General features: G+C 48.8%; 3 protein-coding genes across 3 annotated transcripts; 2 read left to right on the forward strand and 1 right to left on the reverse strand.

Annotated features, from left to right (window-relative positions):
* The first annotated feature begins 20576 nt into the window (after window positions 1-20576).
* On the forward strand, window positions 20577-22968 carry LOC112896258 (probable small nuclear ribonucleoprotein F). The gene is made up of 5 exons (XM_025964177.1): window positions 20577-20735; window positions 21894-21981; window positions 22081-22118; window positions 22248-22312; window positions 22653-22968. Exons 1-5 carry the CDS (start codon window positions 20730-20732, stop codon window positions 22714-22716), a joined length of 261 nt encoding a protein of 86 aa, XP_025819962.1. The 5' UTR covers window positions 20577-20729; the 3' UTR covers window positions 22717-22968.
* A 131-nt stretch (window positions 22969-23099) lies between these two features.
* On the reverse strand, window positions 23100-24345 carry LOC112898181 (fasciclin-like arabinogalactan protein 3). The gene has a single exon (XM_025966558.1). It carries the CDS (start codon window positions 24343-24345, stop codon window positions 23422-23424), a length of 924 nt encoding a protein of 307 aa, XP_025822343.1. The 3' UTR covers window positions 23100-23421.
* A 12371-nt stretch (window positions 24346-36716) lies between these two features.
* Window positions 36717-40335, forward strand: LOC112898182 (cellulose synthase-like protein D3). Its single transcript, XM_025966560.1, has 3 exons — window positions 36717-38384; window positions 38490-39783; window positions 39884-40335. Exons 1-3 carry the CDS (start codon window positions 36717-36719, stop codon window positions 40333-40335), a joined length of 3414 nt encoding a protein of 1137 aa, XP_025822345.1.
* The last annotated feature ends 31607 nt before the right edge of the window (window positions 40336-71942 follow it).

The following is a 71942-nucleotide window of genomic DNA, read 5'->3' on the forward strand; positions in this document are numbered from 1 at the left end:
TCCGCCGCCGGCCAAACCATCACCACCTCCAGGCCACCACAGCCATCAACCTCCTCCTCTAGAGCCGCCGACTATATGGAACCCTGGCAACCTAGAAATCCTAACCCTAACCTCACCAACCTCGACCACCACTCGGCCACCGGCGATCACGCCACCAACGGCAGCTCCTCCCACCTCCCACCCCTACTCCTCTGCCCGAGCTTGAGTGGCGGCGCGAGACCGAGACCGACGACCTACGGCGCCGTCCGTCTAGGTGAGAGGAGGGAGAAGAGATCACGCAGCCCATACGGACCGCCCGAATCTCAAACATTGGAAGTTATGTAGCTTCCTACGTAGGTTCTCCACTTGAAAGACCAATGTCAATATTAAGGCCCACGAAGACGCTAATAAGCTGGTTGGCGGATGCCCATAAGACCAAGCCCACCAAGCCTACTTTCTTGGGCGCACGTGTTGCTTTCTCCCTTGTGGTTCTGGTTCGGTGGTAAGCGACGGGATGCCACAACGGGGGGCAGGTGCGTGTGACAACGAAGGCACGACCACGACCACAACCGCGACTCTTTCAAACGGTTTTATATTCCGATCCGCATCCTGACGAGCTCCTGACCGGCGAGTCCTGACCCGTCGCCCCTCCCACCGCCCCAAGTTTAAAACGGTTGTGCGAGACCGAACGAACAAAGAAACAAATCACGCTCCTTTCTTTCCCTTTTTTTTGTTTAAACAAAAACCAATCGGCCACGTTGTTCGTGGCATCGTCTCATTATTTTTTCCCCCTCGAGCATGTTCTTTGGCTGGCAGCGCGTGCCGTGGTGCGCGACGAGATGCATGTGCAAAGCATATACGCGCGTGGATCACATGCTCGATCCGGCCGGCTTTCCTTGAACCATATATATCTGGCGGGAGCGCGTGAGCTGACGCGAGCAATTGCAAGTGAAAATCCTGTGCTCCTGTTTCACGGAAAAGAAACACTCCCCTCGAGGAGCCTCCTTTTATCTTAAAAGCTAACGGATTGTTCATGGTACTAACCTGCGTAGGTGTGCTTGTATACCACAGCCCTAAAATACCACTAAAATGATCTCGTTGAACAATCAATTCTCAAATAGTTGGTCGGTAAAGTATAGATGCGTCTATCCGTAAAACTTGTTGGGCATCACACTGTCGGTCGATATAAACTTATACTGACGCTATTTTTATGACAAATAGTTGGGGTCGGAAAAAACTCTTTACCGACCGATGGTTAATCGCTTAAACGATTTATACCGACTATAATGAAATCGCTATCTTAGAGCTGTAGTACAGTGGTACCAGCCGAATAAGGAGACGAAAGTCTTAACGACCTCCTCATTTGCTTGTATGCCCGGCCTTATGGTTGGAAAAGGCACAGTGCTTTTGCTAGCTTCTGATAATACGTGTGCATGTATTGCTCCGCACTCACATTTGCTTGTGATAGCAGTAAGACATGATGGCATTTACAGGATTTCAAGCCCATGGAACGCAGCGTCGTGGAGTTACTGGGACCAAATAGTATTATAGATGCAGGTCTCATAACTGTATGTGCATGGATATTGTATTGTCCTGGACTCGCTCGTGACAACAGTAAGACATGCTGATTTTTATAAGCTATATACATGTATTGTTCTGGACTTTAGCTTGTTCGATTGTCACAGCAATAAGACATGCCCATGTTTGTGAGCCGCTAGATGGAGATATGTCCATGAACGCTGGGCCGTCGTTGGGCCGCACATGGATACGGGCTGCTGAGCCCGTCGAGGTGAAGAGAATCGCCGCCACGCCATCATTGCTCGCTGCTGCCGAACTATCATTCGCCATTGGCCCACCGCAGTTGCCGCTGGCGCAAATATTAAGAGTCACGCGCGTGACTAGCATGCAACGCGTCGCAGAAAGGTGCGCAGGCGCAGCAGCTTCACCACACTCTTCCATTTTCTAACCTGGCCCAAAATTAATCTGATCCATGATTAGTTGAATAGCCCGCATACAGGATACTGCAACTATAATACAACGCTAGGGAGCTGGCGAGAAAAGGCTGACACGTGCATTGACTTCCGTGCAAAACGAGTGTTCAACGGAAAAAAATCCGTAGTGTTCAAATTAAGTGTCTGAATTAAACTCCAATTACACTGTTATATGTCTTACAATAAGATCTTCAAAACTACGCTACACTTGACTATATTTGAATAAAATTATTTTTAGAATATTTATTTTACATAGGTGGAACAATTTTATTGTAAACCAGGAACAATTGTTCCAAACTCACGATAAAAAAAGAACAATTGTTCCAACTAACGATAAAATTGTAAACCAGGAACAATTGTTCCAAATTCACGATAAAATTGTAAACCATAAACAATTGTTCCCAACTCACGGTAAAACTGAAAACCAAGAACAGTTGTTCTAAATGTATTTAGATATGATTTTATTTTAAATTTTTAATTAAAAACTCCACCGGTGCAATGTGGTTTTGATTTGAATGATATAAACTTTTTCCGTTGTGCACATTTTTCTTCTTGAAACACATGGTCTGCTACTACTCTCTGGTGCTAGTGGAAAACATGGGCCTCATTCTATTCACGGTCCAAAAAATGAAAGATTGCAGCAGCATGCATATGCGGTAGATTCGCACGCAGTCGCGTGAGTTACCTGCAGCAGCGTCGAGTTTTTTTAAAAAAGGTTAAAAAAATTTTAAATTCGAAAAAGGATCACGGCTGGGAACATTTCGAAAAATGGGTGCCTCCCGCCCAATAACGGGCGGGATGAAACATCCCGCCCATCCAACGAGCGGGGGTCGGCGGGGGTCGAAAATTTTTTCGCAGGGGCCTCTTTGCGAAAGTTACGCGACGTCCCGCCGTTCCAACGGGCGGGGTGTCCTCCGAGGGGCCTCCCGCCTGTTGGGAGGGCGGGAGGTTCCCCCGAGGGGCATCCCGCCCCCCCCCCCCCAACGGGTGGGAGGCTGCCCCAAGGAGCATCCCGCCCTTCCAACGGGCGGGATGTCACCGCCCCCCCCCCACTATTTAAGCTCCCCACCCACCCCTAATTCTCATAATATTCATCAAAAATCAACAAAAAAGAAAAGGAGGAGAGGAAGAAAGGAGAGAAGAGGAAGCGGCGAAGCCCTATCCACACGTCAGTTTGGAGGTATTATAATCATATAATTATTAATTATTTTTACGAATATTTGTTAGGGTAGTTATACGTAGAATAATTTTCAGTATTTTCAATAGCTTTTAGAAATATTTGTTAGGGTAGTTCTATTTGAAATAGTTTTGAGTTTTTTTAGCCGTTTTTAGATATATTTCTTAGGGTAGTTATATTTTGAATAGTTTTTATAATTGAATAGTTTTCAGATATAATTCTTAGGGTAGTTATATTTCGAATAGGTTTTAGTATTTTTAATAGCTTTTAGAAATATTTCTTAGGGTAGTTCTATTATAAATAGTTTTTAGTATTTTCAATTTTTTTAGATATATTTCTTAGGGTAGTTATATTTTGAATAGTTTTTAGTATTTTTAATAGCTTTTAGAAATATTTGTTAGGTTAGTTCTATTATAAATAGTTTTTAGTATTTTTAATTGTTTGTAGGAATATGTCTTATGATACGTATATTTTTCATGCAGATATGGCGCAGACACCGGAGCTCCTTGACGCGCACATCGACGAACGGCACAGGTCGTACCTGGCAGCGGTGGACGGGCAGGAGCTTCATGAGTTGCGCCCTTGTGTAGCAAAAGAGTTGTTGCACCTGGACGACCGCTGGCTTGACAGGTGATACTTTATATTTTTTAATGAAACTAATGTATAGCTTGTACGATAATTGTAACCACAATGCAAAATATACAGGTTACGTGAGGCTGGTTTGCTGCCACTCACACGTATGCTTCAGGCCGGCGACGGCCAAGACGGTGGCGCCAAGAAGCGGATGCAGCTGGACAGCTCTCTACTTGCAGCGTTGGCGGACAGGTGGCGTCCGGAGACGCACACGTTCCACTTGCCGTGCGGGGAGATGGCCCACACGTTGCAGGACGTGTCGTACCTGCTCGAGCTTCCCATTGCGGGTGAAGCTGTTGGTCCGGTTGCCGTGCCACCTTTCTGGAGGGCGGAGCTGCAGGAGCGGTTTGCTCCAGCGAACCCGCCACTTGTTGTGAACGTACCTGATTTGCCCGGCCCCACCAAGAGTTGGGTAATACAATTTAGGGTACGTCCAATTATTTTTTAATTAATTTAATTGAATCATATGTGACTACCTCTAAGTTTTGAACAAATATATTTCAGGCTCAGGATCTGCACCCTCTGGCTGGGCAATACGAGGTGTCGCGATACCTGGAGGCATATCTGTTGTGGTTGTTGGGCTGGACTCTTTTCTGCAACTCTACCGGCAATTATGTGGACAAGGTGCTCATGCAATACGCGCGCGCGATTGCGGATGCGGAGCCGGGCCAGGTACCTGGGTGGAGCTAGGGATCGGCAGTGCTTGCTGCCACGTACCGAGGCCTTTGCCATGCCTGTTTGAAGACGGAGAGGACCGCCGTCATCACAAGCTGCCCACTTCTGTTGCAGCTATGGTCGTACGAGCGATTCACCATAGCACGTCCCCTAATCTGCGAGGAGCCTTATCCGCCCGAGATGTATGGGATGTGGGACGAGGATAGCACCACGATGGGTTCGCTTTGGACCGATCGACGGGTAAGTTCTTTTAAGCCCTTTAATTTACTGTTGTACGTTTATGTATATGAGAAGTACCGAGCAGTTGTGTAATTTTGCAGATGAGCTGGGCACATCTGCAGATCCGAAAAGTATACCCTCAGTTCGTGTTCGAATTTGATCGGATGCGGCCACAGGATGTCATGTCATCTGGACACCGTACACCGCTGCGGCTATCCAGACACGTGCGCTGCACGGGTTGTCTTCCCTCTGCATGCGTGACGAGGAGTACTGGCTGACAAAGGCGAACCTAGTGTTCGATATTCTCGTCGAGCCGTACTGCGTCGAGCATGTGATGAGGCAGTTCGGGCGATGACAGCACTTTCCTCTCCTGCCTCGAGCGTTCCAGGCCGTGCCGCGCAACGTACACGAGTAAGTTTGTGATAACTCATTTTGTATTAATTATATATTCGTTATCATAAAGCAATGTTGTCCTTCAAATGTTTGCAACAGATATTCGCGCAGGGGTTATCATGCCAACGAGGTCAACTGGGTCGTCAAGATGCAGGAGTACGTAGAAGGGTGGCTTGATGCACGTGACGATGTGTGGGACGAGGGGCAGCCACACACGGAAGCGTCATACGCCGCCTACCTCCGCTGGTACCTCCTTCGCACGCGTCCGTACGTCACTCTTTCACGTATTGATGACGCGGAGCATTAGCACCAGCCGACCATCTCGGACACGTATCCCTCGTACCGTGATCAGGAGCAGCGTGGCGCGGTACGTCTTTTGCAACTTGAATTATTAAATCTTTTTTATAAAAGATCGATAACAATATTACTCTGCATCCCATTACGTATGCAGATTGATCTGATCAACTTCGCGGAGGTCGAAGCTACATCTCAGATCATGTTGCTTGAACGTGGAGTACGTGTACCGGAGGCACAGTACAGGAACAGCTTGCGTAAGATTCAAGACAACTTGGCGCGAGCGTTACGTGCACTGACGTGTCGCGGCAGAGACGACGTGGGGGTCTCCAGTTCATCTCATGCGTCCGCCCACGTGTACATAGCTGGCCCGTCGACCTCTGCAGCACCGCACGCATCGTCCAGCGGTACTGCCGCTAGTTCAAGCTGTAAGTCCTTTATAATTGCCATTTCGATCACCTTTGATTTACATGATTAATTTTGTTTCTTTTTATAGTCATGCACTCGACGGCAATGGGACCTCCTCCTACAAGAATGGAGCCTCAGACGTTTGGCGCCTATGCTCCAGGAACGTCTCTCCGGTCACGTTCGATGCCAGCTGCACCAGCTGCACCGTACTCTCAGGGCTATGCTCAGCATGCATGGTCGACGAGAGCTCCTGCATACGGTGGTCCATTCGGTGTGCCGGACTGGGATGACTAGGAGGGCTGCTCCGCCACTTGGTTGGAGCTGGTGGGCGGCGGCGCCGAGCCTGACATCATTGGTCCATCCCAGATGTACGACGCTCCAAGTGCACAGTCCCAGGATGACCCGTTCACGTCTGCACCTCCTCCGCCTCGTCCTCACCGTGCTCCAGATGCATTTACGTACTCGGAGGACCACATACGCCGACGTGCTAGGACTAGGGGGGAGAACTAAGAGAGCGCGAGGTCTGGGACATGCGGGGTAGATACTCCTGGTTCGGTGGACTTTTTATATTTAAACTGTTTTTGTATTATACTATTTTCTTTTTAATTGGTTGATCTATCGTACTATCGTAATATTTAGATTCTACGTCGCAAAACGTTATCGTTTAACCATATTCATACGAGTTTTAGATAGAGCAATCTTCTTCGTAAAATTAAATTAAAATTTTATATGTATACAAAAGAGCATGGCGAATCAATATTGTATTTGAAAATAGTCCGAATTTCAAATAGATTGTAAATCATAAATTCCAACAAATAGAAAAAAAATAGGGCTGTCAACATCCTGCCCACTGGCCGGGCGGGATCCCTGCCTCAGGGACCTCTTTTCGTGAATAAGAAACTTTCTTATTCGCGAAGGGGCCCTCGGGAGGGGCCTGCAAAAAATTTTTGGAACATCCCGCTCTCTGGATGGGCGGGATGTCCCCGGCCCCACGCCTCCCGCCCGATCAACGGGCGGGAGGCACCCATTTTTCAAATTATTCCCAACTGGCACCCCTTTTTAGAATTTTAATTTTTTAGCCCTTTTTTAGAAAAAACTCTAGCAGCGTCCGCCGCTGGCGCTATCGTTGTTGCTGTTGGGTCGGCCCAATAAAGAGGTCCACTGCCGGGCTGCCGGGCATGCCGCTGGATCATCGTCGTGGCCGACGTTGGACAGCCGCTGTTGCTAGAGAGAAAAAAGTTCCTCCAAACCTCTCAACGATCAACACAATCTAATTTATCCTGTTAACTAAAAAACTGGATATTCAACATCTCCAACTATTGAAATCATAGAATTTACTCCCTCGGCAGTTTTGCCGATGTGGTACCATATCAGTAATCCTACGTAGCGCCACATCAGCCATAAGCGGGGTAAATTGGACCGTGTTATAATTTAAGGTGGTCAACTTAGATTTTATTAAAAAATAGTTAGAAAAATATTTTTCTTAGAAAAGATATGTAATTAAAATAATCTAGTTTCATCATAGAAAAATCATATAGAACTTCTTTTAGCTAAAAATATGAACTTCTTTCTAAAACCATGCTCTATCTTGTGTTCCTAGCTAGGAGTTATTAGATCTTTCAAAAATACCTTGATTAAAATTATTATCATTTCCAAATTAAAATTAGGCATTTTTAACGGAAGTCAACTTCAACCCGGCTTATTTAGCTTATCTGAAATTGAGCCTCAAACGTACAGGAGATAATAATAAATAAGTTGAGGTCACTTGCAATAAATAATAGAACCAACTTTTAGCAAAAAAAATTAAAATATGACCATAACTTAGACGTTCGAAGTTTAGACGCTGTTGCGCCTAACTTATTTTTGCAGGATCTTGTGTGATCGGTATGGCACTTATGTGTATTTGATGCATGTATGCAATTTTCATGACCTGTGTGTCGTGAGTAATGCAATATGGCAGGAGCCAAATGTATTGCCAATTTGTGTAATGGTCTGCGTGCCAACCTGTGATGATCCAATCCAACAATGTAACTAGATTTCAGTAGTTATAGTTCTTGAAGGACTCGTCACTTGGAGGATAGAGCATATGAAACATGGAGATAGAGATTATTATGGTGGACAGATTCTATGGAGATGGAGATCACCATGTGAATACGGGTAATACTGATTCACAACTATATGTTTGCCATTCTTATCATTTTACTTCTACATGCGATAATGTGTTTTCTGTATATGGTAGAAGTAGACCGATCGATCGCTCGCAATGTTTAAGTTTAAATGCCCTCCCAACTAAACTTTGCTCCATCGCATGTCTTATACAATTAGTGGTGGGTCTATGAAATTAGGGTGCCACTAGCTTTTCTTGACTTGATGAGTTTGTATCGGATACTTACACGCATAAAAGGTTGGTAAGCTTAAACAAGGTCATCTTAACGGTTAAGGATCTTGGGGCATAAAGGTTGGGAGCCGAGACATAGAGATGTCACCCAACAACAAAAGTCATATGAGATATGATTAGCAAAGAGTTGCTTACCGATCTACCTGTCTTCTAGCAGTGAAGCTAAAGCTCGCTAGTCAACTTGATAGTTGTGGGTCTTGAATCACTAAGTATCAATAGAGGGATATTGATTTTAATGGGAGTAGATTCTGTTAAATGTTTAATGTGATTTACTCTATCATGAATATGTTTGTCTTAATATTTTTGCATTATTATTTTATTGTAAATCAATCGCACCCACCACCATCCCATCTTTTACTTTGCGTTCGATGCTTTAGAAGAATAAGTTGAATGGGACTAACTATACAGATTAGATCCGTAACTTGAGAATTGTTCCTAGGCCTAAGAAAAAGAAAGACGTTTTGGATACCCTATTACCAGAAGAGCCTGCTGATGATGTAACTGATGCTGTCAAGAATGCTTACACGAAGCATGCGACAATAATCTTGAAGTGAATTGCCTTATGCTCGCTTGCATGGAACCCAAGCTGCAGATGCAGTTTGAGACAAACCATGAGACGCACTATATGATCATGGTGCTTCAGGACATGTTCCAGACACAGGCCAGGACTGAAAGGTTCAATGTGTCCAAGGCTTTTGTTGAGAGCAAGCTGGCATAGGGCCCAGCAGTGGGGTCGCATGTGATCAGGATGGTTGGTTACACGTAGAGGTTGGAGAAGCTGGGCTTCCCACTCGGCCAAGAGTTGGCCACTGATTTTATTCTTGCATCTTTACCGCCGAGCTATGGGATCTTGATCTCAAATTACCACATGCACGGGGCTGAAAAGGGCTTGAATGAGCTATGCGGCATGCTCAAAACAGCAGAAATGACATCAAGAAGAGCACGGCGGACGGCCATGTGATGGCGTCCATAATAAGCCTAACTTCAAGAAGAGGCCTAACTTCAAGAAGAAGGGTACTTCTTGGAAGAAGAAGGGCAAGGCTAAGGTTGAGAACCCCAAGCCGAACCCAGATTCTAAGGCTAAAACTGGACCACCTGCTGACACTAAGTGTTTTCACTTTCATGAAAAGGGTCACTGGAAAAGAATCTGCAAGGTGTACTTGGCTTCTTTGAAGAACCACAGAAGTAAGAGTACTTCCACATCAGGTATCCTTACTGTCTATGTTATGGATATTTTGATTGCTGAGCCTTTTGTCAATTCTTGGGTATTCGATACAGGATCGATTGCTCACATTTGCAATTCGATGCAGGGCTGACAAGAAGTAGAAGCATGGTAAGAGAAGAAGTTGATTTCTGCGTGGGCAATAATGCAAGAGTTGCTGTGTTGAGTGTCAGACCGAGGCAACTCCACCTCCCGTCAGGATTTATTATGGAGTTGAATAATTATTATTTTGTTCCTAGTTAGAGTCGAAACATTATATCTCCTTCATGTTTGATGATGGATGGTTATTCGTTTGCGAGTGAGAATAATGGTTGTGTGATATCTAAGAATAATATGTTTGTGGCTTCTGCACCTATTAAGAATGGGTTGTTTGTTTTAAATCTTTATGATTCATCTATATGTAATGTAAGTGCTAAAAGGTTTCAGCCTGATGATTTGAGTCCTACCTATATGTGGCATTGTTTATCATTTGGGTCATATAAGTGAGAAGCGCATGAAGAAGCTTCATTTAGATGGGCTTTTAACTTCGTTTGATTTTGAATGATACGAGACATGCGAACCTTGTTTGCTAGGCAAGATGACCAAGACACCATTTATAGGTTTTCCAGAGAGAGCATTGGACTTGCTGGAACTCATACATACTGATGTGTGCGGAGCAATGAGCACGACGGCTAGAGGAGAATTCCAATTCTTCATAACTTTCACTGATGAGTTGAGTAGATATGGCTATATCTATTTGATGAAGCATAAGTCTGAAACCTTGAAAAAGATTAAGGAATTTTAGAATGAGGTTGAAAATCAATGTGGCAACAAAATTAAAGCTTTGCGATCTGATCGAGGAGGCGAGTATTTGAGCCATGAGTTTAGTAATCATCTGAAGAGTTGCAGAATTGTTCCACAACTCACGCCACCTAGAACACCTCAGAGAAATGGTGTGTCCAAGGGACATAATCGAACTTTGTTGGACATGGTTCGGTCGATGATCAACTAGTCGGACCTACCGCTATCGTTTTGGGGTTACGCTTTAGAAATAATAGATTTCACACTAAATAGGGTACCATCTAAATCCATAGTTAAGACGCCATATGAGATATGGACTGGGAAGACTCCCAGCTTGTCTTTTCTGAAAAATTGGGGATGTGAAGTTTTTGTCAAACGACTTCAGTCGGACAATCTAACTCCCAAATTAGATAAGTGCATATTCATGGGATATCCAAAGAAAACTTTAGGGTATTACTTCTACAACCGATCAGAGGGCAAAGTGTTTATTGCTCGAAATGGTATTTTCTTAGAGAAAGAGTTTCTTAAAAGGAGAAAAGTGGAGAAAAGTAGACAGAAGGTGTATCTTGAAGAGATTCAAGATGAGCCAATTGGGCAAGATTCAACAAGTGATACTTATGAAGCAGAACAAGTTGAGTACACGTGGCAAGAGAAGCACCACCGCAGCTACGAAGGTCGGCAAGACTCCACACGGCGTGCGAGATATTATTGTTGGACAGTGATGAGCCCGCGACATATGCATAAGCGATGATGGACCCAGATTTCGAGAAATGGCAGAGTGCCATGAGATCTGAGATAGACTCCATGGGAGACAATCAAGTTTGGAACTTGGTTGACCCACCTGATGGTGTTTAAGCCATAGAGTGCAAATGGATCTGTAAGAAGAAGAAAGATATGGATGGAAATATTACCATCTATAACGCTCGACTTGTCGCAAAAGGGTTTAGACAAGTTCAAGGAGTTGACTACGATGAGACATTCTCTCCCTAGCGATGCTTAAATTTATTCGGATCATTCTAGCAATAGCTACGTATGTCGATTATGAGATATGGCAGATGGATGTCAAAATAGCATTTCTGAACGGAAACCTGGATGAGGACGTGTATATGACACAGCCCGAAGGTTTTGTCGATCCGACCAATGCTGGAAAGGTATGCAAACTTCAGAAATCCATTTATAAGTTGAAGCAAACATCTCAGAGTTGGAATATTCATTTTGATGAAGTAGTCAAAGGGTTTGGTTTTCTTCAGAATGAAGAAGTTTGTGTTTACAGGAAGAAAACTGGGAGCTCTGTTGCATTTGTGATCATGTATTTTGATGACATATTGCTGATTGGGAATGATATTCTTATGCTGGAGTCCATAAAGACTTCACTGGAAAATAGTTTTCCTATGAAGAACTTAGGGAAAGCCGCATATATTCTGGGCATAAGAATCTATAGAGATAGATCGAGAAGACTTATTCGATTAAGCCAAGATACTTACATTGATAAGGTGTTGAAATGTTTCAGCATAGAACAATCAAAGAAAGGGTTCTTGTCTATGTCACATGGAATACATCTCAGCAAGACTCCATGTCCTTCGACGAATGATGAGCTGGATCGCATGAGCAATGTTCCATATGCTTCGGCAATTGGATCTACCATGTACGTGATGATAAGTACTCGCCCATATGTCTCATATGCTCTAAGTGCTACGAGTAGGTACCAGTCTGATCTAGGTGAGAGTCATTGGACAACGGTGAAAAATATTCTTAAGTAATTCAGAAGGACTAAAGATGTGTTCCTAGTCTATGGAGATGAGGAGGAGCTCACTGTAACGGGTTACACTGATGCTAGCGTCCAAACCGACAAAGATGATTCAAAGTCGCAATGAGGATTTGTGTTCACATTGAATGTTGGTGTTTTAAGTTGGAAAAGTTCCAAGCAGGATACCGTGACTGATTCTACAACGGAAGCCAAGTATATTGCAGCTTCGGAAGCTGCAAAGGAAGGTGTTTGGATGAGGAAGTTCCTCATTAAGCTTGGTGTGTTTCCAAATGCGTCCAGCCGATTGAACCTCTACTGTGACAACAATAGGGCAATAGCGCAGGCTAAGGAGCCAAGGAATCACCGGAAGAACAAACATGTACTGCGAAAGTTTCACCTCATACGAGAGTTCGTCAGATGGGGTGAGATCAAGATTTGCAAGATACACACAAATTTAAATGTTACTGATCCTTTGACAAAGCCTCTTCCACAGTCTAAGCATGAAGCGCATATAAGAGCTATGGGTATTAGATATCTTCTAGATTAGATCTAGTGCAAGTGGGAGACTGTTAGAAATATACCCTAGAGGTAATCATAGAGATTATCATATTTCGTTGGATCCATGATATATTATGTGTTTATTGAATATCCATGAAAGGCAAGTTGTATTGATCGGCAATTATGTGAATTGTTTGTGAGACTCTTTACAATATGGTTATTCTAAAGTTATTCCTAGTCGGAGTTCATGTATGGACATACATGAATATTAGATTAGCATATGTATTAGTTGATAACTGTGTTTCACAAGTCATAAATATGGAGATGTCAATATCAAACTAATAATGTGGGCGCATGTATGACATGAGGCTGGACCGACCCAACTCGAGAAATAGTGATTGTCGCATGTACTCAAGATGTGAACTGACCTACTTAGGAAGCCATTAAACGCTACTCCGTAGCTGGGTAGTCTTAAAGGTGGTTCTCGAATTTGTCAAGAAGCATGCTGTGAGAAATGGTCAGTCAAGATGGGATCTGCCCCTCCTGCTTGAGAGAGATATCTCTTGGCCCCTTGAGAGATCAGATCAAGAAATGCATAGTCGTGCTAGGGTTAAGTGTTAACTGAGGATTCCGGATCATAAATTTTTAGCTTGGAGCTGGATCAAATAAGACAAAGGGAATAGCGGGGTGCGGATCACAAATCAATCAGACCATGTGATCCGCACCCTGTTGAGACGAACTAGCTCCGATAGGCTGTGCCTGGAGAGTTGTAGCATGAGCTTTGTTTTTTTGCTAGTCATATATTACGAGAGGATGCACAATCAATCAAGAAAGGTTTTCATTTTACCAGCGGGGAAGTATTCATGTTGCTGCATCTCTCCTGAGCCTTGCAAGGATCTGTCTGGTGAACTCCCTGGTCATCACCAGCCGAGTGGTGTCCGCTGCCCTGATCTCATCCCATCAATGGCTGGCAACTGGGCATCGAGACGTTCGTAAGGTGCAGTTATCCTAGGCTCGTGATATGGTGGTCTTCTTGATCACGAGAACTACGAGCGTCAGCATGGGAGACAAGGTGGTCATCCCCGGCGTTGGTTTGATCTGTACTCCTGCCAACCTAGAGAGACCAACAGTAATATTGTTTGGAGCATATGCCAGCGGAAGAGAAACGCATGGATAAATACATTTATTGTGCCATACCTGCAAAGGGAGTTTCTGTCTCACGGACACTCTGGTACGTCATCACCAGTTGAGCGAGTCGAGGGGCCCGGGCTACGGTTGAAGACTCGCCTGGGCTCGTTGCGGCTCCTGTAGTTACGAGGGCGGTTCCTCTCGATTGTTTGACGCTGACCACCTTGCTGACTGATGGACTGATTATGGCGCGCCGGGGCAGTAGTCGCAGCTCTGGAGTTGAACCTCTCTCGATTACCAGCATGCTTGATTTGGAGCGACCCAGCTGTAAACGGGCCAGTACTCGTCGTAGTGGCCAGGTTAATTACGAGATTAGCAGTTGTAAACGGGCCAGTACTTTAAAGAGGCCCTGTCGCAATAGAAATTACATGGTGACACCAAGTTGAGTCCATGTTCCTTCCTAGCATAAACTCCACTTGATCGCCTCAGGGCTCCGGCTAGCCGCAGTCCCGCAAACCCAGCCACTTCATGCCGTCGTGGCTCGCACCCGCCGTCGCCGCTTCTCGCCTCTATCGGCTCCCCTCGCCGCTGTTGGAGTAATGGGCTTGGCCCATTCATTCTAATGCATTAAAAGAATTTAAAGCCCACTATTAAATGCTAGGGAATCAATGGCTTAATTCCGTACCGGGAATTGAGGAGGATCTCGACCGACTTAAAAGGTGGACTTCGTATACATCTCTTGTGAAGCCGGTAAGAGGAGGACGGTGAACCACACGCGCGCGCGCTCGCTCGCCTCGCCGGGCCTGGTAACGGCGCAACCGGTGCCTCCGGCACTGGTCCCGCCTTGGGGTACCTACTAAACCTACTCTGGTTTAATTCTTTGTTCATGCTTATTAGTGAGAATAACATGAACACATGCACATATCTTGTACACATATTATCACTCATCTATATCATGAAATTGATATTAATATTTGGAATTAAAATATACCGAAAATTGCCTAGATGTCTAACAATCCAAAAACCTGATTTTGTTAATAGGCTTTCGGTATCTAGCTTTGCTGCATCAATCAAACCACCACCTTTTGATGGTTCAAATTACAAACGTTGGCAAGAGCGGCTTATACTATGGTTAACACTATCGAGAGTGATCCATGTGAAAGAGGGTAAGCCTGAACAATTCTCTCCAGAGGAAGAGAGTGCGTTCGATGAGGCTGATATCCTCTTTCGAGGCTTGATCATTAGTGTTCTCGGTGATAACCTGGTGGATTCTTATATCCGGCTGCCAACTGGCAAAGCATTATGGGATGCTCTTGAGGCTCAATATGGAGTATCTGATGCCGGGAGTGAGTTGTATATCATGGAGCAGTTCCTTGAGTACAGGATGGTCGAAGATCGTTCTGTAGTGGAACAGGCTCATGAAATACATACTCTGGCAAAAGATCTCAAAAATTGCAGCAAAGAGTCCCCATCTGTGTTACCCAATAAGTTTGTGGCCGGAGGTATAATCTCTAAGCTGCCACCTTCTTGGAGGGACTTTGCTACTTCTCTAAAACACAAGAGACAGGAGTTCACAATAGATGGACTCATAGGGACTCTTGATGTTGAGGAGAAGGCGAGAGCAAAGGACATACGTGGGAAAGGAGTTGTTGGTGCTTCAAGTGCCAATCTTGTTCAGAAGAACAACTCCCACAAGAACAAGAAAAAGCCACCGCAGAACCAACCAAAGACTAAGAAGACAACCACTTTTAAGAAGAAGAAGAAGACGGGAGCTTGCTATGTGTGCGCTAGTACGGATCACTTTGCTGCAAAGTGTCTGAACCGCAAAGGCAACGACTCCGCCAACATGGTTATTAGCGAGCCTGGAGGAACATCGGGGTACGGTAATTTATTACCTACTGTTCTTTCAGTCTTTGGTTCACCCGATTGGTGGGTTGACACTGGTGCTAATATTCATGTTTGTGCTGATGCTTCTTTGTTCTCTTCTTACCAGACCGGCGGGACTTCCTCCTTGCTGATGGGGAACGGATCGCATGCACGTGTTCTTGGTGTTGGTACGGTAAATCTGAAGTTTACTTCGGGGAAGACCGTGCAGTTGAAGAACGTGCAGCATGTCCCCACCATCAAGAAGAATCTAGTCAGCGGCTCTCTATTGTGTAGAGATGGTTTCAAATTAGTCTTTGAGTCCAATAAATGTATCTTGTCTAAGTTTGATACTTTTGTTGGAAAAGGTTATGAAAGCGGAGGCTTGTTCCGTCTTTCTTTGTCAGATGTTTGTAATAAAGTTGCATACAATGTTATTAACGTTGATGAAACAAATATTTGGCATTCGAGGCTTTGTCATATTAATTTTCGTTGTATGATGCGCTTAGCTAATTTGAGCTTAATTCCAAAGTTCACTTTTGTCAAAAATTCTAAGTGTCATGTATGTGTTGAATCAAAACAAACTCGTAAGCCTCATAAGACCGCGGAGGCAAGGAGCTTGGCACCCTTAGAATTAATTCATTCCGATTTGTGCGAAATGAATGGAGTGTTGACAAAAGGTGGTAAAAAATATTTCATGACTTTGATTGATGATAGTACTAGATTTTGTTACATCTATTTGTTGAAGTCAAAAGATGAAGCTTTACACTACTTTAAAATCTATAAAGCTGAAGTAGAAAACCAACTTGAGAGAAAGATCAAAAGAGTTAGTCAGATCGTGGTGGCGAGTATTTCTCAAATTTATTTACTTTATTCTGCGAGGAACATGGTATTATTCATGAGAGGACACCTCCCTATTCACCTCAGTCAAATGGGGTTGCCGAAAGAAAGAACCGCACTCTAACGGATTTGGTTAACGCCATGTCAGATACAGCGGGACTTTCCAAGGAATGGTGGGGTGAGGCTATATTGACTGCATGTCATGTCCTAAACCGTGTTCCTACAAAGAATAAAGAGATAACTCCATTCGAGGAATGGGAGAAGAAAAGGCCAGCACTGTCATACTTACGTACATGGGGTTGTTTGGCAAAAGTGAGTGTGCCAATAACCAAGAAACGTAAGTTTGGACCTAAAACTGTGGATTGTATCTTTCTAGGTTATGCTATTCACAGCGTTGGATATAGATTTTTAATAGTGAAATCTGGAGTACCTGACATGCATGTTGATACTATAATGGAATCCAGAGATGCTACATTTTTTGAAAACATTTTTCCCATGAGAGATGAAACAAGTTCATCTAGGCAAGAGTTCATCGAGAATGATGGCTCTGCTAAGCCGATAGAACACAATGAACATACACTTGTAGAAAATCCTGAGGAGGATAACAATGATGCTCCGAGAAAGAGCAAGAGACAAAGGACTGTAAAGTCTTTTGGTGATGATTTTATTGTATACCTCATAGATGATACACCCAGAACCATTGAAGAGGCATATTCATCTCCTGATGCTGACTATTAGAAGGAAGCAGTAAGGAGTGAGATGGATTCTATTATGTCTAATGGAACCTGGGAGGTCGTTGAACGTCCTTATGGATGTAAACCGGTTGGATGCAAGTGGGTGTTCAAGAAAAAGCTTAGGCCAGATGGTACTATTGAAAAGTACAAGGCTAGGCTTGTGGCCAAGGGTTATACCCAAAAAGAAGGAGAAGATTTCTTTGACACTTATTCACCAATTACCCGATTGACCACAATTCGAGTGTTACTTTCCCTGGCAGCCTCTTATGGTCTTCTCATTCATCAGATGGACGTTAAGACAGCTTTCCTCAATGGAGAGTTAGAAGAGGAGATCTATATGGATCAGCCGGATGGGTTTGTATCAAAGGGTCAAGAAGGAATGGTTTGTAAGTTGTTAAAATCTTTATATGGTCTCAAGCAAGCGCCTAAGCAGTGGCATGAAAAGTTTGATAGAACTTTGACCTCTGCCGGCTTTGTTGTGAACGAAGCTGACAGATGTGTTTACTATCGCTATGGTGGGGCTGAAGGAGTGATTTTGTGCTTGTATGTGGATGACATACTGATCTTTGGCACTAGCCTTAATGTGATTAAGGAAGTCAAAGAGTTTTATCTCAAAATTTTGAGATGAAGGATCTGGGAGAAGCTGATGTTATCCTTAATATAAAACTGGTAAAAGAGATTAATGGTGGGGTGATTCTTACACAGTCTCACTATGTGGAGAAGGTGTTAAGTCGCTTTGGTTATAGCGACTATAAACCTGTCTCAACACCATATGATGCCAGTTTAATTCTTAGAAAGAACAAAAGGATAATGCGAGATCAGCCGAGATATTCTCAGATCATTGGTTCATTAATGTATTTAGCGAGCGCTACAAGACCTGACATCTCGTTTGCTGTAAGCAAACTGAGCCGGTTTGTTTCAAACCCGGGAGATGATCATTGGAAGGCTCTTGAAAGATTAATGCGCTATCTGAAGGGGATAATGAACTATGGAATTCACTACACCGGGTACCCAAGGGTACTAGAAGGGTATAGTGATTCAAATTGGATTTCTGATACTGATGAGATAAAGGCCACAAGTGGATATGTGTTTACACTTGGTGGTGGAGCTGTTTCCTGGAAGTTTTGCAAGCAGACCATCTTAACGAGGTCAACTATGGAAGCAGAACTCACAGCATTAGATACCGCCACTGTTGAGGCTGAGTGGCTTCGTGAGCTCCTTATGGACTTGCCGATAGTTGAAAAACCGTTATCGGCAATCCTAATGAACTGTGACAATCAAACGGTAATTATCAAGGTGAATAGTTCAAAGGATAACATGAAGTCATCTAGACATGTGAAAATGCGGTTGAAATCTGTCAGGAAATTGAGAAACTCCGGAGTTATAGCCCTGGACTATGTTCAGACGGCTAAAAATCTGGCAGATCAGTTTACAAAGGGTCTTTCACGAAATGTGATAGACAATGCATCTATGGAATTAGGCTTGAGACCCACGTGAGTCATTCTATAGTGGAAACCTGTCCTATGTGATCGGAGATCCCGTGAATTAGGATGGTGAAATAAACTAAAGTCTGACTGTGAGAAGAGAACCTTTGTGAAAAGGGCTCATTCCGTGTATAAGGTGCATTTCTCTTCTAATCTGTATGGCAGGTTGGTCTATACCTTAATGTGTTCCAGGTGGTTTCTTTAAAACAAATGAGTTGTTTTCTTGAAACAAAGATGTTGTCCTACAGAACATCTGAAAGGAACACACCTATATGAGTTTGACTACTGGTCATGGTCTATGAGAACTGGGTATTCTCTAAAAACTCAAGAAGGGCCTGGAGTATGACTTATAAGCTCCAAACCGCGGGGATGCTTTTGCAGCCTAGTACCAGTGTAGGGCTCTGGTCAAACTTGTTTGCACAAAACTGGCAATTCAAGGCATAGTCCATTGCACAGTTGTGAATAAGTGTAGCCTTTGTCCTAGATGGAAGTTCAACTTAACAGTCTCTGTCGAATACTGGTATATCAATGAGGGAATGAGGGCATTTCTAGTGTGGCTTGAATTTCTTGGTGGGGATTGTTGGAGTAATGGGCTTGGCCCATTTATTCTAATGCATTAAAAGAATTTAAAGCCCACTATTAAATGCTAGGGAATCAATGGCTTAATTCCGTACCGGGAATTGAGGAGGATCTCGACCGACTTAAAAGGTGGACTTCGTGTACATCTCTTGTGAAGCCGGTAAGAGGAGGACGGTGAACCACACGCGCGCGCGCGCTCGCTCGCCTCGCTGCGCCGAGGCCGTGGGCGAGGGCGAGGGCGCGGCGCGGCGCGGCGCGCGTGCGCGGCCTGACGTGACGTGACGTGACATGCAGGTGCGGTACGACGTGATGTGCTGAGAAAGACGTTTTGCTGTAAAGAGCAGTAAAGCGCATTAAAAACCGTGAGTTAATGTTGACACTAATGACCGGACATTCAAGACTCTTTACGACGTCCAGGTTCGTTGAACCTGAGGCTCATTAAGGTCATTCATGACGTCCAGGTTCGTTGAACCTGAGGCACCTCATGCCTATATAAACCAGCACCCTCTCCTCCCATCCTCACTCACTTAGCTCTTGCTCCAGGTACTCCTTCTTAGGAGACCTCTCCCTTCTCCCTCAGCTGCTTTCTACCATTCCCAACGCTAGCACTGCGCGCACAGCTCTAGCGAGAGCAGGGCCTCCGGAACCTCTGCTCGCTGAAGGCCTTGCACGGGGCGCGGGCAATCAGGTTTTTGGGGAGCGTCTTGACGCGACTGCTCGCTCCCTAAACGACTACTCCGTCTACTTCCCGGCGTAACCGCTCGTGCGAACGGCTACTTCGTCTACTTCCCGGCGTGACCGTTCGTGGGACTGCACTGCGAACATCTTCCTGCATCGACATAGTTCGGCTACTTCGAGCAAGGCCAGTCGAATAGCATGTCTATTCCAGCTGGTAACGGCGCAACCGAGGCCTCCGGCACTGGTCCCGCCTTGGGGTACCTACTGAACCTACTCTGGTTTAATTCTTTGTTCATGCTTATTACTGAGAATAACATGAACATATGCACATATCTTGTACACACATTATCACTCATCTATATTATGAAATTGATATTAATATTTGGAATTAAAATATACCGAAAATTGCCTAGATGTCTAACAGCCGCAGCGCCGCCCGCGCCCTCGGTCCCTGTTGCACAACGCCACTACTACAGCCTGCCTTCACCCGCCTATGGCGATGGCATGTTACATGTTAAGAAGGGATTGGAGAGAAGGGTAGTTCATCGGGTATTTTAAAAAATCCGAACCCCATATTTCGGGTATCAAAAGTTTGGATTTTAATTTTTTTGATTAAATTTGGGTAGCTATTTTGAAATCCAAATTTTAAAATACCCCAATTTTCTGAAACATCCGAGTGCCCACCCCTCGTCGTGTTTTCTAAGAAAAGGGATTTTTAGAAAAAATAAGTTATAAGAAGGAATGGCAATACTAAGGCCCATCGTGAAGATCCTAAAAGCTGGCGAAGGCCCATAAGGTCCAGCCCACGATGCTTTCCGTTGGCGGTTCTTCCGTACTTCCCTAAACCCCGCTTCGGCTGCCCCCCTTTACCCTAATCCGACCGCCGCGCCAGGCCGCTAGCTACTCCTATACTCGCCGAGTCGCCCGCCATCTCGCCCTCGCCGCCTCCCTCGCCCTCCCCTCGACCTCGTGCGGTCGTGCCCGCGGCGGCCGCTGCTCGTCTGCTCCGATGGCGGTAGGCTCCCCTGACTCCCCTCTCCTCTCTCTCGATCTCTCTTTCTAGGCGGTTTGCATTCTAGATCTGTTCCTGTACGTGCGCCCGATGTTGGTCCAGGTGTTGCGTGTTTGGGGGAATCGCGTAGCTGAAGTGGAGAGGGCGTTGAGAGTAGAGGAACCTAGATTGAATTCCAGCAAGATAGATGCTAGATAGGCGAGGCCTATGGTTTGGAATTTTTGAAGGAATCAGCTGGATTTGGATGAGGGTAAATTGTTAAGAGTAATTTGATGCCGCACCAGAGTATTCGCATCAGAAGTTCAGAGACTACAAAGAGAAGTTAATTCTGAATCTTGTAGTGCTGGGAGGCATGCCCTCATTTTTGGAACTCATTGAAATAGGATAAGTTCCCTCGCTTCAATGGAGTGTTCCTTTTCTGTTCCATGGTTGTTATATACTTCCATGTAGCCAATATCCTTGGTTGATTTCTCAATGGATTTTTCTGTGTTTTGACTCAGCACTATACTGTTGTATCGAAGTAGCCACTGCTTCTGATCTTAGTCTTTTTAACCTCTTAGAAGTTCAGGACAGTCGTTTCACCTTTCCAGTACCATGGTATTTTTTTTATCACATTTGCCATTGTTTCTGCTAGCTCAGTCCAAAGGTGCATCATTTGTCTGTGCATATACACAGTTGATTACTGCTTTGCAATTCAGTTAATGAAATTTATTGTGATCTAACATCAGGTGAAAAGCATTGATTCCAATGAGCTATAAGCAGGATGTAAGCTGCTATGCTCAATTACTAGCCTTGCAGTTGCAGAATAATTTAAAAAACACTAAGATAATTTACTAGATAAGAAGATAACTGCATCTGATTCATTGTTGACCTGTCTATATATCTTTGCCGCGATAGTTAACTTTTGGTTGATGATTAGTCTGATCTCAATTATGGTTGAGCCATTGGGTTCATCATGCAGGCCTATTGGTTGTGATCTGATTGCACCAGCCTGGTCTGGTCCTTTGTAGTAAAATACCATGCCATAGTTAACATAATGGAATAATTTATTGAACTAAAGAAGTCCACAGAATGAATTAAGAGTTTTTTTTTGTATATTTGCCTGCCACAATAAAGCATGACACTGTGGTACACTTACTAATGGATTCTTGCTTTGTGCAGACTGTGCCAGTCAACCCTAAACCTTTCTTGAACAACCTAACAGGGAAGCCTGTAATTGTCAAACTTAAGTGGGGTATGGAGTACAAAGGTATTGAGTTTTTTCAGTTTTCAACTGTTACATTTATTATTTTCTAGATACTGTGCCTGCCCTTAACAATATTTATAAGCCTTTATATACTGTTCTCAGGTTATCTTGTTTCTGTGGACTCCTACATGAATCTTCAGGTACTAATTTGACAGTTTGGCTGTCTGACTATTAGATCTACCATCTGTTGATATTTTTAAATAGCTAAATATCTATTGGATATGAAGTGACATACAAAATTAATTACTACCTCTCTCTACTGCCTGAAGCTTGCTAACACAGAGGAGTACATTGATGGGCAATTCTCTGGGAACCTGGGAGAGATTTTGATCAGGTAGCCTTTTTTTATCCTTTGCTTTGAGCACGCGCCAAGTAGTGTTGCCTTGTAAATCTAGGTAACCCAATGCTGTCATCCTGCTGCCGTAATCTGCCTTGACTACTGATCCTAAGGGTAGTGTGGATCTGCAAAATTTATATTTCAAGGAAAGCTAGGGATACTTAAAAACCATGATTCATTTGTGAACTTTTTAGAACTGGGATAATGGGTCAATAGTTGGGAATCTGTGATGCATCTTATGCCCAGCCTTTGATTTTTGATATTGATTTAAAACTCTTTTGCATTTCATATTCAGTTTGCACCCTGTATGATATACTGATCCTTGTTCAATCAACAGGTGCAACAATGTTCTGTACCTCCGAGGTGTTCCAGAGGATGCTGAGATAGAGGATGCAGAGTGAGAAGACTTGAACCATGTTTAGATTGATTGATGTAATATGATTCTGACGTGTGTTTGGGTGTGCCGGTGACAACCTATTCTGCCGAATCCTAGCTTTGAACTTTATGATTGATGAAGCGTGTCCTGCTTTCAGTTAGGCTATACTGTCATTCTGCTGAACGTTTGAAGTTTGAACTGAGAGCTAGGACTAGAGATGATGTTCAAACTTTCTGTTATGAGTATTCTGTCATTCTGCTGAATCTGAGAAGCATCAGATTTCCTGACCACTTGCTCATTGTCTGCCATATGAAATTATCTGAATATGAGCTTGCATGATGTGTTCAACATCATCCGTAGCCAAATCAATAGATGTTTTGTGTGACACTATCACCAGATTAATTGAAATTTGCATGTTGCAGTTTATAGCAAACTACAGACTGTCGTTCTGCTGAATGTAAAAGTATGATTTGAGTTTTCCGTTTGTTTGCAAACTCAAATTATATATGAACTTGCACGGCACATTGCACATTATATCCCTAGTCGAATCGAGGCAAAACATTTGGTTTTGTTGGACACTCCGCCCAAATGAAATGAAATTGCATGTTGCAGATTATAGAAAACTGGCTAGAGATCACGAAATGAAAATGATAAAATGGGTCTAACTAGTTGATCCAAGCACACCCGAGTACACGACCCACGGCCGTCTTTCTGTCGCTTGCTACCCTACTTACAAATGCAAATGCAGGCATCTCGTCATCCCGAGGGCCACGGCGGCGATACTACTCCACCAGTTCGCCGCACTGCGTCCGGCGGCCGATGATGGTACCTTCGCCGCAAGACCACCGTGCACGCTAGGGATCGGAATGACTCCTGTCTCCTCCGGGACCGGTGCGGGAGTATCTACGAGGTTTGGCGTAGGCACCGGCTTGATTGGGCTTGGAACCAGCGGGCCGGACGCGACGAAGGGCGCCGGGGCGGGGCCGGGCGCTGGCACCGGCGCCGGCGCAGGCGGCTTGCGCGGAGGCGCTGCCATGTGCCTACTCGCCCTCGGCGGGAACGCCCGCGGGACTCCTATGCCCGGCGGGACGACGAAGCCGCTCACCTGGAGCACGGACACGCTGTACGGCTTCGCGGTGATCTGCTTCTCGACCGTGGCGTTCCTCCCGAGCCCCCCGGGCGCGGCGGAGGAGAGCATGGCGCACCCGTCGTCCCCGGAGTGGATGCGGAGGAACCCAACGCCACGCGGCGGCGCGCGCAGGACCTGCAGCAGCGTGGTGACCACGGACCCTTCGCCCTTTCGGTCGTGCTGCAGCGCGCCCAGCCTGGGCTCGTCGATGTAGTCGAGCACGACGTGGAGCGCGAGGAGGTCCGCCAGCAGGGACCGCGGGACGCGCAGCATGCCGCCGAACGCCACGGCAACGGCGGTGTTGTTGAGCGCGAGCACGGTGACCTTGTCGCGGCTGCTGATGGCGAGCGCGACGTTGGTCTCGGTGAGCATGCTGCTGAAGGTGCTGAACTCCGGGAAGCCAGCGAGGACCTTGGTGATGTCGATGGTGCCCGCGCCCGCTCCGAAGCCGGCGCCAAGGCTGGGCGGCGCGGGGAGGAGGACGGCGAGCGTGACGAGGAGCAGCGGCAGCTTGCTGGGCGCCATGCGGCCGGGCATGCAAACGCGAGCGCAATGGAGGTTCAGGGTGGGGAAGTGAGCTCGCCGGGCATATATAGCGTGTACGTGGGGTGATCGAAGCGGGTTGAGGACTTGAGGTGGCGGCAAGGGAGTGATGCAGGGCGTCCGGACAGTTGGGTGTCTGACCAGTTCATGCGGTGGACACGGATCAGAAAGGGACCTGGAGCGAGTAATCTGTGGTTTATGTCTTGTGGAAAGACCGCTCTGGATGCAGTTCCATTTGCTGAATCTGGGGGTCATGTCTCTGCAGGGAAACAACTATTTTCTCCACATCACCAGAGCCAGGCCGGGAGGAGCATCTTGCATCTTGCAGGCCAGACCAATCATCACAAGGTCATCACGGGAGCCTGGCTGGACCATATCCATTTTCGTAGCGCAACCGCTGCCAAGCACTAATAGCCTTATCAGCCCATATGGAGATGGATGATTCTGTGGCGTGGCACTATGATAAGAAAGGCATTTTCTCCGTGAAGTTTGCATACAAAGTGATGTGGAGGATAAGAAAAGAAGATCCTCAAGAGGGAATCAGGGGACATCATCAGACATGACCTTGCAAAAGGGACACCGGAAAGGAATTTAGCCGATGGAATGCCCGGTGAAAATCGGACAATATATGTGGCGGTAGGCACACAATAGCTTAGTTGTACGGATGAATTTGGAAGGAAGGGGGATGGAGATAGACACGAGATACGCCATGTGCAACAGGATGAATGAAGATGGGGCACACCGCGCACCTCTTTCTCACGTGCAAGCACGCAAAACGCTTGTGGAGGGACCTGATGGGCATGGAGGAAAGTCGAGTTAAATTGGCTGGTCTACTGTATGCGCCCTTCTGAACATGGAGAAGAGGGAGCAGATGAATTCGTGTGTGGCATTATACCAACGGTGGAGAGAAAGGAACAAGGTACGCGAAGGGGGAAAGGAGGCGAAGTGCAGCTGAACTTGCATTCGTAATTCAGGCACACACAGAGGAATTCCTGAGGGAGCCCCCGAGACGAACAGAAACAGTCGAGAATCGGCAAACTGCACGACACGGCCGCCTCATGGGCGGTCCCAGTGCCCGGCGACCCTGGCAGGGGCGGATCTACAGGGAGGGGGGCTAGGGAGATCCAGCTCCCTTTGCCTCCACAGGATCAATAGATATCTCCTAAGCCTTCCTCCATTTTCTAATAAAGAATGAAGAAGAAGGGTGAAGGAAGAAGAACAAAATGGGAGGAAAAAGAAAAGAAGGAAGATGAGCCCTCACTTCACTTGGCTGCTGGATTCGCCACTGGACTCAGGGCACGTGCTCGGGCTCCTCTGATTAGTGTACGTGCCTTTGTGCGTGCACAGCAAAATTCGGCCGGTAAAAATGAATTGACTAATGGCAAGGACACACCATATATAGCTGATGCATGTCAATGCCTGCCGTGTGACTTGGAACATATGCATGTGAGCATTGAGCTGCATCTTTACGTGCAGGACAAAACCTTACATGTGACAAAAGAAACTATAAATGATCAGCCTTACCCGACGTGTAGTAAAGTATAGGCACTACCGCAGGTCTGCAAACTGCAGCATCTAGTCTCCAACAAATTGATCACTGGTTTTATCGAATCTCATTACAGACCTAGGATAGCTTGATGTTCTATAACACTGAGCAGGGACGGTTTTAGAACATTAAAGCATACAACATTGTCTCATATGATCTATAATATCTCATTTGAAGCTATACTGTAGCAAATTGTTAAAGCTCAATTTATTTCAGTGTTATAGTAAGGCAATTGTTGTAACATCTCCTTTTTCTTAATCTATAGCATATGGCAGCGTTTCGTATGCACATGGGGTGGCCTATGCACATTTGCACATGGCCAATCCTGGCCATCCAGGGCGCATTCAACGGTTGCAGCCACTTTTACATTATAGTCCCCCCGCAGCTAGCCTTCGTGTGCGAATTTATTTTGCGAAAACGCCCCTGCTTTCCTTCCTCTCCCAAAGACAGGACCTTCCTTCTCCTGGAAGCGTCGTGACTGCTTCACGCGTACACGGAAACGCAAGCATCGATCGCCGATCGCCGCCGCCACCACCTGCGCCCTCGCCGGACGCCGTCGCCGTTGACTCTGGGGACTTCAATCGCCGCCTCCTCCACCGTCGCCAGCTCGCCGCCGGGCGCAAGGGTGCTGCGGCATGGCAACGCGGCCACCATCATGCCCTAGATGCGGTTTCCGGTAGAGGTCGCGATCGGGGCCGCCGCCGCCGTCGTCTAGGCCTGCACCTCTCCTCGCGGAGCGCCGTCGTGTTGTCGCTGGCACATTCAATTGTTGAGTTTCAATGAAACTACGGAGTTGTACAACCATGCTCCAATATCTGACTAAATATTGTGTTGATGAATGACTCAGCTAAAATTCAGACTAAAATTCAGCTGACCAAACAACAAAGATATGATTCATTCAGCTTACAAAATAGCTATGCTTCATCTAAATTTTAGCATATCATTCAGCTTACAAAATAGCTATGGTTCATCTAAATTTTCAGACCAACATTCAGCTTACAAAATAGCCATGATTCATCTAAGTTTTCAGACCATCATTCAGATTACAAAACAGCAAAGCAAAACAGCCCCAAAGTAAACTATTGTGGTGGCTCCTTCATCAAATTCTTCGCATTCTTTCCTTTCCGAGGCTTCGGTAGTTCTTTAGCTCTCTTGATTCTTTTTACACCTCCCTTTTGATCGAACATCATTTGGCGGATATATTTGTATTTGTTCTGGAATTTTGCAACCAACAAAATTTTCATATTCTTCTTGTCTAGGTGGCATCGGGTAGGTACAATATTTCCTAAAGAACTATCTATGTTCTGCACACTTGAAACTAAGCAATCCATAGCTTCATTTGAACTCTTTGCTCTTTGAATCAAATCTTCTATCTTGTTTCGCACCATTGCTATCTTTTTCCTTTTTTCCACTTCAATAGGATCTATGGGTTTCTCGTCCAATAGATTGCCTTCCTCATCATACACAATCTCCCTATGATAACATATCGAAAAAGATTATCAAGTAAGATGTAAAAAAGATATGAAACCAACTACAAAGTAAGATTACTTTTACCTCTTGCATCTTGTTTCCCATCTCTTCAAAACATAAGATGTAGGTAGTTCATATAACTTTTCACCTCTCAATGTCAATATAATATGGCAGCATGGAATTTCGATCTTTTCGAATAACTTGCATGAGCAACGACCAAAATTATTTGATGTGTGCCACTCGACCACTCTATCTCTCTTCGACCATCATTAATTAAGACTAACTTAACATTATCTTGCTGTGTAGTACCTAGAACAGAGCAATGGTCTCTAGCAGCAATCACTTCTTGTTGAAATATGTAGAACACGTTATGTGTGTACAATATGCTTGCTTGTTTCTCCATAGCCCATGGGGTACGTAAGAGAGGTGTGGTATGTATACTAAAATGATCAGCCTTTAACTCCTCATGTCGTTGGCATTCCAAAGCCGTATCAAATCTAAGCCAAAACTCAATGAAACATAATTTTCGATGGATAAAGTGACTGAAAAACGAGTTTGAGCTTTCAGACCTTGAAGTAGTTCTTAGGACTCCTGCAAGAGGTATATCCATAAAGAATGCTGGAATCCATGACTCTCGAATTTGATATCTATTAGCCAACCATTCGTTGCTCTCAAGACCATAAGCAACTATGATAGCATTCCACCTCATCTCAAACTCTTCTCTAGTTTCTGAACCCCATACACAAGTGTTCAAAGCATCCCAAAACTCTTGGTCTTTACTTGTAGGAGGACCAATCTTCTCAGAAACCTTCTCCATAATGTGCCACATGCAGAATCTATGAATTGTATCCAGGAGAACAGTTCTAATAGCTGACTTCATGCTAGCATCTTCATCTGTTATGATGAGCCTTGGTGCTTTTCCTCCCATAGCCAACAGGAAAGTATTAAACAACCACTCATATGACTCAATCTTCTCATTTACTATGAAAGAAGCTCCAAAGCAAACACTTTGCATATGATGGTTCACACCGGTAAAAGGAGCAAATTTCATATTGTACTGGTTTGTGCTATATGTTGCATCGACTGACACTAAATCACCAAAATGACTATAGTTCTTTCTACTTGTAGCATCAGCCCAGAATATGTAGAGTAGTTTTTCCATGCTCATCCACAACAAAATCATAGAAGAAGGCAGGATTTGCCTCTTTCTTTCTCTCCATTTGTGCCACAAATAATTGAGCATCCGCATTCTTTATTTTCTCCCTAAGTCCCCGGTAGTAGTTCTGCATGTCATGCTTCATGCAACCAATATTATCAAATCCATCACTAACTTGTAAGAGTCTATATGCTTGAGAGGTACCAATACTTGCTTTATGGCATGTGAATAAGGTAGTTTTAACTCTTTGACTGATTGTACGATTAGATCGAAGAAAAGGAATTTTATCAGGCGAGACTAGACCATGGTTATGCTCCTCAACAAAAGAAGCGATATAGTACCTATTGTCCGGGTTCAGCTTCACATATATACGTGCATTGCATCCACATCTTGACTCCGAGTGCTTCTTTTGCTTGTTTGGCTCAGTGCGTCTCTTTGTGAAACCTTCCCTCGAACACATAAATCTCTTATTCTCAACCACCTCACTTTTTTTGGCTTGAGCTCCTATACGAACCGAAAAGCCGCTTTCATGTGCATATATCTTATAGAATTCTTCCACTTCATCAAGAGTATCAAATAACATTCCAACAGCTGGTTTCAGTCTCTCATCCTTGCAATAGGGTACAAACCATGACGACTGCAATGAGAAATATTAAGTATTAAAGTCAAAGTGTGCAGCTTGCGACACTCATGAATGATGAATAAATTGAAACAAGAAGAAAAATTGCTCACTGATGTTGAACTAATTGGATCCTTTTTAGGTGTATTCAATTCCTCACAAGGATCAACATGATGTGGAGCTTCAACGAGGTCATGAACAGGAAGGTCGGGCTGCATGGGTGCACCAACTTCACCAGAAACAGTGGGTTCAAAGGGACCATGGCCTTCAACGAGGACATCATCTTGAGCTGCTACGTCGTCCGCGCTGCCACCAGGGCCGGCTACCCTTCGCGCGGCCATGGCGTTGAGAAGGTCCATGAACCCACCACGGTTATGGCATGTCGGCGCTGCCATGCCGCAGCGTCCTCACCACAGGCTGCGACAGCGACGATCGATAGAGGCAACACGACGGCGCTCCGCGAGGAGAGGTGCAGGCCGGGACGGCGGCGGCGGCGGCCCCGATCGCGACCTCTACAGGAAACCGCATCTAGGGCATGATGGTGGCCGCGTTGCCATGCCGCAGCACCCTTGCGCCCGGCAGCGAGCTGGCGACGGTGGAGGAGGCGGCGATTGAAGTCCCCAGAGTCAACGGCGACGGCGTCCGGCGAGGGCGCAACTGGTGGCGGCGGCGATCGGCGATCGATGCTTGCGTTTCCGTGTACGCGTGAAGCAGTCACGATGCTTCCAGGAGAAGGAAGGTCCTGTCTTTGGGAGAGGAAGGAAAGCGGGGGCGTTTTCGCAAAATAAATTCGCACATGAAGGCCAGCTGCGGGGGGACTATAATGTAAAAGTGGCTGCAACCGTTGAATGCGCCCTGGATGGCTAGGATCGGCCATGTGCAAATGTGCACAGGCCACCCCATGTGCATACGATACGCTGCCATAGCATATTCATGTGTACTAAACATGATTTTAGTTTCAAAACTACCGAGAGGCTATCAACTTGTTATCAATTGCTAAGTTGGCCCAGTCTCCAGAAAATTTCTACGCCCGCCACTGGGCCGCCTGATGATGTGCTGAGAATAAACTCAATCAGATGGGGCCTTTAATCCCCAGACAGGAGAGGGAGGATGGGGAGCGGTCGTCACTAAGGATGGCAACAGGTACGAAATATCCGCGTACCCGCGGATACTAAATCCGACGGGCGCGGATACGGGTACGAGTCTGTGTCCGCGGGTACGGGCGCGGGTACAACTCTAAACCCAACGGGTATTTTCTAACGGGTTTGAAAAATTAATATCCGAATCCGCAAATCCGCAAACCCGCTGACATGTGGGCTCGAATAACCAATATATATATATAAATTTTAGGGTTTCTGAAACAGGCTCCCCGAACCCCGATTCCCCACCCGGCCGGTCCAGCCGCCGCCCCCTCCCCTCCGCGGCTCCGCGCGCCCCCCCCCCCCCCGCCCGCCCCGCCGGCCGGGCTCCGCCTCCCGCCCGCCGAAGCCCTCCCCCCAGCTCCGCCCGCGCGCCCCGCCGGCCGCCCCCAGCTCCGCCCGCGCGCCCCGCCGGCCGCCCCCAGCTCCGCCCGCGCGCCCCGCCGGCCGCCCCCAGCTCCGCCCGTGCGGCCCGCTGGCGGCGCAAGCTCCCCGCCCCCGCGGCCCCATCCCCGGCGCTGAGGGCAGGCCCTGCCCGCCGCGCCCCCCCGGCCCGGCTCCGCCCGCCGGCGCCCCCCCCCGGGCGCCCGCCCCCCCCCCCCCCCCCCCGCCCGCTGGAGGCGCGGCCCGGCCGGCGCAGGCCTCCGCCGCCCCACCCCCCCCCCTCGCGGCGGCGCCGGCTCCCGCCCCCGCTGAGGCCCGGCCTCCCGCCCCCCGGCCGGTGCAGGTAGGCAGCCAGAGCCAGGCGCCAGGCTCTGCCCCCCCCGGTACACGGGCGTGCCCGCGGGTATGCGGATATCCGCGGATAGCGGATACGGGCGTCATTTCGTGCCCATGGCGGGTTGCGGGCGCGGGTGCGGGCACGGATGTTAGCACACGGGTACGGGTTTACAAAGTTAATATCCGCGCGGATTTTACCCGTTGCCATCCCTAGTTGTCACTCGTCAGAAACTCTAAGGGAGAAGTTGTCAAAGCAGGAGCCGGTCATATACCCCATGCACTGGATGCTTTGCATGCAGAGGTGATAGACTGATTGCTGGGTGTAAAGGGATGAAAATAGCTGCGGAGGCCGGAATGACACGAGTTGTCCTGGAAACTGATGATGCACTGATGCTTAAGTTTGCGCTTGCTGTTTGATGATAAAGAAATATATAATAAGATACGGGAAAAGAAAATATATGATGAGATGTATTATTACATAAATTATGGTTGAGCCCATGACACGTGGGCCCCACTTCTTCATGTTTCTAGAAGAGCTAGTCTTAATTCTTGCGTAGCTGCTTGAGGTGAGCACCAAGTTTTAAGCTTTAATTATTGATAAGAGATATAGCTTCTAGAAGGGAAAAAGAAAAGAAAATAAAGAGATGAACCTCACGTAACAATATGTGAGGGCATGTGAAATATATTTTATGGTCATAACCAGCTCATGTACGTGTGCTATCACGAATTGAAGTACATTGGTCTGGAAGCTGGCCCGCCCCTGTCAGTGTCCATGCAAATACACCAGAGATTAAAATCCAACCTCCTAGAGATATTATTGTTCAACTGTTCAACTGATAGAATCTGGACTCCTCAATCACTTGCTGATAGAGATTGGAATCTTGTTACATCAGTTTGGTTTTAACAAAATACAGGCGGGCCTAGCTGGAGATAAAGATAAGCAGGTTAGTTAGAGATGGAGTTCTGTTCAGTTTAAACAAACCTGGATATTGCTTGGCCGAGGGTCAAAGTGCTGGCCTCCCCCTGCCTATATAAACCAGCCAAGACCTCTGGCTGAGGCACGCACACACGCCGGGAGGAAGGAGGAGGCCAGCCAGACACGCACGCACGCCAGACGCCGCTGCAAGCTGCAACTCGCCGTCATCAAGGAAGGAAGCAACTCGCTGCCCAGCATCTTAGACTAAGCTTCTAGGACAGTATCTAGAACAGCATCTTAGACTAACTTTTAATATCTAGGACAGCATCTTAGACTAGCTTTTAGGATAGCATTTAGAACATCATCTTAGACTAAGCATCACTAGCTTTTATGCTAGCATCTTAGACTAGCATCTTGGCATATACCTGGCTGTTTTGGCCAGCTATAAATATGTATTCCAAACTCTCAGGTTGGCATTGCATTGTGTGAGAACAAAACCAGAAAATTGCCCCAACTCCTAGTGTCATCATCTCAATGAGAGTAAGAGTTTCGATACTAACAATTGGTATCAGAGCCGCTCTATCCTGTACCTTAAACATCTCGTGCTCATCTCCTTCCCACGGCTCCCTTAGTGCTGCCCGTCTGAGGCAGCCTCCTCCCCACGCAGTAGCCCCCCACTAGCGCGCCATGCGCGAAGGACAATCTCAACGCTCGGTTGCCTCGAGCGCGCAGCACCGGCAGGAGGCCGAGCTCGCCGCAGCAGAGGAACGCGAGCGAGTGGCGGCAGAAACTGCTGCAACGGCGGCAAGAGCGTCAAGGCTGGTGGCGGCAGAACTGGCAGCAGCATGGATGGAAGTGGAAGCAGCGGCGGCAGTGGAGCTCAAGGCTCTACATGGCAGTAGCATCAGCAGCTCTGCCTCTGCCGACGACAGCACCGACGTGGAACTCAAGCAGGCGAGGGAAGCAACGGGAGAGAGGGTGGCATAGTGGGCAGCCGCGCACCCCCATGGGCGCCGTGGCAGTAGCCCAGACGGGCGTGGGTGAGCCGGCAGCACTTCTGGCAGGGACTCGCGCAGTGGCCGCGCTCCTGGCGGCGGCGGCCGGGTCGACGGAGATCGCGGATCTTACAAGTGGCGCGGCTCTCCCTCCCCGGACCGGCGCCATGGTCATCACAGGATCCAGGCTGTTGTCAGGGATATTGGCCCCGGCGATAGGTGGCCTACCCTCACCAAGACCAACTATGTCGAGTGGGCAGCGGTGATGAGGGTAAGGCACGGTGATGTCGACTACGATGAGGATCGACGGGAGTTGGATGCCCTCATTGCTGTAGTCCCGCCCGTGATGCAGTTCTCACTTTCAAAGAAGCGGACTACCAAGGAGGCCTGGGACGCCATTGCTGCGGCACACATCGGTAGCGACCGCGTCCGCAAGTCCACACTGCAGGCACTTCGCAAGGAGTGGGAAAATCTGGCCTTCAAGCCAGGTGAGGACGTTGATGACTTTGCTCTCCGCCTCAATACTCTGCTGCAGAAGATGGTGCAGTACGGCGATGACACCTACGACGAGGAGAGAGCTGTTGGGAAGCTTTTTCGCTGCGTCCCCGAGAAGTACAAGCAGATCGCTCGATCGATCGAGTCTTTGCTGGACCTCTCCATGATGTCAATCGAGGAGGCAATAGGTGGCCTCAAGGTCATCGACAGCGATGAGCCGCAGCCTCTCTCGAGGCCTATCACCATTGGCGGGAAGCTCCATCTCACTCGGGAACAGTGAGAGGCCTGCCAGGGTGACGGGAGGAGGGCTCCCCCCTCCTCCTCGATAGGTGGCTGCAGGCATGGCAAGCCGCGCAAGGCGCGCGGAGGCGCCTAGGCCAGGGTGTGAGGACGCACCCAGGGCAGCGCCGCCGGCGTGCACAAGCTGGCACGAGACGATGCCTGCCACAACTGCAGCACGGTTGGCCATTGGGCTAGGGACCGTCGACAGCCACGATGCAGCCAGGCCCACATCGCACAGGTGGAGGAGGAGGAGCCAACTCTGCTCCTGGCACACACAAGCATCGAGCTACCTCCAGCGGCATCGGCCCCAGCAGCTCACCTCCACCTTGACGAGCCGAGAGCACACGCCTTTCTCGGTGACGCCTCCAACAACGAGAAGACTGACGGGTGGTGCCTCGACACCGGCGCCACCCATCACATGACCGGACGGTGGGAGTTCTTCACCGAGCTTGACTCCAGCGTCCGAGGCTCCGTCAAGTTTGGGGATACCTCCGGCGTGGAGATCAAGGGCGTCGGCTCCGTCATCTTCACCGTCGAATCTGGTGAGCACAGGCTGCTCACCGGAGTCTACTACATCCCCGCGTTAAGGAACTCTATCATTAGCTTGGGACAGCTGGATGAGAACGGTTCGTGCGTGGAGACCAAGGACGGAGTCCTGAGGATTTGGAATCGCCTTCTTGCCAAGGTAATCTAGAGGCGCAAATCAACTCTACGTCCTTAATGTGCAGGTGGCACAGCCCTCTGCCTCGCTGCTCATCGGGATGACAAGGCGTGGCAGTGGCACGAGCGCTTTGGGCACCTTCACTTCGAGGCCCTGAAGCGGCTCAGTGCCAAGGAGATGGTGCGAGGCCTGCCATGCCTCGACCACGTGGAGCAGTTCTGCGATGTCTGCGTGATGAAGCAGAGGACTCCCATTTCCCCAGCAGACGAGCTTCCGAGCCAAGGAGCGGCTCGAGCTCGTGCATGGGGACTTGTGTGGCCCGGTTACACCGGCCACACCGAGAGGACGACGTTACTTCCTGCTGCTCGTCGACGACCTCTCCCGCTACATGTGGGTGATGGTCCTCGGTAGCAAAGGAGAAGCCGCGGACGCCATCAGGCGTGCACAGGCTACTGCGGAGGCAGAGTGTGGCTGCAAGCTACGCGTACTGCACACCGACAATGGCGGCGAATTCACGGCGGCTGAATTTGCGTCATACTGCACTGATGAGGGCATTCAGCGCCACTACTCCGTGCCGTACAGCCCGCAGCAGAACGGTGTCGTCGAGCGACGCAACCAGATAGTTGTGGTGATGGCTCGGGCCCTCCTCAAGCAGATGGGGATGCCGGTTGTATTCTGGGAGAGGCGGTGGTGACGGTTGTCTATATCCTCAACCGCTCACCTACCAAGGCTCTCAATGACAGGACGCCATATGAGGCTTGGCATGGGCGCAAGCCGGCGGTCTCCCACTTGCGGGTCTTCGGCTGCCTCACGTTCACCAAGGAGCTTGGCCACGTCGGCAAGCTCGACGACAGGAGCACTCCGGGGGTGTTCATCGGCTACGCGGAGGGCTCGAAGGCCTACCACATTCTCGACCCTGCGACACAGCGTGTGCGCACGGCGCGCGACGTAGTGTTCAACAAAGGGTGAGGATGGGCATGGGACAAGGCGGTGGAAGACGGCTCGACTCCGACGTACGACGACTTCACTATCGAGTACGTCCACTTCGAGGGAGCTGGGGGAGTAGGAAGAAGCTCCTCTTCACCGAGCGTGCCTACCCCAGTCCCCGAGCCTCCACCGATCCCGGCGCTCGCTACTCTGGCAGCGCCACTCTCTCCAGCCACGACTCCGACTGCAACTAGCTCTTCGCCGACACCACTACCGCCAGCGACCCCAAGTACTCCAGCACCACCAGCCACCCCTCTGGGCATGACTACTCCAACACCAGCTCGTGTCGAGCATAGCCTGGTGGAGTTCGCTACTCCGCTCTCTCATGACGAGGAGCGCATCGATGTGTACCATGACGGTGAGCCGTTGCGGTATCGTACGATGGAGGACCTTATCGGCGACCAGCCGGTGCCGGAACAACAGAAAATTGCTAATTGTACGACTTATCCCATTACAAGATGTTCTTCATTCTTTGGGTTGCTTGAGGAGGAACAGACAAAGATAACAAATCATGATAAGATGTATTGTTTCTTCATAATTTTTTTAAGAAGTGATTATACCAAGATGTTTGATTCACAAAAATGCACCAAAGTGAACGACAAATCACTCTTTATTTTTCTTTCCAACATGAAATACATTTGATGATGGTTAAATTAATCAAATAGCTTGGTTAATGAATAGATATCTGGTCCTTTTCATATAGAATGGATAATAATGTGATGTGTTAGCCATCATATATAAAGTTTTAGTAAGTAAAGATGAAGCTGCATTTATGAAGTTTATTCAGAACGAAGAGGTAATTCCAACGTGCTAATTAATCTGTAAACATCTAAATGCTGACATGGCACAGCGTAGGGATGATTTTGACCCAGCTAAGAAACTTAAGGACTTGGATGTCCTATTTGATACTTGAGGAACCAGACTTAAACAAACTTGTAGGATGAGTTTGAATATATTGCACCTGATTTGTTAAATTTTACCAAGCATATATGTGGCAAATTTCAATGCTGCTCCCATTCTTGTTGCATTGGGTTTTCTGATCGAGACCCGTACGTGAATCATCCCACAAGATACATACAGCAGCTATCTCCTCCACCGAAAAGCCGTCCACTAAACCCGGCTAGTTCAGTGGCTCTCTGCTCCTTAATATAGGCATCTCCTCCGCACACGCCGGCCGGGGCGCAGGCCACCACCCATCCCCTCATATACTTCCCCCTCTCGCCTCCATACTTGGTTTACAAACCATCATCGCCCGCAGCTCGCCATGGACGGGCGCACACGCGTGTGGCGGGCGCCGGCCGAGTGACCGAGAGCCATGGGGCACGTAATATAAGAAGCTCGTCGGGAGGAGGCCGGGATCCAAGACGATGTCGAACCCGCCGCCGAAGAAGGCGACCCGGAACCCCGGCCCCGGCGGCGGCGGGCCGGCGGGCGGCTCTCGGGGGTCGCCAGCGCCGGGGAACACGGTGAAGTTCGCGCGGCGGACCCCGAGCGGGCGGTACTTGAGCCTGTCGAGGGAGGACATCGACATGGAGGGCGAGCTTGGCGCGGACTATGCCAACTACACGGTGCACATCCCGCCCACGCCCGACAACCAGCCGATGATGGACGGCGCCGAGCCGGCATCCGTGGCCATGAAGGCCGAGGAGCAGTACGTCTCCAACTCGCTCTTCACCGGTGGCTTCAACAGCGTCACGCGCGCCCACCTGATGGACAAGGTCATCGAGTCCGACGCCAGCCACCCGCAGATAGCCGGCTCCAAGGCCTCCCGCTGCGCCATGCCCGCCTGCGACGGCAGGGTCATGCGCACGGAGAGCGGCGAGGAGATGTACCCATGCGAGTGCAGGTTCAAGATCTGCCGCGACTGCTACCAGGACGCGCAGAAGGACGGGTGCCTCTGCCCGGGCTGCAAGGAGCACTACAAGATCGGTGAGTACGCCGAGGACGACCCCAACGATGTGAAGCACTACCTGCCGGGGCCGGGCGGCATGAACACCAACAAGTCCCTGCTGGCGCGGAACCAGAATGGCGAGTTCGACCACAACCGGTGGCTCTTCGAGAGCTCGGGGACCTACGGCTACGGCAACGCGTACTGGCCCAAGGGCGGGATGTACGACGACGACCTGGACGACGAGGGCGGCGGCGGCGGCGGCGACCTTCCGGAGCAGAAGCCGTTCAAGCCGCTGTCGCGCAAGCTGCCCATGCCGACGTCCATCATCAGCCCGTACCGGATCTTCATCGTCATCCGGATGTTCGTGCTCCTCTTCTACCTCACGTGGCGCATCAAGAACCCCAACATGGAGGCGCTGTGGCTGTGGGGCATGTCCATCGTGTGCGAGCTCTGGTTCGCCTTCTCCTGGCTGCTGGACATGCTCCCCAAGGTGAACCCCGTGAACCGGAGCACGGACCTGAGCGTCCTCAAGGAGAAGTTCGAGACGCCGTCGCCGTCCAACCCGCACGGCCGGTCCGACCTGCCGGGGCTGGACGTGTTCGTGTCCACAGCCGACCCGGAGAAGGAGCCGGTGCTCACCACGGCCACCACCATCCTATCCATCCTGGCGACGGACTACCCGGTGGAGAAGCTGGCGTGCTACGTGTCCGACGACGGCGGCGCGCTGCTCACCTTCGAGGCCATGGCGGAGGCCGCGAGCTTCGCTAACATCTGGGTGCCCTTCTGCAAGAAGCACGACATCGAGCCCCGCCAGCCGGACAGCTACTTCGGCCTCAAGGGCGACCCGACCAAGGGCAAGCGGCGGTCGGACTTCGTCAAGGACCGGCGCAAGGTGAAGCGGGAGTTCGACGAGTTCAAGGTGCGCATCAACGGCCTCCCGGACTCCATCCGCCGGCGCTCCGACGCGTTCAACGCCCGCGAGGACATGAAGATGCTCAAGCACCTCCGCGAGAGCGGCGCCGACCCGGCGGAGCAGCCCAAGGTGAAGAAGGCGACGTGGATGGCTGACGGCACGCACTGGCCGGGCACCTGGGCGGCGTCGGCCCCTGACCACGCCAAGGGCAACCACGCCGGCATCCTACAGGCATGGCATCTGCCGCATCTTAATGAGCTTCTTTTATTTATGGATTTGCTCGATCTCGATCGCCATGGATGGATGGATTCTGAAATAAATAAAATCTGTTGGCAGGTAATGCTGAAGCCGCCGTCGCCGGACCCCCTGTACGGAATGCACGACGAGGAGCAGCTCATCGACTTCAGCGACGTGGACATCCGTCTGCCGATGCTGGTGTACATGTCCCGCGAGAAGCGCCCCGGCTACGACCACAACAAGAAGGCCGGCGCCATGAACGCCCTGGTGCGCTGCTCCGCCGTCATGTCCAACGGCCCCTTCATCCTGAACTTCGACTGCGACCACTACATCAACAACGCGCAGGCCATCCGCGAGGCCATGTGCTTCCCCATGGACCGCGGCGGCGAGCGCATCGCCTACATCCAGTTCCCGCAGCGCTTTGAGGGCATCGACCCCTCCGACCGCTACGCCAACAACAACACCGTCTTCTTCGACGGCAACATGCGCGCCCTCGACGGCCTCCAGGGCCCCATGTACGTCGGCACCGGCTGCATGTTCCGCCGCTTTGCGCTCTATGGCTTCGACCCGCCGCGCACCACCGAGTACACCGGCTGGCTCTTCCGGAAGAAGAAGGTGACGTCCTTCAAGGCGGACCCGGAGACGGACACGCAGTCGCTCAAGGCCGAGGACTTCGACGCGGAGCTGACGTCGATGCTGGTGCCCCGGCGGTTCGGCAACTCGTCGGCGCTCATGGCGTCCATCCCGGTGGCCGAGTTCCAGGCGCGGCCGCTGGCGGACCACCCGGCCGTGCGGCACGGGCGGCCCCCCGGCGCGCTCACGGTGCCCCGGCCGCCGCTGGACCCGCCGACGGTGGCGGAGGCCGTGTCCGTCATCTCGTGCTGGTACGAGGACAAGACGGAGTGGGGCGACCGGGTGGGGTGGATCTACGGCTCCGTCACCGAGGACGTGGTGAGCGGCTACCGCATGCACAACCGCGGGTGGCGCTCCGTGTACTGCATCACCAAGCGCGACGCGTTCCTGGGCACGGCGCCCATCAACCTGACGGACCGGCTGCACCAGGTGCTGCGCTGGGCCACGGGGTCGGTGGAGATCTTCTTCTCCCGGAACAACGCCTTCCTGGCGTCGCGGAAGCTCATGTTCCTGCAGCGGGTGGCGTACCTCAACGTCGGCATCTACCCCTTCACCTCCATCTTCCTGCTGGTCTACTGCTTCATCCCGGCGCTGTCCCTCTTCTCGGGCTTCTTCATCGTGCAGACGCTCAACGTGGCCTTCCTCTGCTACCTGCTCACCATCACCGTCACGCTCATCGCGCTCGGCGTGCTCGAGGTCAAGTGGTCCGGCATCGCGCTCGAGGACTGGTGGCGGAACGAGCAGTTCTGGCTCATCTCAGGCACGTTGCATTGGTTCATTGTCGTTGTTAATCTCTTCCGCCAGCAGCTTATTAACATTACATCTCTTACAACACCAACAATGTTTCCAATGCAATGCAGGAACCAGCGCGCACCTGTACGCAGTGGTGCAGGGCCTGCTCAAGGTGATGGCCGGGATCGAGATCTCCTTCACGCTCACGGCCAAGGCGGCAGCGGACGACAACGAGGACATCTACGCCGACCTCTACGTGGTCAAGTGGTCGTCGCTGCTCATCCCACCCATCACCATCGGCATGATCAACATCATCGCCATCGCCTTCGCCTTTGCGCGCACCGTCTACAGCGACAACCCGCGGTGGGGCAAGTTCATTGGCGGCGGCTTCTTCAGCTTCTGGGTGCTGGCGCACCTCTATCCCTTCGCAAAGGGGCTCATGGGCCGCCGAGGCAAGACGCCCACCATCGTCTTCGTCTGGTCGGGCCTCATCTCCATCACCATCTCCCTGCTCTGGGTCGCCATCAGCCCGCCGGAGGCCTCTGCCGGCGGACGCACTGCGGGCTTCCAGTTCCCATGATCGATCATCTATCACAGTGCCAGATATCCATTTTTCGTTACCAAGTGCTGCATGCGTTTACAGGCAAATACATGCTACCATATGGTGGTGTGTAATAGGTGAATCAGTGAAGTAATTAGAAATGGCAAACAGCATTTATGTAGATAGATGGAAAGTGTTCAGCTCAAACTGAGTTGAAGAGGAGATGATGTATTCACATACACTTGAAAATTACGCTGTTTGGCTATTTTCATACTACCTCTATTTTTGAGAGCTAGAGCTCCGGTTGTGGCTGAAATGGCTCCAGTCGTGGCTTCGCTGTTTGACTATTTTCATACGCTGTTTCGTATCTTTTCAACTGCCTGATGGGTTCAGAGGTTTTCCAACTCTAACAAAGCTTCACATACAATTGCTGTATGTAAATAGGAAGGATCTTGAACATATGCTGTCCCACTGCTACAACCTTGAGTGGCTACACATAGACAGATGCGACCTGAATGATGAACTTATAGTGAATAGTCCATTATCCCATCTACTATACTTGTGTCGAGCATGGGAAGTTTACCAAGATAAAGTTCCATGCTGTCAATCTAGCAACCTTTGAAGACATAGGATCCTTTACCATAGTCTACCTCAACCACTCTTCAAAGCTGAAAAATGCAAATATTGAGCTGCTGGACAGCTTAGTTTTTCAGCATTTCTCGGCTTCAGAACATGCAGAATCCGACATTGCATCTTGGGTTGGTATATCTAGAGGTAATCCCCTTCAAGATCTTGAGCTTGATGTTATACTTATCTAACACAATCTTCTCAATGACTTTTGTGTTTCTATTTCAGAAGCAATGGTTGTGGGATAACCCATTGAAGTTTTCTTATCTGAGGAACTTGCACTTGCTCATGATTGTACATTCCAGAGATGTTGAGAGGATTCTTTATTCAGTTTCGTTTATGAGAGCCATACCTTTTATTGAAAAGTTGAAGGTCCATGTAAGTGGCATGCATGTCATATTTTCAACATTTATTGGTTACGGTACGATTTTTTTATTTTCTTTCACTTGTGTCCTGTTTCATATATCTTGAATTGCTACAAGTGTTCTTTGGATCATGCCTTGAAAGTAATGCGAAGTTGTTTTCATTTAATGTGAAAGTTTTGTACCAGCCTTTCAACTCCTCAATTATATGTAGTCTTGCTTCTACTAAGAATCCCTATCATGACAAAATGCTAGAATACTTATCCAAACACTGTTCATGGTAAAAGAAATCAGATAGTAAACTATTACCTATTGGGCCATCGAGCATTTTCGTTCATACATACAGCTTCACACACCTACATACAGCAGATGGCTCTGATTGCTGATAGCTTGATATTTTACAATACCACATCATTTGCTGCAAGTCATTGTATTATTTTATTTTGGTGAGCTTGAGAACATCTTAGCTTGCATTGCATTTGAGGGACTTAACACATATATTTCCATATTCGTATACTTATTACTACATTAAAAAAATTGAGAGCCATGGTTAACACTCCATCACACCATCTAAAGGAAAATCTGGTGGGATCATAATTGGAATAAAAACTGAATTCTTAGATGTGGGAAGTTTCAAAGAGGGTGAGTTCATGTTGCAGGTGAACCTGTGGGATAAGGAATTGAAAAAGAAATGGAACCTATTGGTGGTCTATGGAGCTGTACAAGATGAAAATAAAAATGCTTTCCTAAGCGAACTCTCTAGCTTTTGCTCAGCTAACACAGATCCCATATTGATTGGTGGCAATTTTAATATTATTAGATCTTCCTCTGAAAACAATAAAGGAAAAGGAAATGGAGTGCATAGACACACTGATCTCTTTAACTCACTTTTTCATTTCCATGAGCTGAGAGAGTTGGAAATGAATTGCGGGGCATGGTCCAGCAACCAGCCAAATCCTACCTTGGTGAAGCTGGATAGGATCTTGATCACAAGAGAATGGGAGGCTATGTTCCCTCTGGCAACAGTTTCTAAACTTCCCAGGGAAGTTTCTGACCACAACCCCCCTCATCCTATCAGTGGGAGAGTGGGAGGGGATAGAACTAGGAAGAAAATTGATTTCAGATTCGAGTTGAGTTGGCTGAAACATCAAGATTTCATTCCTAAAGTAAAGCAGGTCTGGGACAAAACTTGCAGAGCACCATCAGCTCTTGACAAAATCCAGCAAAAACTTAAACTCTTCAAGCAGTATTTCAAGGGCTGGGGGTACAACCTGCAGGGTGAATGGAAAAAAAGAAGGAAAGAGATCCGGGAGGAGTTACTTCAGATAGAGCAGGAAGAAGAATTATATGGCCTGAATATTGCTATGATGGAGAAAAAAATGAACCTCATGAGTGAGAATTTGAAGTCTTTAGATGATGAGGAGTTATATTGGTACAAAAGAGCACATGAAACATGGCTCTTGGAGGGGGATAACAACTTTGAATTCTTCCACAGGGTAGCCAATGGCAGAAAGAGGAAATCGACAATTTTCTCTCTTAAAGATGGAGATGCAACAATCATGGGTGACAAGAAATTATTGGATTATGCTACTGCATATTATAAGGACATATTTGGGCCTGCTTCTGCCAACCTCTTTCATCTAGACCCTGACCTATGGAAACCCCATGAGAACATAACAACTCAAGATAATGAGGTGCTGTGCAAACCATTTTCTGAAGAAGAAATAAAAGTTGCTCTCTTTCAGATGAAAACAAACAAAGCAGCTGGGCCTGACAGCATACCAATTGAGTTCTACCAAGTTTGCTGGGATGTGGTGAAGTATGATATTGTGCAGATGTTTGATGATTTTTATGCTGGAAATTTGAATGTCAACAGGCTGAACTATGGTGCGATCACTTTGCTACCCAAAAATGCTGATGCAGAGAGAATCCAGCAATATAGACCAATTTGCTTGTTGAATTGCTTATACAAGTTGATTACCAAAGTGTTAACCATTAGACTGGAACCATTCATGCTGAAAATAATTCATGAAGCCCAGACTGCCTTCATGAAAGGAAGAAATATAATGTCTGGAGTTATGGCTCTACATGAAAATTCTCCATGAGACAAAAAGAAGGAAAAAAATTGGGGTGATCCTGAAACTAGACTTTGAAAAGGCATATGACAAGGTGAATTGGGAGTTTCTGTTTTCTTGCTTAACACTCAGAGGTTTCGATGATCAGTGGTGTGGATGGATCAGACAGGTTGTGACCGGGGGACAGTTAGTGTGAAACTCAATAATCAGATTGGCAACTACTTTCAGAGTGCCAAGGGGGTAGGCAGGGGGATCCCCTCTCCCCCATCCTTTTTAACTATGTGGTCGATTGCCTAACTAGGATGGTGCACAAGGCTCAAGAGAATAATTTGATTGTTGGTTTGGCTGAGAATCTTATTCCAAAAGGAGTGGCAATTTTGCAATATGCGGACAACACAATCCTTTGTCAGAAGTATGATCCTGAAAAAGCAGTGCATCTGAAATTTTGTTGTATAATATGAACTAATGTCTGAGTTGATCATTAATTTTGCAAAAAGTGAAATGGTGATCATCAATGGTGACACCCTCTGTCAAGTGGGGGTCTTCCCCATCAAATACCTGGGGGTTCCTGTTAGCCCCAGCAGACTTCATGTAGCTGACTGGAAGTCTTTGGAGGAGAAATTAAACTAAAGACTTGATGTTTGGCAAGGGAGATCCTTATCTATCGCAGGAAGAGTAACTCTGATCAATTCCAGTCTTTTAAACTTGCCTATATACCATATGTCTATATATCTCATGCACAAAACAGTGATAAAGAATATGGACAAAATGAGAAGGACCTTCTTTTGGCAAGGGGGGAGTTCCAAAAAGAAATATCATCTGGTGAGGTGGTCTAAGATTTGCAAAGCAAAAAAGAAGGATGGATTGGGTGTAAGGGATCTGTGAAAAATGAATGTGAACCTCTTATGTAAATGGTGGTGGAAGCTTGAGCATGAGTTAGGAATTTGGCAGCGGCTGGTGGAGGCGAAATATACACATGGGAAACCCATTGGCACTATTAAACACAGAGTAGATGACTCCCCAATATGGTCTGATCTCCTGAAAGTTAGGAGTATCTACATGCAGAGGAGGAAAATGGAAGTGAAGAATGGGGGAAAACCTTATTTCGGCATGATATATGGTTGTATAATACACCCCTGAAAGAGAAATTCAGTGACCTGTTTAATCTGTGTGAACAGAAGGATATTACTGTAGCTGAAGGTTTAGCCATGAACATTCAATTCACATTCAGAAGGTAGCTTACACCTGAATTGAGGGAGCAATAGGAGGAGCTAAGGACAACCTTCCTGTCCTTTACTATCTCTGATAAAGATGATGTGGTTGGTTGGAAGTGGGGAAAAAGTAACAAGTTCACTATGAATTTGGTATATAATGCTCTTACAATAGAGGATTGTGGTCCATCTTACAAGAAAATCTGGAAGGGGAGGATCCCTGCAAAAGTTAAAATATTCATGTGGCTCTTGGAAAACAAGGCTATACTGACAAAAGATAATATGATTAGGCGAAAATGGGTTGGGGAACCAAAGTGCTCCTTTTGTGACCAAAATGAATCCATTGATCACTTATTTTTTGAGTGCCCAGTTGCTCGTGCAGTGTGGGGAATCATTGCACTTTGTTTTAGAGCAAACACTATTCCAAGATCTTTAGACCAATTTTGGGTTTGGATCAAGAGTCATTTCCCTCACGGGGAGAAAGTTTTTCTGTTGGGTGGAGAAGCAATTTGCTGGGCCATCTGGAAAACTAGAAACAAAGCGTGTTTTGATAACAAAAGGATTACACATCCTGCTGAGATTATTTGCTATGCTTGTTGCCTGATGACTTATTGGGCAGGCCTATATCCCGAGGGGATGCAGGAGTCTATCCACGGAGGGGCGCAATCGCTGGTGAATGTGGCTCGGACTATCGCGGCGTCAACTAAATGCAGGTGTTCGTCGCATTGCGGTCGCGCCTGACGAAGATGAGGGGGGTACTGACGGTTGATTCCGCCAAAGACTTTGTGAGGAATGTCTGAGGGGTGTGCGCTTCATACCCGAGTTCTGCAAAATTAGCTTACGCTAGTGCTATGTTCTGCTGCTAAACATGTTTCCTGGCCATGTGGCCCAATCTTTGTCTGTAGTCTTGCTCCTCGTTTTTTAGTACTTGTCATCTAGGCTCTGCTTAGAGTTTGCGGTTACCCTCTCTCTGCTCTTTTTCACCTCTTCTGTTGCTGAACAATGTATTTCCGTTATCTTCTATTAATGGAAATGGGGTTTCCTCGTGTCAAAAAAAAAACACTCCATCGATCACACTGTCCTTTTTATGCTTTCAGTTTTCTGGCTATTTTTGGTTGGCCGATGTGGGTCCTCGCAGGAACAACATTGGGCAATGCAAATATTATCATCTGAAGAACTTGTGCATTACAGATTTCCAAGGAGGAAGAGGACAACTCGAATTTATTTTACATGTCGTGGAAAATGCACCTGCACTAGAAGTTGTAATTGTAGAGCTATCTAAGACTTATTTTGGAGACAAGGAACCACCCTTCGAGGAAGCTAAGCGCATGGCTACAGCTGTCCTGACCTCAACACTTCCACAAAATGTCAATTTGACATTATTTACTAGGGGGGAAAGATGTTGCCTTAGTTGTGAAATAAATTTCAACAATAGTGAGTTTTGTGCTATTCAGTTCCTGTGCGAAGGGAAATTGCTACAGATCTGTTGTAGTGCTCCTGCGTCAACTTTCTACAACTCACATGTTGTAACAAGTGTTGAACTGCGCTAGGCACCAGAATTTTTTGAGACGATCACAAATAAATTTCACATAATTCAACTATTTAGGCCGGAGAGCAGCGTTGGGCAAACACATGTTCTTATAACAACCATAACAGCCGACTTCATGGCCCTACAAAACCTACAGGAAAGCAATGTAGTGGTCTAATAGTAATCACATGGCCAACAAATTGCAGAATAATATCTGGGTTACACATTTGGTCATCACAGAATCTCAGTAGAGTTCCAATGCCTACAGTCAATCTATCTCATACACCTCAAAACATTTCGAACTCATTCATCAATTCTCCGGGGATGTAAATGGCACTTGCTGCACCATGGTCTGTGAAAATCTTAACAAGGGGTTCTGTATCAGCTGGGGTCATGCCATACACGAATCTGAACTCAATATCCTTTGGGCGCCCTGCTGCGTTCCACTTTCGGATCTCCTCTAGTACCTTCTGCCTCATTGCCGACATACCTAATGTCAGTCTTCTTGGATGGCCGGGACAGTCCGCTGATTGCCTCACCAATGTCAATGGCTTTGACTGCTTCCGTGGCCACATACGCAATAAGACTAGCTGCTGGAGTTACGTAAGAAGACACCATGTAAGAAGGATAGATTCCGCCAAAAATTGCTCCGGTGAGATCTACTGCATCTGGAATAAGTTTGATATACTTCTTGTTGGATTTAAGGGTCTTGCAAGTAAGCTTGGCGAGTATCTTCAAATTTCCCCCCATATTCTTCAACGACTCCCAAGAAGTATCACCTGTGAACAGCAGAGAAATGTGAATTTTCCATGCATTTACTATGAACTGAACCACTTAACAATAGTAATTGAAAATGCCACAAAACTAACCTTTCGATGTGGATGATGTTGCTGTGGTGGTAGCTGAAGGTAGTTTCCAAGTGCACAGCTCAAGAGAAGAGTGTCTACTAATACCAACTCCGATGTCCGTATAGAAAAATGTTGAGTAACCCACTGTGTTAGCTGTTCCAAAATCAACCTTAAACATCATGCTACCACTGATCAAGTACACCAAGCTAGGATCATGATAGTCAACAAGACCAAGTGATGGGATCTCACAAGGTGGAAGCCCGGCGGCTAGATATTCCTCACTGTCCCAAATAACTGAGAATGGAATAGTATAGCAGGGTTTCCATTGCTCATCAGTATCATCATCAGCGCACAGACTCCAGAACTTCAACACCGGCTCATGGCCCAAATCATCAGTAACCATCAAAAACAGGCCCTGTTCTCCCACACTGACAGACCGATGAACGCCAATTGAGCTAGCACAATCAACATTGACAAAGTGAGCCTCCTCAAGGACCGGAAATGCAACAAATCTTGCCTCTCGGTGGCCGGGTGTGGAATCAAACAGCAGAATGCCACTAGCCAAATCAATGAATGCTAGCATCCCCTTGTGAAACACAACATTGTCGACATGCAGATCAGCAGCGGTCGAGGACGGTACCTGCAGATCCTTGACGCACCATGCCTTGTGGTTGCTGTTGAAGCAGAGCATGTGCATGAGCGAGGCCGCAGCCGCCGGCGAGGGCTGGGGCTCGGAAGCCGCGCTGGAGCCGGATGTCGCGCAAGCAGGATACGTCGCGGGCGCGGGCAAGGAGGATCTGGACGGCGCGGACGCTGGCGCGAGCGTGCAGTGGAGCTGTGCGACGACAAAGCTGTCGTCGGCTCCGCTTGCGTCGTGGACGCTCCCGATCGGCTTGCTCATGCACAGTTGGAGGCCGAGGGTTGGAGGGACCGCCGGGACGACGCATGCCTTGCCGCTCCCGACTTGGCACGCCACCAAGCGCTCCGTCCCAGGCCCTTGTGCGGCGGTGCAGAGCAGCAGGCGCCCGGTCACGTCAACGCAGTGGATGAACGCAGAGCAGCGGGGGTCCTTGGAGTCGGGAGGAGGCCGCGGCTGATGGTGAAGATGGTGGACGGACGGAGTAGGCCGCCAGAAGGCCAGGGAAGGGAAGGGAAGGGAAATGCTAACACGCTGCGCGGTGGTTAGTGGACAGCTGGCCAGCGTTTCAGATAACTGGGACGAGGAGCCCTGCACTGGCGGTGCTTGCACGCGCGGGCGTGCACCTCGCCCCGGACAGCTCCCTATGGCCGGCTCATCCGTCTCCCTGCGGCCGTGGCGCACAAGCGTTCGCCGCCGCCGTTGGCGCAACACAGTGCCCTCGCCGTGCCCATGCCGCTCGCCGCGCTCTGGGGTCGTGCGTGGACGCGCCACGCGCTCCCTCAACGTTCAGCCAGTGCGATCAGCACGCACACCTCCGGCGCCGTGTACCGCGATGGCAACAATGGTGCCGGCGCGGCCCGACCGCATGCACTCGCTCTGGTTAGCTCTGCCTCGCCGTCGACCGTTCGACCCGTTCGTCTAAGGCAGCGTTTGGTTCAGCGTCCGTGAGCTGCGTTTGCGTTCGCAACGTGGAAGCCGAACCAAACGGAGCGTAACGCACCTCTGCGTTTCGTAACGCGGCAGCTTCTCGTAACGCAGCTCCCACAGCCGGTCCCCGACAGCTTTCACGGCGTTGGCAGTGGGAAGATGCAAGAAATTACCCGCCTGCCATCCGTTACACAGGTACCGGTTCGATTCCTTTTCCTTCGTTCTCCTCGCTTCCCCCAATCCTGCACCATCGCGCTAGGGTTACGCTGCTCCCCCGGCGACCGCGCCCCTGCACCCCCGGCGCCCGCGCCCCCCGACGCCTGCACCCCCCGACGCCCCTGCACCCCCGGCGGCCCCCGACGCCCGCGCCCCCCGCCGCCCGCGCCCCCGGCCCGTGACGGCCGCGCCCCCGACGCCTGCGGCCCCGGCCCCCCGCCGCTCGCGCCCCCGACGTCCAAAGTAACACCATTGCTCCTTAGGAGAACCGTACGTCTTGGTCTTGAAGCTCTTGTTGCGTGCAGTTGGCTAAATTTTAGGGATTCTAGGACTAGTCCTATACTCGTGTATTGTTTTTGTTGCTGATACTATTGTGGAGAAGTTTAGCTACTGCCTGTCAGTTTCGAGCAATTGTGGATGCAATGCAAGTTTAGGTACTGCCTGTCAGTTTCGAGCAATTTGTTGGAGGTGAAGATTGCTTGTTCTTTGGTACAGAGCATGGTGGGTGCTCTGGAATAATGTGTTTTGCGCTACATAATTTTATTCGTGATAGTCAGTTGCATTATAAGGAGTTTGAGAGGTGTGACGCAGATGAGGAGTATATGTCAGGAGCATCAAATGTTGAGGAACAAACTCAAGATGATGGTCGTGAGATAGAGGGAGAGAATAAAGTTACTATGAACACAATTCATGATAGAATAGCTGCTTCGATACAAAATGCAAGGGGAACATGACATTGCTATATAGCTGACAACTCTTTTGAAATTAACAATGCACTTATTTATATATGTAATATAATTTCGTGAAAACATGTCGCTAATGCAAAGTTTACATCATTACGCTCATTTTACACAGACATATAAACAACATAGCAGGTTCAACCAAACGGTGTTCAGCTTTTTCACAGCAGCTTTCTCACAGCAGTTTTTTCACAACAGCTTTTCACAGCTCACAGCTGAACCAAACGCATCCTAAAGGACGCAGCGGAACGGGAGCCTGGCTACACCACCTTGGTCGACGGCTGTTGCCGCGACGTTCCGTCGTTGTTGGTTTGCTTGCCCACAGCCACAGTGCCGGATGATCCGTGCTGCACACCACAGCCACACCGCGTGCCGGCCGGCAGGCTGCGCCACCGTGCCGTGGTTCCTTTGATGGGTTTCTACAGTGGCCCATGTAACGTGATCGTGCCGATGCGATCATGCTTTAACCAGCGAAAAGTCTATTTTATTCCCTCCAACAGTTCATTTTATCCGTTAACCCGCTGAGTAAAATTTAAATTTAATTTACTCCCCCAACAATTTCAATTAGTCTAATATACTATGTAATGATATTTTTTTTTATTTCTCCACGAACGAATTGAATTTTAAGTTCAAATTTTATGAGTGGACAGAGAATATGATGTCATATATTAAAAAATATATTAAAAATTTTTCATGGTTATTTTCATAATTTAAAAATATTTAACATGAACTTTATCACAAAAATACAATTCTGCATGAAAAACATTCATGAAAAAAATCGTAATATATTTTTCTAGCATAGGGCATCATATTATAAGTTACATTGCAAAATTTAAAGTTCAAATTTCACTTGTAAGTGCAGAAATAAAAAAGAGAAATTTTATTAGAGGGTAGATTGGACCAATCGAAATAGTTTGGAGCAGTAGCTTTAAACTTAAATTTGGTTTAGGAGTTAAATGGATAAAGTGAGTTGTCGAGGGGAGTAAAATGAACTTTCTTTAAGAAGGTGGTGGTTACGCGGGTACTGTTAGGGAAATGACCCTGGTGCCCTTCGCCTCTTCTGCTGCGCGCGTGCCCCCCTGCTAGGCGCCGCGCGTGCCAACTTGGGAAGGAGGCTGATCCGGCACCCTTCTTCTCTCCTAGTGTTGCAGGCCCCTCGGCACTGGAAGCAAAAGCATCGCATGCAAATTCCAATTAAAATCAAAGAGACGGTTAGCGATATATGTAAAACAATATTTTCCAACACGTACGGCTGCTGATCCTATGGCTGGCTGGCTTGGCACACGACACAACCCCACTCCTCATTTCCCATGCGGCTAATTACCAAGAACTAGTACTTATGTGTATAGCAAATTACTGAGATTAGGCTTTTGCTTTCCAAATAGTACTCCATCCATTTTTATTAGGCAAAATAGGCAAATTCATCCCCGAATTTTCATCCAAGGGTCAACTTTGTCATCCATCAACTTTTACGTGGACCAATTTAATCCTCCAACTTTTATTTTCGGTTCAATCTCGTCCTCCATTCGAGCTGGACCTCCATGCAGGCACGCCATGTCGTCCAACCAGGTTTTAGCGTTTTGCAACAGAGGTTAAAAAATCCAAAGTACCCTTCGTACACAAGAAGAGTAAATTGCTACTAATATCACAAGTCAATGACTATCAAGAACTAGTAGCATGAAGAGCAGTTAACATAGATGAGTAAGCATAAACACATTGATGAGTAAGCATAAATACATTATTGACAAAGCAGACGCGGAGCAGTTTGCTCCTGGATGGAGCGAGAGGGGGAAGCCAACTGAAACAAGGGCATATAGGCCATTTGCTATAGTGAACCATACGCCCAAGTAACGTGAAATGCCTACTTGGCTGTCTAGCTCGGATAAAGGGACCGAATTGAATCGAAAAAACTGAAATTGGAGGACAAAATGAGTTGAGGAACAAAGCTTACCCTTGGATGAAAGTTCAAGGACCCTATTTTGCTTTTTTTATTTATAGGTGCCGACTAGAACAAGCTAATTAGTTTTACAGTAAACTAATTAGATTATTACAAATATTAAAAATGGATTGAGTAATACTGGATGATACTCTCAACTATTGTTTGCTGAAATGCAACACCGTGGATACAATACAAGAGGAGGAACACATTCTCTTCCATGCTTGCATTGTTTATCTTAGCTCAACACCGGAAGCATGGTTATACTGTTTTTACTCCTAGCTGAACCTGGTATTGACTCTAGATGGCACAAGTCTTTAGCCAAATTAATATGCATATTTTCTTTTCTTACCACCTATTTCGTCCATCCGGGAATACAACTACTTTTATATTTGTTCCAACTCAAACATTTTTTATCTTTCTATAAATAGAAAAACATAAAGATTTACAACATAAAAAATGATTTATATAGATTTATCATGAAATCAAATATAAAAAATATATAGTTTTTTCTATTTGAAATAAATTATTTTTAAAGATATTGTTTGTCAAAGGTAAATTTTTTTCACTGTGGACTACTAAAAGCATCTTATGTTCTCGGATAGAGAGGGGGTATTTGAAAATAGAATTATTTTTTTATTTATTTTAGAGCAAATCACAAGAGCTTCATTAATCATAGCAGGGATTACAATCCTTTACAGCTACCTCCTTTAACCAGTCGGGAGTATAGCTGATCCAGGTACATTCAGGGTTTACAATGGAAGGCATCCTTGCGCAGCTGTGAGATACTGTTGACTCACGCACGTCGCGTCCCTGTGAGCACGCCCTAGCGCACGGTAAACAACACCCAAAGACTCTCAGGCTAATCCCATGCATGCACTATTTTCTAGAATGCGCATGTTTGTTGCATATTTTGTTCCAAAACTGAAGTTGGAACATTAGTCGAATCACTTTTTTCAAAACATGAATATTAGTTGAATCACTTTTTTTTTGCGATATTGATTCTTATATAAGAAATATTTAACGCCCAATGTGGAAAATTAAACTCACGTAATTTCCTAGTTTGAGCAACCTCGCACGTTGGCCCAATGAATTTTCTGAATGTGAACATGAAAACACAAATTAATTGTGACACCCTAGGTGTCAAAATTTTAAAACACTAGGAAGGAATGCGTAACGTGTGTATTGAATTGTGTGTAATTGTGTGAATGAGTGAATATAAGGACTTATGCATAATTTTTCAAAAGTAGGAGTCCTTTTATGCAAAATATTTGAATTACACATGTAACTTCCAATTTTGACTAGGGTTCAAAGTGTAAAAGTGTTAGTCATCATTATATTACCTAAACTTGCAATTCAGTCCAAAAGTATATGGAATTTACTTAACTAAGGATAAAAACTTTGAAAAGTTTAAATTGAGTCTAAAGTTTGTAAATAAAGCTCTATCTTTTGAGTTTTTGAGTGGAAACCCTAAATAAAAGTTGTAGGGTTTGAAAAGATCTACAACTTTTATTTTGATAATTTTCTCATTTGAACTTTGGTTTACAGTGAGGTCCCTGGAATTTTTGGAAACAACAAATTAGCCCCTGGCGCCCCCCTGTCTTCTTCCTCCTCTGCTTCCCCTTTGCCGCGCGACTGCCCCGCCGCTCGAGGCTCCCACCTGCCACCCCTGACCCCCACGCATCGCCCCCGAGCCTGCCCACCGCCTCCTCTCCTTCCTGCTGGCTTTCCCCGAGCGCGCCATGCCGCCGCCCGAGCCGCCAGCAGCTGCTTGCCGTCGCCGCCGCCACTCACCGTCGCTGCGCTCTGCTGGTGCCATTTTCTACTCTAGTAGCTCCCCTGCGTCGCCTCTAGGCCGGCCGCCGCTCTAGCTCCTCCCCTCTGGCTCTTCCCCGCGCGTGCCACGCTGCCCCGCCTCTGCTCTAGTTCCGCTCGGCCGCCACCTTGCCGCCGTCGTGCCCAGCGCTCGTGCGTGCTTACCCACCCTTCCTTGCTGGTATAAAACACTTAGTAGCTTCCCCTCCCTCCATTTCACTCTTCCTTGCACTTGCACTTCACACCGAGCTTCAAATCCACCATCGCCGCTCGAATTCTTCTCCGGCGATCTCTCCGCTCACCATGGACAGACCATCACCGCTCCTCCCGATCCACGACAGCCCCTCCTCTAGCTTCGCCATGATCCCGTGAAGCTCACCACCCTTCATTCAACTACTTTTGAGCTCCAATTTTGCCATCCCGACGCTCGCCGGTGACCTTCTCTTCCGCCGTCGTCACGGTCGCCGTGGGTTACCTCCTGCCCGTGGCTGTTAGCTTCAATTGCATGCAGCAATGCATCCTTCGTGGCTCACTGCTGCCCGTGTGCAGGACCATTACCGCCGTCGATCATCGGAACATCACCATCACCGCTGACCTCTCCGCCGCCTCCTCGGTCTACCGTGGAGATCTACCTTCCCGACCACCCCGACCCTCACCAAGGTGCTTAACCGAACCATCTTGCTTCCCTGGAGCTTTTCCCCCACCTCTGATCCACCACCGGTGAGCCATCACGCCGGAACACTGCCGCCGTGGTTGAGCTCCATCGCCGCCGCCTCGGTTCACCGCCGTTCCACCCCCTCCGCCCAACCCCGACCTGCACATCACCCCTAGCCAGGACCGCCCTAGTCTCCTGAACATTCTTGGCCGGATCCCCCTCGTCGCCGGCGACCGCCGTCGTCGGAATTTGGCTGGCACATCTCAGCCTCTCTGTCCTGATGAGCAAGGACCCAATTGCGTTGATTTGAATCTTCCCGAGGGCCTAGCTGCAAGATTTCAGTCCCTCCCCTCAATTCAAAATCAGTGATCTTTAGAAATTTGTAGAAAATTCATAAAAATGCCAAACCAGTTTTATTTGAATCCTTGAAGTAAATTCTACAACTTTTGTTACTAGAATTTGGTTTGAAACCAAATACTTTTTGAGTTATTTTAAAAATTAACAAAAGGGTATCTTGAGCATAACTTGTGCATGCTAGCTCCAGTGTTTGTGATTTTTGATGTGTAGCCTGTTTAGGGTATGAGTAAGCTTGTGTGTAAATTTGAAGTTCAATACTGAACTCTAGCTTAAATTAATTAGAACTTATGCAAATCAAGCTTAAAATGGTTTAGATTCATTCAAGCATGCTACTAAGGTTTTTATGCTTAAATATTTTTACCATATGAGGTTCTGTAGTTGAGTAGTTCATAGTAAAATTTCCAAGATTTAAAGCATTGATTTTCCTAAGGTTTGAATTTAAACTTGAAGTTTGAACTTAATTCAAATACTTTAGTTTCTGTTTTCATAGAATTATGAAACATTCATAGTAAACTTACCTGCTAGAAGTAAGCCTACCCACAAAAATTCAAGACCATAGCCTTTGTGGATTTCAAAATAAAAATCAAACTTGTTAACTTAATTCAATTAAATCAATTCATTTGATAATTGAATCAAAGTACACATGGTAAGTTTGACTTCAAACTTCCTGCTTTATGAAATTATGTTTGTCAATTGGTTGGATTGCAACTTTATCATGAAATAAAAGCATGAACATTTCTCAATTATATTATTTGCATATCATATAGACTCGATCAATCTCGCTGACGGAGACTACCAATTGATCCCGGAACTAGAAGGGGATAATTATGAAGACCCCGGGAACATTATCGAAGATATAACTGAAGCCCCGAACCCTGGTTTGGAAAATTTTAATATTGACATCTCTGACTGTCAGACCCGGGGCCACCGGGCTGGGCACGTTACGTAGTTTAAGAGATTAAGCCCGTCTTATCTCTTATTCATTTTGTTTATCTCTTGTTTATCCCGTTTAAATAGGAGATAGAGCTAACCAACACGGAGAGGATCCACTCGAGATGTGTTCTGATGTGATCTCTCGACGGGAGTTGGTTAGCATCTTTGTAACTCTGACCTCTCGGATATATAAGGTAGGTCAGGGACCCCCCTCAAAACAGAAGATCATTAGGTCAATCTACACCAAAGAGAATACAAACCACCATACAAGACGTAGGGTGTTACGCTCTGTGCGGCCCGAACCTGTCTAAAGTCTTGTGTTCCTTGCACCTTCGAGTTCCTGATCTCGGCGTCTCCTCACCCAAAACTTACCACCTTGGGTATATCCCTCGGTGGGCAGCTGGTTAAACACCGACAGCTGGCGCGCCAGGTAGGGGAGCGCGTCGAATACCCCTCGGCGAACTCGTTGGCATCTTTCTAGTTCACCAGGTGGCGGATTGCTACCTTCATGCATCTGCATCGGCGGATCGACTCATCGAGTTCGAGATCGGATCCTTCAGCGAACGGCTACATCGACCTCGACTACTCGGTTCGACTTCGCCTCGCGCTGCAACATCGATGCACCACGGCCATCGACCTCGACGACCCGGTTCAACTTCAGCTTGTGCCGCAATATCCGTGCACAGCAGCGACGGGTTCGACTACTTCGACTTCGCGAGGACGATCGGCAGCTCGCCGACGACTACTTCAACTACTCGTCTCGACTTGAAAACTAGTCGAAATCGACTCCGACTAGTCGAGCTTCATCAACAAACCGTCGCAGCTCCATCAACGAGCTCCGCGGCTTCATCGACATTCGTCCACGAATCAAGCTAAGTGATTTATACCTTTTCCGACTTGTTCTTCACAGGATCGGCTACCTTTTCGGGTACGCCTCTCGATGGGCATGAAACCCTCGGGGGCTACACCCTGATCGACTACTCCTAGGATGCTAGGCCGACAGCCATAGCTTTGGTACACCGAGTGCTGGAGGCTCCGCCACAGACTTAATGCACCGAGTGCTGGCGGCTCTGCCACGGCCTTAGGACACTGACTATGGAGGCTCCGCCACAAGGTTGTGTTCTGAGTGCTGGAGGCTTCATGGGACTACACCCTTTGGGAGTATGGATCTTTGCGTGTTGCCACACGCGTTCTCGTCGACTGCTTTACGCGTACTGCGCATCCTCTTTGTCGCATGACGACTTCTTTGTCTTCTCTTGACGGTTGCTAAAGTACTCGGGTAGCACACGCCTTAATCCGTGAAACCTCGACTCTTCTGTAAGCCTATGCTCCTACGCGTGCATGCGGCTAAGCTCCCTACGCTATGGTCTACGGCCATCAGGGATCAGGTGATTAAACGTAACAGGCTAACTGCCTAGGGAATTACATGGCCTAGCAAGAGCAAGACGCGAAATTTTTACACCGAATAAATTTTGGTTCCTTTATATTATTACTGAGTACTACTCGGTATCTTTACATTATGCTACATAATGTATGCATTGTCTTTTTTCAGATCAAGCTTCGGCAACAACCCTCCAGGCAACGCGGCGTGCCATCACAGTTCCGCTGGTTCCCAGGCTCGGGGGCTGGACGTTGCACACTACTCGACATGGTTTCTTCAGCTCTCCTGGCTCGTAGGCTCGGGGGCTGGACGCCGCAAAACTACTTGAAGACGACTCGTATAAAGACTGAGAGTGCAGAAGAAACCTTAAGTCACCGCGCGGTTAAATAAACCAACGGGAGGCTTAATTTCACTATGCAGAAGACGAAGAGTTTTTCTCGGGATTTCAGCGTAACACCCATGCCATGGTTTTTAGATCCTTATCTCCAATTTTGAGGGATTTGGATTCCAGGCTCGGGGGCTGCGGGATACGTGGCATCGACTACTTATTTTTCAAAGCTATGAGGATTCTAGACTAATGGGACCCTCAGCCTGATTCTCCGATTCAACCTAAGGCTCGGGGGCTACTCCATATGGAGTGCGATTTTTAAATCGCACGCCATAACAGAAATTTGGGGCATGAGCACCTCATAGCTTCGATGCAGCCAAACGAGTGCTCGAAGAAGGACTTCAAGATGAATCATCAGAAGAAGTCGAGGACTGCTTCGAAAGTACTCGATAAGCCTGCAGTACTCAGCTACGAAGAGCTCGGGGGCTTGTCAGACCCGGGGCCACCGGGCTGGGCACGTTACGTAGTTTAAGAGATTAAGCCCGTCTTATCTCTTATTCATTTTATTTATCTCTTGTTTATCCCGTTTAAATAGGAGATAGAGCTAACCAACACGGAGAGGATCCACTCGAGATGTGTTCTGATGTGATCTCTCGACGGGAGTTGGTTAGCATCTTTGTAACTCTGACCTCTCGGATATATAAGGGAGGTCAGGGACCCCTCTCAAAACAGAAGATCATTAGGTCAATCTACACCAAAGAGAATACAAACCACCATACAGGACGTAGGGTGTTACGCTCCGTGCGGCCCGAACCTGTCTAAAGTCTTGTGTTCCTTGCACCTTCAAGTTTCTGATCTCGGCGTCTCCTCACCCAAAACTTACCACCTTGGGTATATCCCTCGGTGGGCAGCCGGTTAAACACCGACACTGACCCCAACCCCACCAATGAAGGCAAGCGCCGGACATAAACCGCTATTTTACTACACTGCAATATATATATATATATCTACTTTTGCATTTAAGTTTCCAGGAATTGCAATGAAAGCCTAGATGCATAATCCTAGGAAACTATGTATTGAATATTAGAACCTGAGTCTGACTAGTTGCTAAGCTAATAGGACCGGTAGAAGTCGAGTGATTTCCTATCACTCGCAAGCTTTATAGGAGTTGCAATGTTTACATTCCTGCAACCACTATAAGGATAATGGACGGGGTTGTGATTATGATTCATGACCTTGGTAAGAACCCCGTCTGTGTTGATGAAAAATTAATAAGATCGTAGTGTGTGGTAGCGGTGGTTAAGCGTTTGAAAGTACTAGCCACATGCCGCGAAATATGGTAAGCGGTAAGCCTAGTACCCGATTGGCCCGAGGAGTGGACATACCCCCCACCACTCGTAATTTGGTTTTTCGCACATGCACTGACGTGCGGGAGTACGTTCCGCAGCGGATGAGAGTACATCCTACAGTCACGCTGTGACGCCCTGAAAATTTACTTAATAAAATCGTGCGCTAGAGTGATTCGTGAAAACGGTTCAACATCAAAACCCTAACCCGAACCGAAGTACTGATCCGTTCCGCATCGCCCACCCACGCGCGACCGTCCGCCGAGATTTACGCAGACGCGACTCCCCTCTTTTTCTTCCTCTCCTCGCGCGAATACCGCGCGCATGGCCGACCGGCCGCGACCGCTACCGCAATTAGCGCCGGCGCTTCTCGTGTCGCGCACGAATCCCCGCACGCGCGTGGCCGCGGTCGCCGCCGCGGCCGGCGCCGACGCATCTCTCCCCTCTCTCTCTCCTTTCTTTTCCCCCCTTCCATTTCTTTTCTCCCTTTTCTCTTTCTCTTTCTCCCTTTTTCTTTTCTCTTTCCTTTTTCTCTCTTTCTTCCCTTCTCTCTTTTCCCTCTCCCTCTTCCCTTCCCGGTCTCCTCTGCCGCTCGCCCGCGCACCGCCCAGGCCGAGCGCCGCGCTGGCCCGGCCGTGCTGCCGCGTGCCCACCCCGCGTGCTCCGCGTGCCCGCGTACCGCGCTGACCGCCTCACCGCGCCACCCGTCGCCGCACGCCCGCCCTGGCCCGCGCCTCGCCGCGCCGCCCGCGCGCGCAAGGGCGCGTGCCGCGCCGCCCGTTGCTGGCGCCCTGCCCGACCGCGCGCACGCCGTCCCCTCCTGGCCGCTGTGGCCGCACAGCGCCCCGCCCTCGGTGCCCTCGCCGTTCGACGACGAACACAAGCCGCCGGGGCACCATTAATGGCGCCCCGTGCAGCCGCCGGCCGCCACCCTCCCCCGGGGGCCCCCTTCTCCGCCGCCCTCTCCCTATAAAACCCCCCACCACCGCGCAGCCGCCTCCCCACGGCCTCCACCGCCACCTGCAGCTCCTCCCCAAGCCCACAGAGCCGCCGCCACCACAGCCTCCCCTGCCGCCCGCCGCCCACCGTGGGGGCATCCCCTCGCTCCACCTCGGCCCGAGGTAAGGCCGGGGATGGGTTCCCCGCGCCCCCCTCCCGCTTTTCCCTCACTCCCGGGCCGCCGCCGTGCCCCGGCCGGCCGGGTCAGGCCACCGCCGGCGCCCCCTATCCATCCTCTGTTTCTGTCACGGGGGAGGAGAGGAGGAAGAAACCCTTTTGCCCAAAACCCCCTGCTGTTTCCTGTTTTCCCAAAGAGAAAACCCCCCCCCCTCTCCTTTAATTATTCTTTTGCTAATGAGACCCCCATTCTTTTTATTATTACGAGCCAAACCCCTCGGTGTACAAACCTAGTTATACCCGATACATTTCAACATACTCAGATTATTTCTAGGAATCGTAAATAGGCCCTTTCTCTTTTCGGATATTTACGAACAAGCCCTTGGACCCCCGTTTGAGCCCTGAAACCGCCTTTCGCGCGTCATTTTATGTGCGAAATGACCTCCGATCGACCCGAAACTTTACCACGCCCTTTCTAGTATAGTTTTAGCCATGCCATTAAGAAACCACCCAGAGATATTGCCCCGACCTCCGTAACTAAGTTATTTCCGATTCAAGCTCAACGATAAAAGCTTTTAGTTCTTGTGCTTGATTGTGTGCCTGTTTGTTTGCGTCGTAGGACACGGAGTGAACGAGGAAGGTCCCGACTGTGACCAAGCGAACGAGGACCAGTTCTGCAACCCCGAGCCCGAGGGACAGTGCTTCGATCAGGACCTCCCGCAAGGGTTTGACGATGGCAAGTTCAATTCCGCCCTTTGATGCATATTTTTGTCCTAGATTTTATAAACACAACCCAGTGGCCGTTTTATAAAATTGCATGGTTTTGCGTGCCGAAAACATGGTAGGATAGCCACCTTACTTATGATAACCATACCTTGACCATTTGATTTTGCAAAGAAAGTGTGTGTGCGTGTGGGAAGGGATAAGGTGTGGTTTTGAAAAGTGAGTTAGACGGGATGGATGGCATTTCTGTGTGAATTGCCGTTGGTGTGCTCGTACCTGTGTGGTTGAGCGTGGAAGGGAGATATCCATCTTGTCACCCCTAAGGACCGAGTTGATGTGTCGTCTCACCTAGCTTCCTGTCGTGCAAACCACTTGACCGTTGTATGGGCAACGGCTTGGCCTAACCCCACTAGTTAGTCTGATAGCCATCAGGAGGGCTGGGAGCAACGGGTGATCAAGGAGACAGGATAAGCTCTGTGTGACTTATGCCCCAGTTAAACCTCGGTGACAGGTCGAATGACCCCTTGATAGAACCCGTGGTGGCTAGTCAGGTCTAGCTAAGGTGGGTAAGGGCTTCGATGGGATCTGCACCGGCACTAAGGTGTTCGTGCTGTGGTACCCCACCTGTGGGTAAAGTTGCACACCTCTGCAGAGTTAAAATCTATTCGAATAGCCGTGCCCACGGTACTGGGCAAGTTACGGTGTGGTCACATAACTAGTGTTTCTCTCTGGGAATGGCTGAGCTGGTGTGAGTTGTTTGGAAAGTATCCGGCGGTTGTGCCGCGTGCTACGGCGGACGGGGAGTCCGGTAGCGATTTAAAACGGGAATCCTGTGTGGATCCACATTGTGTGTTCTTTGATATTTGAAAACTTATTTTGAAAATATTTTCCAAAACGAACTCTTGCATATAACCGAGTTTTCCGTAAATGAACCCTAACTCCTATCTTGAATATTTCCTGTGCATTTAATTCTGTTGTATCCCCCCCGTGGGTGTGATTGGACTTGCTGAGTACGTTTGTACTCACCCCGTTCTTACTTTACAGTGGAGGATCCCGACTACATCCCCGAGAACGACGAGTAGGGTCCCGTCCTGCACCCAGTCTTGCCTGTGGGTGAGGTCACCGTTGGAGCTCCGCATGGCGCAAGACTCTGATGATCCCCTGTTCGTAGTTAGTGTAGTAGTATGGGCTTTTGTTGTAATCCTCGCGATAGTGGCGCTTCACTGCCCATTACCGCGAAGAGTTGTACGGTGATGTACCATCTGATGTAATAAAAGTGTTATCAGCCTCCTGGGACTGATAAAGTAACACTTTTAAGTCTTCCCTGATGGGGGGACGCTTCAGGTGGTATCAGAGCCGTAGGCTGGCCGTAGGACGTGACCCTAGGAGCGAAACCTTTTTTTTAGGCCCGAGGACTTGTTCTGACTTCGATATTTTTCTGCACGAACACTCACCACTGGTTTTTACCCTGTTCCAGATGGCTGACAACGGATGGGTCAACGGAGTCTGCTACGCAGAGCCTGGCCTTCCTAAGTTATTGTTGCTCAGCCTGGAACGCGTTGGGGTCATGGAAACGCCGGAGTACGCCTACCGAGAATACATCTCCGGTGGCACCCTTCGGTGCGACACGATGATCTTTGTGGAGAGAAGCCCCCGCTACCCTGAGGTGGACCCTTGGTTCATCTCCACAAAGGGCTTCCGATTCCCCGACACCTACCGAAAGGCCGCCCGTAAAGCCTTACGCCGACTGCGTGTGCTCTATAGGCACCACCTTCAGCGGACTCCTATGGGATTTTTCCCACCCACTGAAGGTAGAGGACGCACTTGGATTGCCCGGATGAGGGGACTTGGACGAGAAGAAGAGGATCTAGAAGATACGGTCTCCCACCTGTCTATCTACCTTACGGGCTTAGATGCGCTCTGCAACGAGCAGGCGGCACAACTGAGGAAATTAATCCATGGAGTTGAAAAGTTAACCCAGGAGCTGGAGGAACAACGGACAAGAGCCGCAACCGCCGAGTATTCCTTAGCCGCCCTCCAAGCCCAGATGCAAGAATACGAGACCCGCAACGGAATAGGTGGGTGGATCGAAGAAGAAGAAGAAGAACCCATGGAGACCCATTGGGACAAGGGTACTCAGACCGAAAACGAGATGGATCGGTTCCTGCCAATAAAGAAGCGCTCCATCAGGACCGAGGAAGAATCCCCATGATAGGATTAGCACCCCTAGCAAAAACCCTACCCGAATGACCACGTATCCATGAAAGTTGTACCACCCTTGTTGTAATAATGAATATCATCTACTCCCGTTGCACCTATACCAGATTGTTCACCCTGTTTCTGTTTCAGATGGCTGAGGAAGGATGGACCCAGGGCGATTGCCAAGCTGCACCTGGATTCCCCAGCCTCTTGATCAACACCCTCGAAGACCTTGGCGTTACGGAGCGCCCAAGGTACTACAGCCGAGAGTACGAGCACCATGGTACCCTCCGCTGCAGGGTGATCCTGGTCATCGCCAGGAGCAACCGCTACCCCGACATCCAGCCCTGGCGGGCGACCGCCACAGGGTTTAGACACCAAGACACCTACCCCTTGGCCATCAGAAAAGCACTCCGTTATTCGTGCCGGATTTTTGAAGAACACCTCGCCCCTACACCAGCGAAGTTCTTTCCGCCGGCCATCAGAACCCCAGTCTGGGAAGCGCGCATGAGAAACCTGGAGCGACGTCGCCACGAAGAAGGCCCCCTGTACCAAGTGGCTACTTACCTAGCCGCCCTGGACCAACTCTTTGACGAGCAAGCCAACCTTCTGAGGGAGCAGACTCACCGAGCCGAGCAAGCAGAGCTCGCGGTGAGGATACAGCAGATCCGAGCCGCCCATGCCGAGGCGAGAGCCGCAGCCGCGGTCAGTAGCGAAGCCGTCGCCCAAGAAAGCCTCAGGCAGGCCCGTGACCGGCGTATGCAAGATTGGACCCAAAGTGGAACACCAGTCCCGGCGATAGGGGAAGACCACGTTTTACTCGGGACACCCGTCATAGGGTGGGGATCACTCTTTGGGAGCACACGAGCCCCACCCGAGAATCCTGAAAGTTCTGCTGCCGCCGACGAAGGGGATGCTGCAATGCAGCCCCTGACTGATGGGAACCCAGAAGACGGCGAGCGAGAACCTCTCACCCTGTCCGCCCCGGAAGAAGACACACCACGCAAGTAGAATGACCGACGCCATCCCGGTGATGCCCCCCCCAGCCTTTCTGTTTACGCCGTACCCTTAAGACAAGACCCTGGATGAGTAGCACGAGGCCTAGCCTTACCCTAAGTTGTACCCCCTCGCAGTAATAAAATGGTTCGTACTTGTTGTTTGTGATGTTGTGTGCTGATGTGTTGTGTGCTGCTTAATTATATGGATATCGGCAGAAGGTAGATTCTGCCTTATATACGAATCAAACAACTTAAACATCACATAACCGTAACCCCAATTTACCCAATCAACAGGTGACTCCCCGGAACATCGCGAGGGCCTCCCGCGGCCGGAACCCCGTAGCCGCTAGTGTCGGAGCACATCCCGTTGAACAAGATCTCCCCCAAGGAGAACAAGAAGTAAGCCAGAACCGAGGGGGAAGCCAGGAAGGAGAACAACTACCGCCACCCCCACCCCTCGGAGACCTGGCGCAGATCATCCACAACCAAACTCTCATACTGGAAACCCTGGCGAATGCCCTCATTAACCGGCAGCCACGAGGGCAGAACATGAACGACAAGCTGACGGCCTTTCTAAGGACCAAGCCACCAACCTTCGCCGGATCTTGCAACCCGTTGGATGCTGACGACTGGTTGCGAGTAATTCAGAGGAAGCTTGAACCATTCGAATGCCAGGACCGGGATAAAGTCCTTCTGGCAGCCCACCAGCTCACCGGAACGGCATTATCCTGGTGGGAAAACTATTGTGCTGCAGCCGAAGATGCCTCCACCATCACCTGGGGAGAATTTGTAAGGGAGTTCCGCCGCTACCACATTCCTTCAGCCACTATGAAGCGCAAGGCGGATGAATTCCGCGCACTACAACAAGGGAATATGACGGTGGAAGAATACACCCACCGGTTCATAGAATTGGCCCGATATGCGCCGGAAGAGGTGAACGACGACGACAAAAAGCAAGACATGTTCAAGAAGGGGTTAAGCCCTGAGCTACGGACCTTGCTTACTCCCCAAATCTATCCGGACTTCAACACCCTAATGAACAAGGCCATCCTCACGGAAAGGGCCAAGGCCGAAGAAAGAAAGGACAACAAACGCAAGTTCTTGGAAAGCAAGGCTCGCCAACAAGACCGTTTCCAGAAGCCGAGAAATTCCAGCTATACTGCACCAGGAACTCAGGCCCCGATGCAGTATAGAACTCAGTCCCAGGTGACAGGAGCACAGGCCCCGCCTAAAAGCCAGAATACCTCGAGGGCCCCGCAAAGCAATGCAAGTCAGGCCACCCCCGACAACAACAATGTTAGGGCTTGTTTCAACTGCCGGGAGACAGGGCACTTCATCGCCAATTGCCCCTACGCCAAGAATAAGCCGGCAACGTCGACCTTCTCCAACACAGTGAATGGGCCCAGACCAGCCCTGACCGGTGCCAACCGAGTGCCCGTCCGCAACAACGACAACGGCCAGCAGGCGAAGCAGCAATCGTTTGGACGAGCCCGCGTCAATCACATCGACGCGCAGGAGGCTCAAGAAGCTCAGGGCGTAGTGCTCGGTGAGTACTTAGTCAACTCAGCTCTGGCGACAGTATTATTCGATTCTGGAGCATCGCACTCGTTTATATCCTCGAGCTATGTGGAGAAACACAAAATACCTACAGTACTACTAAAAACACCCCTATTAACCCGGACGCCTGGAGGCGACATCAATTGCCAATTAGGTTGTTCACGGGTAAGGATCAACTTAAGTGGGGTAGACTTTCTAGCAGATTTGGTAGTACTTAAGCCTGGGGGAATAGACGTGATCCTTGGGATGGATTGGTTAAGCCGACACAATGGTCTCATAGGCTGCACTGATAAAGTGGTACACCTAACCAACCACGAAGGAGTACAAGTGCTCTGCCGTACCCGGGATAGTAAATTTGACCCAATGGTATTTAGCATGGAAGCCAAGCCCTTAGAAGGAGTCCCGGTAGTAAACGAATACCCAGATGTATTTCCTGAAGAGCTTCCCGGTATGCCGCCGGACAGGGATATAGAATTCGTCATAGACCTTATTCCCGGAACCTCTCCGATAGCCAAGAGACCCTATAGGATGGCGGCCTCGGAATTGACAGAATTAAAGAAGCAACTAGAAGAACTGCAACGGATTGGTTTCATCAGACCAAGCTCGTCGCCTTGGGGAGCCCCAGTCCTGTTTGTCAAAAAGAAAGATGGGAGTATGAGGATGTGTGTAGATTACCGGGCACTGAATGAAGTTACCATTAAGAACAAGTACCCCCTCCCTAGGATTGATGACCTTTTCGATCAGCTAAAAGGAGCCAAGTACTTTTCCAAGATCGATCTAAGGTCAGGGTACTTCCAGCTCAAGATTAGAGAAAGTGACATCCCCAAAACAGCTTTTGTCACCCGCTACGGGCAGTTTGAGTTCACCGTAATGTCCTTCGGACTAACCAACGCCCCTGCCTACTTTATGAACCTCATGAACAAAGTGTTTATGGACGAGCTGGATAAGTTTGTCGTAGTCTTTATCGACGACATACTTATCTACTCTAAGAGTATTCAGGAACATGAGCAACATCTGCGGGTAGTATTGGAAAAGCTGAGGGCACATAGGCTATATGCCAAGTTCAGCAAGTGCGAATTCTGGCTGGAGAGAGTAGCTTTTCTTGGTCACATTCTGACTGCGGAAGGCGTAGCAGTGGACCCAGAGAAGGTTGAAGCCGTATCCAATTGGCAGCAACCGACTAACGTTAGTGAGATCAGAAGTTTTCTTGGATTAGCCGGATACTATCGGAGATTTATTGAGGGATTCTCCAAGTTAGCCCGACCCATGACGGAACTTCTTAAGAAGGAGAAAAAGTTCGCTTGGACAGAATCCTGTGAGAGGAGCTTTCAAGAATTGAAGCGAAGACTGACAACCGCCCCAGTGCTGACCCTACCGGACATTCATCGGGACTTTGTCATCTATTGTGACGCATCCCGACAAGGATTAGGGTGCGTACTGATGCAAGACGGGAAAGTCGTTGCATATGCCTCCCGCCAACTCAAGACTCATGAGCAGAACTATCCGACCCATGATTTGGAACTAGCAGCTGTAGTGCATGCTCTTAAAATTTGGAGACATTACCTGATCGGGAATAAGTGTGAGGTTTACACCGACCACAAGAGTCTGAAGTATATCTTTACCCAGCCGGATTTAAATTTGAGACAGAGAAGATGGTTGGAGTTGGTCAAGGACTATAATTTGGAAATTCAGTATCACCCCGGAAAGGCGAATGTAGTAGCCGACGCCTTAAGCCGGAAGTCCTATGGGCCCAAGGATGACAACCTGCGTGAGGAAATGGCACGATTAAATGTGCACATTGTTCCTCGAGGTTCCAGCCATGTGTCAAGCGTCCAATCAACCCTAGAGGATAGAATTAGAGAGGCTCAAAGCTCGGATCAGGAGTTAATGAAAATCTGCAAACAAACTGGAGAAAACAAAGCGCCGGGTTTCAGAGTAGACGGTAAGGGGACATTATGGTACGAGGATAGGATTTGTGTGCCCCAGAATGGAGATTTCCGGCAATTGATCATGGACGAAGCCCATAACTCGGCTTACTCCATCCACCCAGGATCCACCAAAATGTATATGGACATAAGGCAAAAATACTGGTGGAATGGAATGAAAGCGGATATCGCACGATTTGTGGCACATTGCGATACCTGCCAAAGGATCAAGGCCGAACATCAAAAGCCGGCAGGATTATTGCAACCCTTGCCTATCCCGGTTTGGAAATGGGATGAGATAGGGATGGACTTTGTAGTGGGACTACCTCGAACGCAGAAGGGACACGATTCCATATGGGTAATTGTGGATCGACTCACTAAATCGGCACATTTCATACCCGTAAGGACCACTTATGGCGGAGAAAGGCTGGCAAAACTTTACGTGGAAAATATAGTGAAGTTACATGGAGTGCCCAGCAGAATCGTCTCGGATAGAGGTACCCAATTTACATCTAGGTTTTGGAAAAGCCTACATAAAGCCATGGGCACTAAGTTAGATTTTAGCTCCGCATACCACCCACAGACGGATGGTCAAACCGAGAGGGTGAACCAGATAATGGAAGATATGCTAAGAGCATGTGTCCTGACCTACGGAAACGATTGGGAACAAAGTCTGCCCTATGCAGAATTTTCGTACAATAATAGTTACCAAGCTAGCCTGGGTATGTCGCCATTCGAAGCCCTCTACGGAAGAAAGTGCAAAACTCCCTTAATGTGGTCGGAAGTTGGAGAACGTGCCCTAGAAGGACCCGACTTCATAAAAGAAGCAGAAGAAAAAGTAGCGGAGATCCGCGAGAAACTGAAAGCAGCCCAGTCCCGACAAAAGAGCTATGCAGACAGGAAGAGGCGGGAGCTAAGCTTCAATCCGGGAGATTTTGTTTATCTCAAAGTCTCACCCATCCGAGGAACGCGAAGGTTTCAAGTACAAGGAAAATTGGCCCCCCGATACATTGGACCATATCAAGTTCTAAAGAAAGTCGGAGCCGTGGCGTACCGACTAGAGTTACCAGAAGAAATGTCAGATATACACCCAGTGTTCCATGTCTCGCAATTAAGAAGGTGTCTGAGAGTACCCGAGGGGGAACATGTGCTGGTGGAAACAATAGACCTGCAGCCGGATTTGCGATATCAGGAAGTGCCGGTCAAGATTCTAGACACTGTCACTAAGAGGACCAGAAACTCTGAGGTGCGGATATGCAGGGTTCAATGGAGCAGACACGGAATAGAAGAAGCAACCTGGGAACGCGAGGAGGCGCTAAAGAAGGAGTTTCCCCATCTGTTTAGGAGCCAGCCGAATCTCGAGGACGAGATTCATTTAAGTGGGGTAGGTTTGTGACGCCCTGAAAATTTACTTAATAAAATCGTGCGCTAGAGTGATTCGTGAAAACGGTTCAACATCAAAACCCTAACCCGAACCGAAGTACTGATCCGTTCCGCATCGCCCACCCACGCGCGACCGTCCGCCGAGATTTACGCAGACGCGACTCCCCTCTTTTTCTTCCTCTCCTCGCGCGAATACCGCGCGCATGGCCGACCGGCCGCGACCGCTACCGCAATTAGCGCCGGCGCTTCTCGTGTCGCGCACGAATCCCCGCACGCGCGTGGCCGCGGTCGCCGCCGCGGCCGGCGCCGACGCATCTCTCCCCTCTCTCTCTCCTTTCTTTTCCCCCCTTCCATTTCTTTTCTCCCTTTTCTCTTTCTCTTTCTCCCTTTTTCTTTTCTCTTTCCTTTTTCTCTCTTTCTTCCCTTCTCTCTTTTCCCTCTCCCTCTTCCCTTCCCGGTCTCCTCTGCCGCTCGCCCGCGCACCGCCCAGGCCGAGCGCCGCGCTGGCCCGGCCGTGCTGCCGCGTGCCCACCCCGCGTGCTCCGCGTGCCCGCGTACCGCGCTGACCGCCTCACCGCGCCACCCGTCGCCGCACGCCCGCCCTGGCCCGCGCCTCGCCGCGCCGCCCGCGCGCGCAAGGGCGCGTGCCGCGCCGCCCGTTGCTGGCGCCCTGCCCGACCGCGCGCACGCCGTCCCCTCCTGGCCGCTGTGGCCGCACAGCGCCCCGCCCTCGGTGCCCTCGCCGTTCGACGACGAACACAAGCCGCCGGGGCACCATTAATGGCGCCCCGTGCAGCCGCCGGCCGCCACCCTCCCCCGGGGGCCCCCTTCTCCGCCGCCCTCTCCCTATAAAACCCCCCACCACCGCGCAGCCGCCTCCCCACGGCCTCCACCGCCACCTGCAGCTCCTCCCCAAGCCCACAGAGCCGCCGCCACCACAGCCTCCCCTGCCGCCCGCCGCCCACCGTGGGGGCATCCCCTCGCTCCACCTCGGCCCGAGGTAAGGCCGGGGATGGGTTCCCCGCGCCCCCCTCCCGCTTTTCCCTCACTCCCGGGCCGCCGCCGTGCCCCGGCCGGCCGGGTCAGGCCACCGCCGGCGCCCCCTATCCATCCTCTGTTTCTGTCACGGGGGAGGAGAGGAGGAAGAAACCCTTTTGCCCAAAACCCCCTGCTGTTTCCTATTTTCCCAAAGAGAAAACCCCCCCCCCTCTCCTTTAATTATTCTTTTGCTAATGAGACCCCCATTCTTTTTATTATTACGAGCCAAACCCCTCGGTGTACAAACCTAGTTATACCCGATACATTTCAACATACTCAGATTATTTCTAGGAATCGTAAATAGGCCCTTTCTCTTTTCGGATATTTACGAACAAGCCCTTGGACCCCCGTTTGAGCCCTGAAACCGCCTTTCGCGCGTCATTTTATGTGCGAAATGACCTCCGATCGACCCGAAACTTTACCACGCCCTTTCTAGTATAGTTTTAGCCATGCCATTAAGAAACCACCCAGAGATATTGCCCCGACCTCCGTAACTAAGTTATTTCCGATTCAAGCTCAACGATAAAAGCTTTTAGTTCTTGTGCTTGATTGTGTGCCTGTTTGTTTGCGTCGTAGGACACGGAGTGAACGAGGAAGGTCCCGACTGTGACCAAGCGAACGAGGACCAGTTCTGCAACCCCGAGCCCGAGGGACAGTGCTTCGATCAGGACCTCCCGCAAGGGTTTGACGATGGCAAGTTCAATTCCGCCCTTTGATGCATATTTTTGTCCTAGATTTTATAAACACAACCCAGTGGCCGTTTTATAAAATTGCATGGTTTTGCGTGCCGAAAACATGGTAGGATAGCCACCTTACTTATGATAACCATACCTTGACCATTTGATTTTGCAAAGAAAGTGTGTGTGCGTGTGGGAAGGGATAAGGTGTGGTTTTGAAAAGTGAGTTAGACGGGATGGATGGCATTTCTGTGTGAATTGCCGTTGGTGTGCTCGTACCTGTGTGGTTGAGCGTGGAAGGGAGATATCCATCTTGTCACCCCTAAGGACCGAGTTGATGTGTCGTCTCACCTAGCTTCCTGTCGTGCAAACCACTTGACCGTTGTATGGGCAACGGCTTGGCCTAACCCCACTAGTTAGTCTGATAGCCATCAGGAGGGCTGGGAGCAACGGGTGATCAAGGAGACAGGATAAGCTCTGTGTGACTTATGCCCCAGTTAAACCTCGGTGACAGGTCGAATGACCCCTTGATAGAACCCGTGGTGGCTAGTCAGGTCTAGCTAAGGTGGGTAAGGGCTTCGATGGGATCTGCACCGGCACTAAGGTGTTCGTGCTGTGGTACCCCACCTGTGGGTAAAGTTGCACACCTCTGCAGAGTTAAAATCTATTCGAATAGCCGTGCCCACGGTACTGGGCAAGTTACGGTGTGGTCACATAACTAGTGTTTCTCTCTGGGAATGGCTGAGCTGGTGTGAGTTGTTTGGAAAGTATCCGGCGGTTGTGCCGCGTGCTACGGCGGACGGGGAGTCCGGTAGCGATTTAAAACGGGAATCCTGTGTGGATCCACATTGTGTGTTCTTTGATATTTGAAAACTTATTTTGAAAATATTTTCCAAAACGAACTCTTGCATATAACCGAGTTTTCCGTAAATGAACCCTAACTCCTATCTTGAATATTTCCTGTGCATTTAATTCTGTTGTATCCCCCCGTGGGTGTGATTGGACTTGCTGAGTACGTTTGTACTCACCCCGTTCTTACTTTACAGTGGAGGATCCCGACTACATCCCCGAGAACGACGAGTAGGGTCCCGTCCTGCACCCAGTCTTGCCTGTGGGTGAGGTCACCGTTGGAGCTCCGCATGGCGCAAGACTCTGATGATCCCCTGTTCGTAGTTAGTGTAGTAGTATGGGCTTTTGTTGTAATCCTCGCGATAGTGGCGCTTCACTGCCCATTACCGCGAAGAGTTGTACGGTGATGTACCATCTGATGTAATAAAAGTGTTATCAGCCTCCTGGGACTGATAAAGTAACACTTTTAAGTCTTCCCTGATGGGGGGACGCTTCACACGCACACTGAGGAGTACGTTTCGCACAGGCGGATAAGAGTACGATCATGTAGTCGCGCTACAGATGTACATCCTGCACATTTGATGTGCGTATGGTCCTACAGTCGCTTGTGGTGCCACTGATCCACGAGTCGGAATGAAAGGCAAATGGTTGCTTCGGAACAATCGTTGGATGTTCCAAGCGTGTGAGTTAGGTTTGCCTTGCAAGGTTGTGAAATTCGATTCAGAATCATCCGTTTCTCGCGGAGATTGAGACTTCTCGATCCCTTTGCCACATAGAGTAACAAGAGCAACCTGATGATGGTCAAAGATGATGTTTGTTTAAAGGATTCTACCATGCGTGAATAGTTATAATTGCTTACCTAGAATGGATAATCAACTAGAACCTGAAAGCTAAAAGTTGAAATTAAGGATCTACTCTTTGTTGCTTTTCAGCTAAAAACTATACCCAGAACCATTAGAAGCCTTCATAATCTAGTTACATGGCTAAGTATACTATGAAATGGGTAAGCCTTGCTGAGCATTAGCATACTCAGCCTTGCATTGTGACTTTTGTTCCAGGTATTCCCCCTGAGGACTCTACTCTGCCTGTGCCATGGCCCTCCGAATGATTTTGAGCATGGGCTTAGCACAAACATCCGTTGTGCGACGTCTGTAGTGTCGCTTTTTGTTTTCCGCTACAGGTACTTCAACCTAAACAGTATTGTACATATTCGTACTAGCTAGGTCTTGCTACGATGTTTGAATACTAATGTAATA

Source organism: Panicum hallii, chromosome 6, assembly GCF_002211085.1.
Source record: "Panicum hallii strain FIL2 chromosome 6, PHallii_v3.1, whole genome shotgun sequence".
NCBI lineage: Eukaryota > Viridiplantae > Streptophyta > Magnoliopsida > Poales > Poaceae > Panicum > Panicum hallii.

Excerpts from the sequence above, each read along its gene's own strand:
- LOC112896258 (XM_025964177.1), top strand. Across the intron at positions 21,982-22,080 it reads GTGGGGTATGGAGTACAAAG|GTTATCTTGTTTCTGTGGAC; the intron begins GTATTGAGTTTT and ends TACTGTTCTCAG. Across the intron at positions 22,119-22,247 it reads ACTCCTACATGAATCTTCAG|CTTGCTAACACAGAGGAGTA; the intron begins GTACTAATTTGA and ends TACTGCCTGAAG.
- LOC112898181 (XM_025966558.1), bottom strand. The coding sequence starts at position 24,345 with ATGGCGCCCAGCAAGCTGCCGCTGCTCCTCGTCACGCTCGCCGTCCTC.
- LOC112898182 (XM_025966560.1), top strand. The coding sequence starts at position 36,717 with ATGTCGAACCCGCCGCCGAAGAAGGCGACCCGGAACCCCGGCCCCGGC. Across the intron at positions 38,385-38,489 it reads ACCACGCCGGCATCCTACAG|GTAATGCTGAAGCCGCCGTC; the intron begins GCATGGCATCTG and ends ATCTGTTGGCAG. Across the intron at positions 39,784-39,883 it reads GCAGTTCTGGCTCATCTCAG|GAACCAGCGCGCACCTGTAC; the intron begins GCACGTTGCATT and ends AATGCAATGCAG.